We start from the raw sequence: 72,089 nt of genomic DNA, 5'->3' as shown, positions 1-72,089 counted from the left end.
CTTCAGGGACAGAAAAAGACATTTATGCTCTCCCAGGGATTATATGAATTCACTAAATAGTCTACCATTATGTATGTAAATATGATTGAAATGAGGGGACAAAAAATAAATTAAAAAAATGGAAAAAATCACTGCAACCATTGCAATGTAATAAGATTGGCTTTAACAGATCATATTACAAATATATGCCAAAAAACCCCAAAACCCTGTTGTTAATGTGAAAAACACCCTTTAAAAGTGAGGTTAAAAATAAAGGAAATATAAACCCATCTTTTCTGACTGCTTGCCCTAACAGGATGATCCGTTTGTTTTGGTCCACAAACACCAGTCTCCCTGTGTGTTGAAACATAAGGCTGAGCTCCAGTGATGAAGTGAATGACTCTTCTTCACAACCTGCCACTAGCAGTTACAGAATGATAGTATCAAACTGTGGAGAAAATTGAACAGCACCTTATTTCCAAAGGAGGCACAACAGCTGCACCAAGAGAGCCTCAGGTGTTCTTGGATGAATCGGGGAAAGCGAGGACATGGTCTGGGTTACCTAAAAAGCCTCAGAGGGTAAACACTGATTCCAGTGTTGCAGAAGGGTGGGGGATGCTCTTGGGAAGTCCTGGTGTATTATTGAGCCCTTTGAATTGGGCTTTGTGAGTGACAAATACAGATGGATTTACATTGTTTGTCTGACTGTACAGTGGAAGTTTCAAAACACTACTGTGAGAGAAAGAGGACAAGCAAGACTTTACCTCTGGTGTTAACACATTTGTTGCCAGCTGGCAGAAAGCTTACAGTGAGGTGTGAATCAGGGATGGTGATTTTACTGTGCACCTGCAGCACATTCAGCTTTTTAGGGGAGGTATCTGATCACACCATTGTTAGGGAGAAAACAGATCTCTTCTGTAAGAACGTGAAACAACTATTTTACTGTCTATCCTTGATTTCAGAGCTTACTTTATTTTCAGTCAGGTTGTTTGCATGTGCTTCCATGCAGTTATACCAGTTACTTGTTTGTATTTTGGAGGAATTTAATTTTAAAAAAATCAGTTATGGAGCCTTCAACATGTGTACAGGACTTCCTGTGTCACAAGGGAGGTTTATGCTTTTGAAATTTGAAAATGGAAAATTAAATCCACTTACCCTTTGCAAAGGGAAGCTACTATGGGAGATATTTAAGATGGCTTAAATCATCTGGCTTTTTCAGTGGCTGTCATCAACAAAGGCATTAAGACTTCATTTGCAAGCTTTATCTCTAATGTAAAATGGCAGCAATTGATATTTAAAACTGTCTGGTACAATAACCTGTATGATACGAGTAAAAGCCACAAGAATATCTTAGGTGGAATGAAAACTTATTCCTTTCAGATGTCCAGAACTAAAAAGGTCTGCTATAAAAAATGCATGCATTCTCTTAGCTTGAATTTAAAAAACAGAGCTGCTAAGGGGTTAGGTATTTTATATTTTTTAATTGTGTTTTGTGAGAGAAAAGGGAATTCAACACAGGGTAAGATTAATTCCAGATTATTGTTTCTGGTTGCTGTTTGCCCCACTTTATTCTTCAATACAGGGTTTTCTTACAGTGTAAAAAACTTGTAGCAAAAGATTTAAAAATTACTCACAAATAAATGATTTTATTTTTTTTTAATATCATTAGATTTAAATCATTACTGTTTCCAGTATGAGCTGTCAGTTGGGCCAAAGAAAATCTAGGTAAATTAGTTTCGTGCTTGCTTTATTCTAAGATTAATCCCATAATGATCATGGTTTTGCTTAATACTTAACAAATACAGGTTAGAAAATATTCATCAGTAATCACCCTTTTCATTAAATAAGGTAGTGATAAGCTATTGTACAATTCTTTTTCTCCTGATGTTAAAGAGAGAAATGCAGCTGTAAATGCTCATTTTTTCCTTTTCTATTTGACTTTTGTATTCCTCTACTTATTACCTGCTTCATCTTGATGTTTCATGAGTGTGTGTGTGTGCATGTATGTGTGTGTCTGTGCGAACTACATTTATTTACCTTCCATTTATTTGGAACATATAAACGCTAACAGCAGCTGCTCAAGGAGAGTGTTCCACCACATCAATTAATGTTCCATGCTAAATAAGAAATTTACATTCTCCACACCAGTCTTGTTATAAAATAATTAATTTGATTCAAATGCTAAATTAAGTATGGCAAGGAGGTTTTTGGAATAAAGTTAAGGAGGAAATAGACTGCAGCTTTGGGAAGCCTAGAGCATGTTTTGTACTGCACCTTGAAACAAACAGCTTTGACTAAAGAGTAAGTTAGTCTATCTCTTTGATGGCTGCATTACCAAGTCAAAGTCTTCAGGGCCTCATGAGGGTTCAATGACAGAGAATATTGTAGTAGCTAGATGTAGGACACATAGAATTTAGGCTTTTTGATCAAGTTGTAATAAACAGCTTTAATTAACTGGGCTTCCCAGAGGGGATTAAAGAGCAGTGAAGAACTCTTTGTTTTATTATTTAAGATTCAAACTATTGCTTCCATTAGGCATATTCAGAGTTTATAGTTAGGATCCATTATGGGTTCATTGCAGCAGAGATTGCATATGCAGTATACCTGATATGTTTTCCTTCTTTGTCTTGGTAAAAACAAAAACCTTCAGGACCCATCTGTGTTTCAGAACAGTTATTAAGTAGTCATGCTCTTCTTTCCCTTCAGACACATCTGTTGACTCATAAGTAAGGACAAGAGAAAAAGAAAGAGAAATAAGAAATTTATACTGGTGATGTATTTATACAGTATTGCCATTCCAAAATCTATTTTATTTTGAATCTCTCTTCTGTTGGGTGACCAACCATAAATGGACATTTTTTTGTGTATGGAAGATCACCATTGGAGGAGTTCTGATAATTATTTAAGATCATTGCATTGCATTCCTCCCCACAATTCTTTGGCAGGGATAGTTTGTATTCTACACTCCATTTCAACGTGCATTGTTACTAGGTTACCTCACACTGGTTTAAGACACCACAAGAGTCTGATTGGAAATCGCCCCATGAGTTATTAGAGCAAACAAAATCCGTAGTTCTCCCAATGAACATGTAAAAAGGAATGCAATGGTCTCTCCTTAGCTAATCAATGTTTTGGAACAGCATTATATAGGTCATTCCTAGGGCCTTAGCTCCCTGACTTGTAACCTCACTTTGCAAGTACACAGGTGCTTAGTTTTACATGCATACTGACAATTAAATAACTTGAACTATTGTCCTGATAATAGCAATAGCTTTTAAGAAATAACAGCAAAAATAAAACCCAAACCTTCTTGACATCTTTTCATAAACAAATATTTGATTGAACTGCTTAAAAAGTGTTTTCTTCACTTTGTATGCCGAAACTTGAAATTTACCAGTGTGAACAAATACACACTGAAACAGGGGATTCCAAGGTAGTTTGTCAGCTGTCAATTGACTAGTATTGTTAGACAACTTTAAAGACCTCATCAACTTATTGTCAAACGTGAATATGTTCCAGGGACTACTAGCTCCTTAAAGAGAATTTTGTGAAGCTTTAGCAGAGAGTTGAAGTCCTAAGATGTAAAATAAATAAATAAAACAAAAGGAATAGACTTATGAACATATTCCAGGTCACCTTTCTTTAAAGACATAAATTCAGTGTGAAACTTCAAAATAATGGAGCTCTATTACTCTTACAGGAAAGTTTCCAAATGCTAATAAGGAATATCCTCCCAGCAGAATTAGACTGCTCAAACACAACAATCAAAGGATGAGCTAGAGAGGGGATGGAAAAACTTTAAGCTACGGAGAAAAAAAAAATTAGAAAGTCTTATTTTATAGTGACTCAGAGAATTTGGAAAAAACCCACACCAATATTCATCCCTCGATATACCACAGCACAGCTTGCTTTATGAGCAAGATTCTTGCAGTACAAGATTTGATTTTTTCAACCTGTATGGAATTGTTTCTGTTTTAATTGTGAAACAACTCAATGGGACTAAACTGGTTAACATACAAGTAGATAATAAAAAAAAACCAAAACACAGGTCACAATAAAATATGCATATTAAAAAAATAAAAAAGGGAAGTTAAGGTAACATTTTCCCTCTTAATATTGTATTTTTTCTTCTGAACTGTGATAACAGGGATAGGTACTCATTTAAACCTTCTCTCATTGAAGCCAATGGCAAATCTCTTACTGGTTCCAGGAGCACAAAGCAAGGTGATAAGCAGCCAAAGACTCACTAAAGGAATTTGACACTTTGCTATTTCATTCTGAATAGTGTTGGTGGTTTTTTTGATACTGGAACTGCAACATCAGAAAATCCACTTGCAATTTATATCTTCACATCACACACTATAAGAAACAAATACATTTCCCAAAGCAAATATAGCTGAGAAATGAGAGCAAAGTGGGACAAGGAAACAGAGATAAAGTGACTTGCTTGAAGTCTAGAAGCAAGGTAGTGGAAGAGCTGAGAAAGATCCTCCTGAGCAAGGACACCTGATGGACAACACAGCCTCCTTGTACCAGCAGTCACAGACTACGGCTGCTCATCTGTTCGAAAATTGGGGGTGCCAAAAACATAGACAGAGCCGAACAGTAATCCTGAAGAGGAAGCTGGCATGATGAAACATCAGTGATCAAAGAACTAGTGCTTATGCAAAGAAATGTGTAGTTGTGAAGTCAGACAAGCTTGCTAAAGCAAACAATGAGAAGGCTATTGTGCCTGAATTATTTAATATTAAGTAGAGTATTCAGAGGTCTTTTTCAATTAAATTCTTCTGAATTTACTGGCCATTAACAAAACAGTTTCATAGAATATTTATTTATTTGTTTGTTTGTTTGTTTATAGGGTTATACTATCTTTATATATACTATACTTCTTGAACGAAGTCCTTCTAGAAACCTATGAGCTTATAAAGAAATAAGTATGTGATACATTAAGAAGTGTAATATTTTAAAAGATATACTCCTGTTCCTATTTGAATAGAAAGAAGAATTTATTAAATGGGTTTTATTATATAATAGGAAAGTTAGATACAGAGAAAAAGTGAGTGGAGGACACTGCTCACAAAAATAAGAACAAAATGTAACTTGTTGCACTTGCACATTTTATGACATCCCTCATTTTAAAAGAAAATAAAAACCAAACACAAAACAAAACAACATTTTGTATTTCCTGGTATTGTTTTGAAAAAGGCCCAAGATTTTCCTGACGCTGCAGTCCAACAATGTATTTATGACTTTGTCCAAGATAACTTTCTATCAGACATTTTCTTGCTGATCGGTGGAAGAAAAGGAGGAGGGGAAGTGTTCCTGAAGGCTGCAAGCCCTGTGAGAGATGTTCCCCAGGAACATGAATACTCTCCTGACTCTCCTAACTCCCCAGCCATGAGCTGTCACATCCCTTTCCCTGTTCCCCTCATCCCTGGGGCCTGGGTCTCTGAGTCCAAAGCCTGGTTTTCATGAAGCGTATCTGTGTATCCAGGGTTTAAACTTCTGAGAAAGCTGTTAAGTTTTGATAAAACACTGCAAGAAAGTCTGCAGAGTGGAGCAAGGAAGGGTTAAAAAAGACAGTGAGAGTGACAGATAGAGGTCTGAATATTGAAAAAGGGACAGTTCTCAAGCCAAAGATTCAACAGGAAAAATGCTTCCAGAAAATATTCGTAGCACTAAAGAAATAAAACAGGAATCTCAAAACTGCAACTCAGCAACACTGAGGATGTGTTGATGCTGTCCCATCACTACCTGAGAGACAACTTCCTAGAGAGCAAATATGTTTTGTGTGCTATAATGGATTTAGGGAGACATGCTACTGTTTAGTCTAGTAGCTCATTCTTCCTTAACATCTATTGCCTGTATCACCCATTAAATAATGACTTCATACTTTGAAGCTCAGTGACTCTTGCTTTCAAACTGTCTGCAAGCATTAAAAGCTGTCTGAATGAACTGCCCCAAACAGAAAGGAGCAGAAGAAAGACTTCTTCTCATCTATTCTACTGATGTGTAAAGAGACCTTACTATTAGTATTATAATTTGTCTGTTAGCCCCCCTATGTCTGCCCTGGTAGGAAATTGTTCCCACTACAGAGCACCTGCAGTGCTACACTGGGAATGGAAATCATATCTAGAAAGAGTACGAGGCCAACAGGACTGATTAAATTTCCCTTTCTCCTTCATCTCTCTCCCTGCAGATCCATGTACAGGGCAGCTTTTGGCACAAAACTGGAAAGAGGTCAGGGTCACTGTGGGGTGCAACACCTGTGGAGTCCCACTGATGACTAGAAAACGAAATGCCACTGATGATCAGTGAAACATCTGGTGGTTTGTTAGAAAAACTTCAGGAAACCATATCCCATGTGTTGCACAGGACTGATGTTTGCTGTTCTCTTAGATGAGGATTGCCATTTATTGTGAGTTTAGTCAGCAATCAGAAACAGGGCCACTGCCTGGACTGAGGTTTCTACATTCTAATACTGCACATATGATAGAGGTATGGTCTGATGTTTTGCAAGACTTTTGTGAACACAGTGGATATAAGGGTCAGTTAGGTCATCAGAACTCACTAAATTAAGTTGTTTGACACTGGGACTCCATAGATTTAAATTAGTATTGCACAAATGATTCCATGGCAGATTATATCCTGGCATATTGAAAATAATGGATTTAAATAGTTTTTTAGTTTGAAGGGAAAGCTATTAAGACAGACCTTATCTCCCAAATATGGTTTGAGAATTATGAAGTAATAAAAAATATTATTCATGGATTGTATTTGTACAATTTAAAAGCTTCTTTTAAATGTTTTAGGTACATTTTTTTTGAGTTTTTTCTGAGGCTTGACCATTGGCAGTGAGAAAATTTTAATGATACTTGAACAAGTGTTAAGAACCTACATGGAAAGTAAAGACTTCTGTCACATTTCTGATTCATGTCAGTGAAAAATTTGCATTTACTTATTGCATTAAGGACAGTATTAGGCAATATGCTTCTCTGACTGTTGTCTCTATTATCACCTGAATCCAACTGACAAAAGTACTGTTATTCTTTTTATAAATTGTATTATTATTGAAAAAAAATCAGAAATGCCCGATATTTTCAGAGGAAAAGAAATAAGTCTTTATATAGTCATGCAATGGTAAAGTCAATTACTAATATTGATAATATGTAAGTGAAATAAAAAATTACTTTACACACACCTCTTTCTATCTACGTGCTTTCCTTCAGCAACAGAAACACATAATTTCTGTAGTACATTATAGAGAATGTGCATAGCAAGATATCAGAATAAATATCTGTCAAGAACAGGAAGATGAAAATTGTTTTAAGAACAGTATTAAAAGGTATTTAAAGTATTTACAACTTCATCATCCTACTCCTAATGTAATTGAGAGCTAGGATAGTACAGTGTGGATTAAACAGTTACTTCAGGCAAAATAATACCTAGCAATTAAGCAATTTCTTAAAAAAATTTTTCATAAAAATGTTTTTCCTAAGGTATTAATGGGTGTTTAAAAAAAAACCCCACCTGCTGAATGTGCATATAAATTAAAAATTTAAAGAGTTTTGAGATGAATAATACATTGATATCCCCAAAGGAATTAGCTTACTTTACTTGTACAACTGATTTGTGTCCAAACTTGTGAAATCATTAATTATTTCACACCAAGTTCAAAACAATTTTAGCAATTATGAGATATGACTGATAGTCTGACACTTAAGTTTAGTGATCTCTAGTTTCTTGTCAAATGTTTTGAATTATCTCTAGTAAAATAAAATAAAATATGTATTTAGTGGAATAATGTTATTGTTTTTCACATCATAAACAAAAATTTCCAGGCACAATATTCAGTGGAACATTTTGCTCATATAAGATGAGTTTGAGACTTTGGAGGTAACATGAAACATACAGATGCAAAACACAAACAATAGTACTGAGGACATTTTGCATTAAATTCTGATTGCAGTAAAGTCTAGTGCTATAAAAGTGAATGAAAGTAAGAGTACATGTAAGTGTGTTTTTTCCTTCTAAATGTGAAATAGAAGAAGCGAGTGTTTCATTCTTTGTTTTGTTGGGTTTTTGTTTGGTTGGTTGGTTTGGTGTTTTTTGTTTGGTTTGGTTTTTGTTAGTAGATAGTGCAATATAAATTTATGGAAGGAGGAGTAATTTATCAAAAAAGTCATAGAATCATAGAATACCATGAGTTGGAAGGGACTCACAAGGATCATCAGTCCAACTCTTAACCCTGCACAGGACTGCTGAAGACAGGCAAAGGATGCATTAAACACCTCTGCCTTGTCTCGGTCCCTGTTTGTGAGGTGACCACCCTCATTCTGTTATTTCTACGGGATGATGTTATTTCTACATCTGATGTTATTTCTACACTGCCTTTTGCTGTTAATATATTTTAAATACCTCTTTTTATTGTTCCCCCCATTTCTGGCCATCTTCAACTCCAGCTGAGCCTTGGCCACATGAATTTTCTCCCTGGAGCCGCAAGCAGCATCTCTCAGTTCTTCCCATGTAACCCGACCCTGTTTCCAGTGGGCATATAACTTCCTTCTTGGCCTTATTTCTGAGAGAAGATTCCCATTCAGCCAAGCTGGCCTTCTGCCTCTCCTGTTTGACTTCTGACACTTGGGAATTGTCTGCTCCTGTGCCCGTAGGATGTGATGTTTGAAATGTGACCAGCACTGATGGACCCAGCACCTGCAAAAACATTTTCCCAGGGGACCTTGCCAGTTCCCTGAGCAGCTTGAAGTCTGCTCTCCTCATGTCCAGAGTTGAGGTTTTTGCTCCCAGATGATTTCTGACAAATTGAAGTCTCCCATAAGAACAAGGACAGTTGACTTGGAAGTGATCCTTAGTTCCTCAAAGTCTGGACTATTTAGAAATTATCTATTTTAATATTATTTATTTTAAAATTATTTGTTCCTAGATCAACAGCTATGAATAAATATTTTCTTTTTCTTTGTGAGCCTGGAATAATATATAATATTATTTCACTGAGAAATTTCTAGGAAAAATGTAGCAGCTTATGGAGAATATCCATTTTTATTAAACTAGTGCAATATATTTAATAAAGCTGATCAATCTGTATTTGGAAATTGGCTATATCTGATAATAGTACCTAATAAGAGATCACAATCTGAACTATGTGATACTTCAAAATTAAGTGTTTTTATAAGTTTGAAAATTATATAAAGGCAAACCTAACAACTCTGCCAATACGAACTTATACATGTTCATGAAGAAGAAAATAAAACTCACCTTTTTTTAGGTAATCTACTGCCTGGAAAAAGTGACATGATGAGTGAAGAGTTACAAGCACCTGCCAGAATGAAAAGCAGCTGTATTTGAGCCTCTCTTTCTGCATATCTGGTAGGTTCCCAAATGGCACTTTCCATCTTTGCTCCAGATCCAGGGCTCAACAGTCATCTTGAGAAGGTTCAATGAGAGCAAGGAAGAACTCTTCTATATAGAAGAGTCCTCTGCCACAAAAGTGACTGTTAGGGGTATTTACTTGTGTGACTTGTCAGAACACTCACTTGCTGGATCTAAATGGGGTTAGGAAAGATTTAGCAAAGACAATAATGGGCAGAAAGACGTCTAGGTAACAAAAGATGACACCTTGGTTAGTTTCTAAATACAGGGGACTAGTAAGCATGGACTTTGTTACTGAAGCCCCCTGAAATCCTGCTTGAAAAGATTTTTCTTCATTATTTTAATCTTCTTTGAGAGCTTTTTCTACCCTTTTAAGATGTAGTTCCTGCTTTGAAACAATCTTAAAGGCTTATACTTCAATAGCTGACTTTTACCCACACATATTTGCTAAGTTTGGTCTGGGAAAAGAATGAGGGACAGAAGTATCAGGATAATCTACAGTATTTTCAACGTTATGGAAAAATGAAAGAAGGCCATTACATTTCAGATGACTGCCACTGACACGTGACAGTGAATGCTTGATTGCAACCTTACACACAAAGGAGGTCTAGTTTGGAACAACAAATTAGTAAGTGCTCATCTATTGCAATGGAGGGGGTACTGATGCTTTTTCATTATGTATTTCTGATTCAAATAGTCTTAATCTACTAAATTACTTCCTAATAAAGCTTCTAGATTACCAAATGGATTTGAGGGATCATTATCCCTTATTCATGCCATAACCCAAACAGCTGCCATCCTCTTCATTCTTCATCAACACTTTGATGAGATCATCAAACCAACATGTTTAATAAAATTGAATTCTACTAAAGGACATTGAAAAGATTTAGTAGAACTTCATGATTTGGTAATTATTTTATAATGAGGCAAACAGTACACAAGCTGTGCTTTACCACTTTAAAGCATTTATTGTGTATATTAGAATATATGTTTGTTTAAATGGTCTATAACTCCACAGTTTTATCTGTTAACTGAAAATTAGACTCCTGGTTAATTTGTATTGTTTTGATCTGATGTCCTGTGGAGAAGAGTTGTAGATTTTTTTCATCTACAAGATTCAGAAATGAAATGTTAAAGACTTTATTTTGCCTTTGATGAAAAAACACACTGCAATTTGAAAGCAAATTATTCTCATTATTTAAGTCCAATATGCATTTATACTTTATTATATAATCCATTTCTTTCAATCAGCTTGCTATTTAATCCATCTGTTCTCTCTTTCTGATGAACTATGTTAGTTGAATAATTATAGAGAAAGGGAGCTCGGAAAAAGAATCTTGAAGAAATCGTACATTTATAAGTGATGAACATAATGCTCTGTCATCAGAATGTACATCAGGTTTCTAAAGGGGAATGGAAACACCTCTATGAGAAAAAAAAAGGAGAGATTTTATTTTAAGTCTGTTCTTGCTGTTTTTCTGGTTTATGCTTTTAGATTGTGAAGGAAAAGAATATTTCTGTAAAAGTGTCTTAAAGGATTTTAAGATGCTTTGCAGAATACATAAGCAAACATTTTGGGGTTTTTTTGGGGGTGGGTTTTTTTATTTTTTTGTTTGTTTGTTTTAATTTTGAACAAACTTTAACCCCATTCTTTAAAGAGGAGTAAGCCTTCACCCACATGCAGTGTCTGAGACATGCAGGACCTACATCATTAGGAAGAAGAACAGCTCTAGATCGTGTTCTTGTTGAATTTTTAAAGACACTCTCCGGGTAAGTGTGCTGACTAAGTGGGAGCTGGATTTCTCCAGAATATGAACAAGCAGAGTAAGTTTATACTTTTCCAAAAAGACAGAACTTTAAGACTCCGAGGACAAAGGAATGTTGGAGAGAACTGAGCAGGGTAGAAAAATAGTGGTTCATTCTTTCATTGTTATATTAGGAGTCTGGAGAACCACAGAAGATGGAAACTAATTACAAAGAGGAGAGAGTCCTTGTGATGTAGTACAGGTCTCAAATATTTCTCAAAAGAGGGATATTGATACAAATGAAAATACTTGTTTTATTCTGTTCTATTTCTGTTATCATCTTCATAAACACTCACATTAGCATCTTTGGGAAGTAAATATATCCAGCATTTTTCAACTGCCACAAATTGTTAGAAGAAAAACTGTAAATTAAGATTTGTCATTAGGAAGGTGCTATAAAAAGTTTCACTGCTGTTTACAGAGTGTTTGTGTGTCTATGAGTCTGTATGTCTGTTGATGTGTGTGACCTGTGCCTTTAAATGGGGCAATAAAGCCCACTTCCATGATGATAAGCCCAAGAAAAATGACAGATCAAAAATAAAAAAGTACTCTGGCTTTATTCAGCCCTAGAAAAGCCTTGAGAAACACGGTTATGAAGAAATCTATATATAGCAGTGTAGTGATGTTGTATTAAGGATCTCTACCCAGGCTGTGACCCAGGGCTCTCCAACTGTGCCTACAAATAATGCTGAACAACAAGTTGCATTTGCAACCATGTTGTGTTTTCTAGACATTATCAGGAAAACAAGTGCTGTTTCAAATACAGGATGAATTCTCCAATAAAACTGTTTCCAGTGGCAGATACTTAAAAAATGAAACCTGCAATATCAAAAAATGAAGACATTTCTCACACTGAAAGCCAGAATTTGAATGGAATTTAAGTAGCAAACAACTGTCTCTAAGATGATAATTTTACCCTAATATTAAAAAATAAACAAATAACACATCAAAAATTGGATTCATTTGAAGGTGTTTTCACAGAAAATACTGGGGAAGTGAATATATAACTATAACATAGTAAAACCAGTTCTTTTCTCATATCATTGCTCCATTAAGATATTTCATTCTTTCTTATACTGTAAGACAAATAATGGTACAGGAAAACAGGTAATTCCAGCCTGGATCTGTGACACAAAGCAAATATTTTGCTCTCTGGGAATCCTTATGCAAGCTGTATAACTTTATTCTGTTTGCAGTCAACAATTAGTAAGAAGATTATAACCAGAACTTGAAGAGCACTGAAAGCCACAAGTGAGGTAATTAGTAAAATGATAGTAAATTACAATATCTTTGTAATTAAGGCATCTTTTCTATATATCACATATCACTCATTTTAATGTAAATTGGGGAAATCAGAGCAATCAGGATGAAGCTTTGGCTCTAAACTACTTCTTATGATAAATGTCATCTCTAATAATCACCTACTGTTTCTCTTCTCCCTGCAACTACCGGATATTCTCCCTCCCCTTGCTCCCTTTTTTTTTCCTTGGTTCAAAACATTGCCATAGCACAGCATGCAGGTATGAAGGCTGACTGAAAGAGAATAGGCACCCTGCACAGGCACTTCTACCCTGCCTATGCATTCAGAGCCGTTTCACATCCTGTAGCAGTGTCATTGCCTGCCTGTACTTGCAGCAGAGACATAACTGTGTGAATAAAGATGGTTTGCCTTTGTCAATACCACAGCAATTTCTTTTTCATAACTAACTCCCCACTCAGGTTCCTTTCTCAGCTGACGGCCACATCCTCATCACTTTCTCCTTCTGTTGCTGTGTTTCTGCATTTGCTGTTTGAGAGCAAAATTGTGCTTAATGAATGTGGCAGCAGTGTGTTCACCTCACATTTCTGGATTGCAAGTATTTTTTTGGCACAGCTGCTCTTAATGTACCACAAGAGCCTGGTGAGAAGCAATATAAGACTAGCTGTTGTTACAGTCATTATAATTATTAAGGGTTTCATTTGCAGTTCCTTGTTTTAAGGAAACCAAACAAAAAACCCCTACAATATAGAAAGCAAATGTGCATGAAGCAAATCACGAAATATTTAAAATTAAGAGTATTTTTGATAGTTTCATAAACTCAAACATGCTGTGTATCTTGGTGAGATTTTTTTTTTTTTTTTTAAAAAAAGGCATGTGCAGCTTAATTGCTACATAGTGTACCAAAACTATTTCTACCACTATTTATAAGTGAATCACAGGAACTCAGCTTAACATATCTATTGTCTCTCTCCACAGATCTGTTCTAGAAACATTACTGAGCTGAAATTCAGGAAGAAGAGAAGACCAAGCCTTGTACATCCAGGACTCTGGACCAAAAACATTTCACTTCTTGTGAACACCAAAGTATATCCCAGGTTTACATTGTTGTACTCCCGTCCTACAATAATCTCCAAAGGCTAGTAAATTGTCTACTCCTTTTCCATCCTGGTTTTTCCTTTCCAATGCCCCCACTCCCCTCTCACCTACCCTTAAATATGCTTTTGAAAGGTTCGAGTAAATAGTAAAATTTTTACACCATAATATAAATCTCCTGTGAGGTGAATTCCTTAGCAGAAAATCCAATTAATTCACAGGAGAACTGACCCACCTGACATCAGAAATTCTTTTTGATTTGGGAGAAGACTGGAGCACAAAAATAAATCTTAGGAAGAGGTGGGTTTCTGTTATTTTCCTTTCTTCTTAGAACCACTTTCTGAGTATTTCCATGTCAGTACAAAAAAAAAAAATTCTAGTTTAAGCTGTATTTAAAATATCTATTATTGTTGTTATTCAAGACTTTTTCATAGTAAAATGAACAATATATCAGTGATTAAAAGGAATAATGAACAATTACCAAGAACTCAAAAACATATCTTTAGCTGAAAAGCTCTTTGCTGAAATTATTTTCTGAAAGTACAAATTATCATGTTTGTTAAAAGATGTGCTAATTCCCGATAGCTAAAGGAATAACACTGTTGAGATAGTATTCAGATACATCATTGAGATTATAATTTTAGCTCTGTCAAGAGCAAGGGAAACACTTATGATTTGGTTAGGCTTAGATAATGTGTATCTAAAAGTAAGGCTAACTTGTTTTTCAGTGCTATCCATTATAAAAAAAGAGGATAAATCCCTACTTTGATGGGCTATTAAGATTTGACAGAATACATAAAGGAAATCTGAGAAGCAGTGGGAGAAATTTATTTCATGTTAAGAATCAGCCAGGTAAAAGTGAACTTTGTCTAAATGCAGTATTTTTTTTCTCTTACTCTGATCAACACAAATGTGTAGTAGGCTTCACTTGGAAATGCCAAGTTATGGTCTGAAAAAGGAGATGTATCCCACACGAATCATCTCCATATGGGACTGTGCAAAATGGACAGATGACAATGTCAAACTTTTAGTAGGACTTTCAAATTACCTGGAATTTCCATAAAGTCAGGAGAATTCAAGAAAAATCCTGTTGTTAAATATTTTTCATATTATTCAACATATCACTAGATCAAACCCAACACACACTAATAAAAACACTCCATTCCCCAAAACACATCTAGTAAGAGTAGGTGTGTGAAAAGCATAAGAATGTGAACTCCCATTGGAAAACATGGTTTCTTAGGCAAGATCTGACATTTAAAAGTATTTGTCTCTCCAAAACTCCTTTGGAAATCCAGTCTCCAAAGAAACTTCTATGGGAGTGATGAAACGGCCTCAACTTATACATATCTGAAATGGCTTATTTAATTGCTTATTTAAACACTTGGTCGATGTGCCATTCCCAAGAAAATGAATTTCAGCTGTCTACTTGAGACCTCACCATGTGATTGCTGTCGCTGGATCCTTTACTGTATAGCTTCAGGTGGAAAATGATGCCAAACCTTCATAAAGAGTCCTCAGAAGAGTCTGTACCCAGAGGTATCTGTATTTTTTGTTAGAATATCACATGGAATGTTTTACTCTGTTTAAAGATTTTGCTCTTATCCTTTGTCATGTTTATCTAATGATCAGTGTAATATGAATTGCATTGATAACTTGTAGTATAAAATTGTATCAAAATATCTTGTTAACTCATTGTTCCTGTATGTCTTTAGTGTGCAATTAGATGCATTTTCAGTGCACCGGTCAGAAAAGCATCCCCACCCCACTCTACATCCCTGGATTTTGTATCTGTGTACTATTTATAGATTGTTCCTCACTCTTTGAAACAACTCTTCCTCCAAAGTTGTTTATGTTGACTGTCGTGCGTTTACTTTGGGCCAATTTTTTCTCACCTTCCACGCAATTGTTATAAGTTGAGAGAAGGTTTATGCAGACAAAAGAGATCTGATGTGGGGAGAATAATATTAAGATTTATTACTAGCAAGATGAAAACTAAAGAACTATACATACAACACTTCTAACTAGGTAAAAGTGGTATGTATTTACAGAAATACCCTTCCCCCCTTATATCAGTTCAGGAGGAGAAGCGGTCTCTTTTCCATTTCCAGAGCTACAGCTCTTTTAAATAATTTTGCAGCACTCAAAAGTTCTTCTTCTATTATCTCTAGGACAACAACTCCAATTAATCACAGCTGGAACTGTTTCTTTCTCTCTCTCTCTCTTCTATGTCAGCCTCAGGGCTGGGCCAACCCCCTCCTGGGCTAAGACCGGAGGCTGGGGCTTACCTGGGCCCTGTGGGGTCATTCATGGACTGCAAGGGGACACTTGCCTTACCATGTCTTCATCACAAATACAAGGGATAATGGCTTTTGAGTCCACCCCTGTTTCCTGTGGTGTCCCTCCTCACTAGAGACAGTCCTTAATGGACCTCTCTAGCGTGAGTCTACCTTCGTTCTTCCATTCTCTGCTGTCCCTTAGGGTCACAAATTCAGCTGCATCAGCATGGATCCCTCACTGGGATCATAAGATCCCACTCGAGCCAACTTGCTCCAGAGTAGGTCTCTCTCTCCATGGGCCACAGGTCTCCAGCAGGACTCTGCTTCATCTTAGGCCTTTCACAGAGTCACATCTTCTTCACGCACTCCTCTGCTCAGGTGTGGGCTCCTTCATGAGCTGCAGAGGAGGGTCTCCGCTTCCCAACAGTCTTCCACAGATGGCAGGGTTTTTTTTTAGTTTTCAGTCTTTTCCCTGCTGAAGGCAGAGAAAGAGAGAGGGAGCAGGGAAAGGAGCCCCCTCTTCGGGCTTCTCTTCTCTCTCCCCCGGCTGCCAGCTTTGACCTTGGAGGCTGCACTGTCTCTCTACCAGAATTCCTTCTGCAGCATGTCTCATCCAGGTTCTTTTCTACTCTGTTACAGGAGATAAGGGGGCCTGGCCCCCCTCGGCCGGGCCAGTCATGGCCCCAGGTGGAGGGTGCACACCCAGGCCCAACAGGGCCAGCTGCTACGCTGGCTCTTCCATTTTTCTTCTGTGTAACAAACCTTCTCTTCCATTTTCTTAAATACGTAATTGGTAGAGGCGTTCCTAAAACTTTTGATTGGCTTTGCTCTGGAAATCCACCTGGAAAAACTATTTTCAGCCCCGGAGGGAAGCTGGTTGGCAAACTCATGACATCGACATAAACATTTACTTTTGTTAGGACAATGAAAAATAAAATATCAGTAATCTCTCCATTTTTTTCTTTATTATATATTTCCTAACAGTGGGATACAGTGTGATTATTGTTGTTGAAAAAAAATGTTATTAGAGAAAGAAGAGTTCAGAATTTTCAATCTTTTTGGAGTATATCAGGTTTTCTGAAAGCCTGATAGTGATTTATGGCTAATAAATTTAGGGCAAGATAAATTTCTTGTAATTCAACTCCTTTGTGCTCTCACAGTATGAAATATACTATTGCAGATTAGTTTCCCTTGCTTTTTTTTGTTCTTATTTTCCTGTTAGAAAACATTGCATGTGGAGAGAACAAACAGTATCTGAATAAAATCCAACATTAGACATAAAATGGCGTTGCAAAGCACTTAAAAAAATATTCCAAAATATTTGTGATCAGTATAGAGAGAAGAGGCATAATTCCCACCCCCTGTCCCTGATGGTTAACCTTCTGCCTAAGGCTGTACCAGGCAGGGTATACCTACTTTTGTTTGACGGTGAAAGCTAACATTTTGTAAATGCTTAGATGGCTGACCAGCTGAGAATACTGAATGCCACCTATGCTGAAGGCACAGTCAGATGTGTTATGATGCCTGTACCTGATCTGGATTAAGTGTTGTTCTTTCCAATAGTATGTGTTCCTTATGCCAGCATTAAGGAAAGCAATACAGCACTTAATGATGACAGGAAAATGAATAGGAGAAAAAAGGAAGTAAATCATATTTTGCCAGAGGTTAATGGAGTTAAATTTTATCATCCAGAAACATTTCTTTAAACCTGCACAGTGTGTTACCAGAAAAATCATTAAAAATATCTTTTTATACTCATTTGGAGTAATAAATCTAATTGTTCTCCTTAACAATAAATGGAATATTAACTTATTCCATTTTAAATTCAACTAGTTGGTGCGTAAAGCTAAAGAAGATCTAATTTCACATGCTAACCTCCCTGTATAGAAGAAAAAATTAGAGGAATTTGAGTTAGATAAATTAGAGAAATTGAGGTGTAATCAAAGTCTTCTGTATATATTTTCTCTATCCTTTTTCAAAACCAGTTTTCAGTAACAGAGATAAAAGAAGAAAGCATGCTTTACAATTTTTATTTCCTTTCAGAAATTATTGTTTTTGACACTGCAGAATTCTACACAAAGCAATGGCATTGCCTTCTTCACTCAAACGAGGTATGTAACAAGGAGAAAACTGACATGCAAAAGCTTTTTAACCAAGGCCCCTGAACTTGTCTCTCCTATATAATTTCCATGAAGTAAGCATCAGTTGCAGTATTTCTGACCTCCTTCATGGGATATGACTCATGCTTCATCAAGACCCAAATTCATCCTTTGAAACTACTGAAGCTACTTATTAGATTTGGAATTAGTCTTCCTTAGTACAAAGGGTGGAGAAAGACATCCTCTCCCAGCTGCAGCTGTGCTGACTGATGCTGAGAGATGTCACCTCACGCCCATCTGATCTTTCCCACCTCCCTGCTGGAAGTAACCACCCCTTCTCTTCCCATCAGCCAGATGAGCTTTTCCAATCATCCCCTTCTCCATTTCCACCAAAACAGGCTGGGAAGGGTATTTAAATACTTCACAGAATCTGCCAAGTTGGAAGGAATCCACAAGGATCATCAAGTCCAGCTCCTGGCCCTGTAAAGGACCATTGCCAGGAGTCCCATGTGCCTGACAGCGTTGTCCAAATGCTTCTTGAACTCTGTCAGGCACGATGCGGTGACCACATCCCTGGGTAGCCTGTTCCAGTGCCCAGCTATGCTCTGGGTGAAGAACCTTCTTCTAAAATCCAACCTAAAGCTCCCCGACACAATTTCAGGCCATTCCCTCAGGTCCTGTCACTGGTCATCACAGAGAAGAGATCAGTGTCTACCCTTCCTCTTCCTCTTTAAGCATCTTCATCACAGCTGAAGCAGGGTAGGAAGTGCAGAAAGGGTTGAACCCAGAGGAGAGTGTCAGACCTGAGGTGTGTCAGACAGCAGCTTTTCAGCCCCCATGCTGCAGATTCAGGGAGATATCTCTCTGCTGCAGGACTGTGACTGTAGTAGCCTGTCTTCCCAGGGTATATGGGAAGTGTCAGACGTAAAAGGAACCCTTTTTTACCCATATACCCTTCCTCATTGATTAACTTGGCTTAGGAAGATCCCCACCCTAGCAGAGACTTCTCACCTTGCAGCACCCCATGTTACCCCACTGCTTCATAGGTGCAGTGGTTTGTGGACTGAGTGGAAAACCACCTTTTTAGGATGGTGTGAGTATAGTTTTCTCTGGCTTACACTACTCTTGACTTTGCTGCCAGCCCTGACCAAAAGCAGTGGACCTTCCCCCTTTAGTCACTGAATCTACAGCACCTATATGAGTTATCAGCAAGAGATCAGATGAGTTAATCTCACAGACTGTAAATTTGAAAGTAAATATCTTCTCTTTTTTATTTTTTTCCCAAAGAAATTTCATGGAACTGATCCTACATCTTGAATCCTGCTTTGGAGAACAGTTAGAGACTAAAAACATGTGACAGGGATAAAAGGATAGAAGTGTCCCTTTCAGTCACAGACTGGTCTTAGATCTTCTTGTACTAGCAGTGTTACTGCACTTCAGCTTAGCATTTGAAGGGTTATGATTAGTGCACTTCATTCCATGTGGGAATAAACGTTTGAGATGCTTACTCTCTGAGTCACTCCTGCAAAAGCAGTCACCATTAAGATCTTAAAAAGGTTTGCTGGAAGCTTTCTTGCCTGTAATAATAAAAAATATTTGAAAAGCACCAAACACAGAAACAAACGTTTCCGTAGAGAACTGCTGTGAGAATGAATCAGAGTGTGAAGTGAAACATCCTCAAACCTTTAGCAAATATGTAAGTCATTAAGGTAGAGAACCTTAATGTGAAAGGCAGAAGTTGTTTCCATGAGAAAGAATGGGCTCTAAACTGTAAGCAATAGCATCTGTTGGCTTATAACAGCAGTGATTATCCACACTCTGTCTGACTACATGTAAGGTAAATGACATAAAAAATAATTTTCATTTGTATCAAAATCAATGACAATTCTTTTTCAGAAGCATCTTATTCAACTGATTGCAAATATAAGTTAGTGTCATAGAACACTGGTTGGTAGTACTGATTAGTAGTACTACATGTCTTTAACTAATCCAGTCAGCAGGTCTGATTATTAATCAGCTTCTGATCATTCAATTCTGAGTTACACTAAATTATACTTGTAAAATTCTGCTGAAAATCCAGATTCCAGGTCAAAAGTCATATTTCCAGAACACCTTCTTATATACTGCAGTGTATAAAGGCATCAGGGATAGAGAAAGATTGAGAGCAGAAGGAACAATGTTCTTTACAGGGATTTTTGCGTCTGGAGCAGAATTTATTCATGTATCTAAAAATGAAAGTTTGAAAAAATCCACAGTCAAAAGCAGAACAGTAAACTCTCAGATGACTGGAACTTTCAATTTCCAATATTTTCTCTCAATGATTCAAATAACTGTGCAAGTTTGAAAATAAATATGGTGTATTACTGAGATGGGAAAACATTACTGGTGTGAAAAGATTTACATCATGGGGATATTTTGGAAAAAAATACATTAGGACACTTTCAGTATGTCCTATCCCTTATATTGTATGCCATTTGATTATTTTTAGCTGCAAATCTAATATTCATACTCATGTTTTACAGGAGGTAATTTATAATCTCTCCTGCACAATTTTTTAAGAAACACTGAAAAAATAATAGGTAATAATTTTCTGTGTTTGCTCAGTTCATATAATGCATACAAATTAATTTTATATATATTAATGTAATTTAACTGTGTATACATTTGTACAATAGTTTATTACTAATAAAACGTAACTTCATCTTTTACAGGAAAAAGAGATAGAAGACAGGGCTCTCTAATACTGTTGTAGAGAGAATTACTTTAAAATTATAACGTTGGTAGTTGTGTTGTACAAAGTAATTATAATGGAGTTTCATCTTTTGTGTTTCTTCTATCTGCCTCTCTGTTTGTGCCAGAACTGAGCAGGAAAATGCAGTACTCAGTCCAAGCCTGACCTACAAATCAGGTCACATGAGTTATGGAGTAATCCAAGAGGGAGCACTTCAGATTAGGTATAAGGGGATTTTTTTATTTAATTTTTTTGAGTGCCTAAATTACCTCCTTTCACCTTGATTCTCTGTCACTCAACCCCGAGTTCAAGATAACTATCTAAGATCCTGGGTGTTAAACTGTGGTAGTGCCACAATATCTCCACAGCTTGTCACAAATCACTCCATAGAACAGATTTGCTTGCTCAGAATGATTCAGCATATTTCCCTTTTTTTTTTTTTTTTTTTCTAAAAACTTGCAATGAATAACAAAACCTGATACTTGCTGGAAGGAATGATGAACAAGGTGCTAGGTGAGCTTCTGGGTAAGACTAAGTTGTGGCTGAAAGCAGCAACATTTATTTATTATTAATCTGATCAGCTTTCAGCCTTTCTTTCATTCATTTTACTTTCAACAGAATAAAAAATTACAATAGAGGATGGGTACACCACTCCAAGGCAAACCAATAGGTTTGCTTCAGTGATATTCTTCAGGAGCCAGATTACAAAAGGGAATTTGAAACACAGAAATCACCCTTACAAGTTGTCATAGGTGAAGGGAATTTATAGGCTGCAAGTCAATTTGCTAGGCAAGCCTTGTTTACTCACCTGATCACAGGGATAAACAGAATGTTTGACAAAACTAAAGTATATTAGCACAGCCTAATAATAAATTCTGAATTGAACATCAACGATAGTTAACTTTTAAAATTCATGTATTGTATGAATTTAAGAACAAAATTATTTTCAGATCAGCATATGTAATATATCTAAATCCAAGATGTGTGAGATTATTTGAACACATGCATATACACCAAAAAAAAAGAATGTTCTACTGAAATGCCATGACTAAAAAAATGAATGAGAAAATGGATACCTAAAGTATCAGCATCTCCTCACAGCACTTCTTCTATATACCGGGCCTTGGAAGTATGCAAGATGTGCATTTTATTATAAATGTGGATGATTACCTTTGTTTGTATGATTTCAAATGGTTTTGATATTAACTTATGTAAGTTGAGCATCATGCTTATTAAAAAAAAAATAATTAAACAATAAGGCCTTGCACACACTTCAGAATAATTTCAATTGCTTCAAAAATTGGTAATACTTTATATATTCCTGAAATCCACAGGAGTTAGTGATATCATGTACTTTCCTCTTTCAGCAATTTTATACTCTGTACCCCTAGCTGTGCAGCTGTGCTGTATATATCTGGGGTACATAAAAGAAGTGAACAGAATGGCAGCTCCACCTCCACCACCTTCTATTCTGTCTATGCAACTGATCCGAAAAAAATCCCCCCCTTTTTTTTTAATTATTTTAAAAGCCTGAAATAATAGCTTAATTTAAACCAATGTATATTTTGCTACTGATTTCACTGAGTCAGAATTTCACTGATATCAACACACACTCAAATACGTGAAGGATACATTTATGTTAAATCCTTCATTCGAAATGGAAGAACTGACACTCCATATGCAACTCTGTGCCCCTACTTTTAAAAATGTATGACAAAGACTCAAAATAGCACCGTTAGGCAAACTCAACGGTACTGAACTCTGCCTATTATTATGATTTATGGATAAATAAATAATTCTTTCTTTGCACAAAATTATTTCATTTTAAAATGTGTGGGAATATGTTCTTTTTATGTCTTTCTTTTGTTGATTGCACTGGGGTAATTAAATATATATTAATTGAGATTATCATAATGATTACTCTATTGATGAAGTAATAGCAAATTGTCTTAACCAATAAGCATTTGAAAATGCTGTGAACACCGTGTATTTCAAATCAGAAAGAATTATATTATTTTTTAAAATTTATTTGGAAAATAAAAGTTACTTTATTGTAAATAAGGAATTTAAAAGCAAAATAATTTTATATTCTCAGGTCATAAGGACTGTGTCAGCATGAGATTAATGACAAATCTGGAATTTGACTTCCTTTTTTACAATAAAATAACTGTTTCAGAGTTATATGAAATATATATTATGGACAAAAAACGGTAGTGAAAAAGGAAAAAATTTCATTGACTTCAGAGAAGTCTTGTCAAAGCATTGCTTCTATATCTTCTATGCCCCTCCTGCACTTCCAAAATTGCTATGAACCCCACTGCAAATGCAATTTTCTATGTATGCACCTTCCCAGATGTTTATACAGTAATTTTGGTTTTATATTACCACATTATACTTTAATGAAAGTTTACTTTTCAAATTATTTCATAATCAGAGTGGCAAAGCTTACAGTGAAATATGCTGTGTAAGTTCTTTGGATGCTTGATACACATCTTTGTAAATGCAACTGTCAGCTTTCAGGTGATAGCTTCTTGAAGTTTAATGTCCCCATCGAATTATTAAAAAAAAAAAAAAAAAGGAATGGAGATAAACTTAGAAAGTTTGGAACCGTTATTTGCTCAGCAAGTTTGTATCAAACACAGAATAAGACTATCATAAAACCAAAGCTGTATCTCTTTGGTAATGAGACCTTGCATTTGACCTGAGTTCCACCTGTCACAAAAAGCTGTGCACAGAATGTTAATAAAGGGAATATGAGATTCATTTTTCTACTGAGTTGAAGCCTCAGTCAAGTGGAGGTTTGCTTGATTTCATTGTAAATACCTGGTCTGTACTCAAAACTGGTGAACCTTCTGTAAATTAAGCAAGTAAACAAAGATAGATGCCACTTAATTTCCATGTCACTACTACTACCATTAGTACAGAAGAAGACGAGCAAGGGAATCTACTGTAAGCAAAGTGGATGCTTCAATTTTAAATATTCCTTCTTCTATTTTTTCTTTTTTATTGAGTATTTCAGCTTCAGGATGTTTCAGTTTCCTAAAGCCTCAGCTGCTGCTATCTTAATTGTCTCTGTTTGCCTTAAAACTCTCCCTCAAGTTTTGTCCTTTATGTTTAGAGTATACCTGAGGTATACTCTGGTATAAAAAGTGGAAAACTGGTAAAAAGTGGAAAATAAAGAGGAAAATACACAGAGGAAATATATAAGAGGTAAATATATAAGAGGAAAATAACAGAAAATGGTTTTGTTGGTTTTATTTTTAAAGACTTGCATTGTTACAGACAAGGTATACACAAGAAGTGAGAAACAAACTGGGGGAAGCAAAATTTATATTTCCATTCATTTTAATTTGATAGTTGACAGTGACAGGCTATAAATAGGATTTCTCTATTTAAAGAAGCAAGTGATGGATCCTCTATAAATTCTGTCCTGCTTAAGCATCATCCCGTCCCATGGTGGTTTTTGTTTGTTGTTTTAAACATTTAGGTCTATTCACAACAAGATATATCTTTTCCCTGAGAACATCTTGAGTCTGTCTGTTTTTTCCCCTCTCTGATGTGCGTAAGATCTTTTCCTTCTATTCTTCTGATTATAATAGGTTGAATTAGCAAAACCAGTATATAAGAAACTTCCCACTGTAGTATGCAGGATGTGAAGCACATATTTGCTAACTGATTGACAGCTTAGTCTGGACACAGATGAGCACAAGATTCTGACCACATGGGGCTGGATTTGAAAATGTGAGCAATTGCACTAGAGCAGGGTCCCATGAAAGTCAGTGGTGACAAACACCATAACTCTGAACACTCCTCACTCCTCCTTCTTCCCCCCTCTTCATATAGTGAGCACAATATGGTGTGGAATATCCCTTGTGTCAGTTGGGCTCAGCTGTCCCTGCTGTGTCTCCTCCCACCTTCCCATGCACCCACAGCCTCCTTGCCATTACCAACACTGTTTCCAGCACAAACCCAAAACATAGCCCCATACTAGCCACTTTGGAGAGTATTTACTCTGCTCCAGCCAAAACCAGCAAAACTTCTTGCCTATCTTGTACAAGGTAATGGTAAATCAGTTACCACTCAGCAATATTTTTGGCTCTATACGTAATTCTACAAATTTTCCTGGAAAATTCATTCAAATATGTGATATTTTAAAAACAGGAAACCTTGTTACATCAATCTATGTAATTTAATATGGAAAGAAAAAAACACTTCTGTGTGAAATTCTGATCTCACTATAGCCAGTATACTCACTAAGTTTGTCTGGAAAAATCCTTTTTTAAGGGGTTTTTTTGTGTGATTGCATGGTCAGATAAAAGATCACTTACCAGATTACAGACTACAGGCAAAACAACACTACCAGCATATTCCCATCAAATATTTGTAATTAGTGGCAATTCTGACTGATTTTTTCTGTCTTTGTAGTTGTAGCAACAAACATAACTTTTATTTCTGTAATAAAATGTAATGAAATTAAAAGAAGAATGTGTTTGGTGGGCTTTTTTGCCTGGTTGGGTGTTTGGAGGAAAAAGAAAGCAGGGTACAGGATACTCTGTGTCCTGTGTAGGACTCAGAAGCATACTTTTTACAGCACCTATGGTGAGAAATCATAATATTTCTGTCTGAATCTCTGCCAACACCAAATAAATAAATAATTTAATGGTTTAAAGAAATAAATTACTAAGATGTAGAGTTATTTTAATGTGAGACTCTAGTAAAAATAAAACTTTATTGTTACAGATATCCTAGCAAATGTCTTTCTTTGATGATAAGGAAATGGTAGATCATATTAATGGAATACCAATCTGGTGCTGAATACTCATCTAGTCATTCTCACCTCCTACGTTCTGTCATCCTCCTTTAATGGCATATTCAAGGAAAGGATTATATAAAAGAAGTTTATCATAAAATAGGATAGAATGAGTCACCAAAGGATACTTAAAGTCAGCCTGTCCAAGAGGGTGGTAATGTTGTCCTACTTACTTTGCTTGCTTATGAATTATATGTCTACTATGCTAAAAGAAAAGTATAATAAGGTTCCAGCTTTATGTTGGTAAGTCAGTCTGTATTTACTCCACACCCAAATGTGCAGGTAACCTTGGATGTTCATTGTGCCTTAAAGGACTAAGGTCTTAAAAACTTAAAAAGTGGATCTGAATCAACACTGCACTTTAGCAAAACTGAACTTTGTCAGTGGAAATGACTCATATATTTCAAGTTAAGAACATTCTAAGCATTATCCTTAGATCAAGTTCTTTGTCAAGGAGTAAGTCTCTGATTCAAACAGAATTTGGTGAAATTAATTTTCCTTTTCTGTTTATGGATTTTGTCTTCCATAGAAGAAAATTCTGTGCAATAAAAATAAAAATGAAATATAATTCTTGCTTCATTCATTGTGGAAAATCAAATTTATAAAAGTAAGAAAGGGATGTCAGCTAGGAATCAAATGATGACATTTGTTTAAGAGATCAGATTTTCTGAAATAAAAGATTTAGTGTGCTGCCTACAATCAAGGCAAATACTCTTCATTGGTAAGGATTTCAAACACGATTGATGTGCAATTAAAATTTTATAAGCACTAAAATATACTTGAAATAAGTCAGAGGAACAGCAGATTTTTTTTTTCTTTCAGTTATTCCATTAATTTTTTGTGACACCATTTTTGCTAAATATAATTTTGTTAGGAAAAAAAAAATCACCTTGGCACTAAGGTAGCTTAGATGCTTATTTTAGAAGGGTTAAATTGTTATTCCATTGTGACTGATAGTTACAAATAAAGTTATATATATCTTGATGTGTATTCCTTGTTAAAGGTATAGCTTATTATTTTTCATTGGCCTGAATATGCTTTAGAGGCCTTGCTTCTGTTATCCACTCCCATCTCTAGTCAAGTAAGAAAGCATTCTAAAGCAAGTTATACTTATTATATTTTTATAGCACGTGCCTTTCCTGCAGTGAATGCCTTATGTAAGTATTCAGAGTGGATGGAGAACATTTTAAGTAGAGACACACCTAGTTAAAGGGATTGTGCTCCTTAGAAAGGGTTCATGTCTCAAATATGGCAGTTACTAAAACTTGTTCAGAAAACATTCAGCCAAAGAAAATTGATATAAAGCAATGCAATTTATGTAGGCTGGCATTTCTGAACAAGAAAATGTATCTGTATGTACGGTAGTCACACATATTTTTAACTGTGGTTCAGTGTATAATATTATTCTAAGCTATTTTCTTTCTCTACAGCAGCTCTTAAAAATATCTTCTGTTCTCAAATACCATGAAAGGAAACAGAGTCCAAAATAGCAAAGGCCAATTCTGAACAGGTTTGGGGAACTGTTTCTCTTTTTTTTTTCCTTTTTTTTTTTTTCTTCGTATAACTTGCAGATACAAGAATAAAGCTGCTCCAGGTTGACATTCTTTGATCTTTTCTTCTTTGTTTTATTTCAGTCAAACACGGTATCAAAATCCAAATATGCACATTCTATGAAAGAAGACCATGGCTAAATATGTAAGAGGATTTATGCCCCCTCATTTTGCCTAGCTTCCCATATATTGGGATGTTCAAAAACCACAATCAAGTTCCATGTGGTGTTTCAGGAAACTACAGTATGTAGGCAATTGACTTTTCACTCATAAAGGTTTCTTTGGCACCTGAAGATATTTACTTTTACATGATTACAGCTGTCCATGGGCTGAATATTTAGTACATGATTTCCTTAAGATCCTTCAGCAAAACATCTCCCAAATCACCTCCAATATCAGACCGGCAGGCATTTTAACCATAATGAATCACAAAATTAGTCTTGGGAGTTAAGAAAGGCAACCACACTGTCAGATGAAACTGTAGGTCTTCTTAGTAAAGATTTTAGTGGCCCAACTGGGATGTAGGAGTTAAGGTTACAGTCTCTACTGCGACACAGGGAATTTAACTCTTATTGCCTAACAGACAAACGCTTGGCATTATATTTCCTGTAGCAGGACTCAGTTTTTTCCACTGTAAGTGTCCCATGTTTTATACAACAAAATGAACGTTGCTTGGCAGAGACAGAAGTCACACATAAAAATTATTTGGTTTCACCCATCTCTGGTGTAGTTGATGACAAATTCTGATTGGAGTATTTGATACAGAAGGAAGCATAAAATGATCAATCAGTCTGAATAGCAATTTTGTCTGTAAATAGGACAGAATAACACTGTTGAACTCAAAAAACAAAGGGCTTGCAGACTGGAAGAAGTCAGAAGGAATTTGCAAAATACCATTCAAAGATATTTCAGTGCAAGAAATCTAAACGAGGTAAACAATATGCATTTAGGGGAACTAAGTATTTCAATAATGAAACATATCCTCGTAGTAAACTCATGTATTTCATTAACTGCTGTTTAAGGCAATTATCTAAATTGCAAAAAATTCTCATCAACTGGAAAAAACACTCCTAAATTGTAGAGAGAAAAAATCAGCTTTCTACTGGTCACTTCATGCTATATAGGCTATTTTAGCATCACAATATATCTTTGGAAGAATGCAGGATATAACTTCTACTTATTCATGCATTGTATAGCCTGCTTTGATGACTAGAATTTTGATTTGGGAATTTGTTAGATGGAAAACTATCTACAGGTTGATATTACAATATTCAGTATTGGCTAAAATGCTTAAATCAGTTTACTGTTCTAGGCAAAAGAAGATAAAAATTTACATTTTAAATAAAGGTGTAAAAAGCATTGTATATTAAAGAAAATTATTAAAATTGTTTAAGGTTATAAACCCTCAGAAAAGTATGCAGATTTTAGATGATGGTTTGTTTGTCTGTGAAAATATTTAGGAAACAAAATATTCACAAAGGCAATCCTTATTCCCATAACTGACAAGTTATTCCTTCTACATTATTATTCTTTCAAAAAAATCCCAAAATTGGACTAAGAATAATTGTAATATCTTTCAAATCAGATAGTGCAACTTTACTCCAATATGCAGATGATTATCTAGTATATATAATACATATGTGATGAATCTTCTAGGGAATTTTGCAACTGTTTTTTATAGCCCACTGTTTATAAATGAAGACTTTCCAAATTAAAAATAGGCAAACCCATACTGAGATATGAGACACTATGGTAACAGTGTTTGTCAGATTCTAAACGTGTCTCACTAATGGTAATTAAACAGATCATGTAGGGTGCTATAAGATTGAATCTTCCTGATAGACCACATAAAATAGGAGAGTGTAAAATATACACAGGAAAAAGTAAAATAGCTTTCTGTCACAAAGCAAAGAGCGAATCAACTCTGCTAAAATATTTTAGAAAAATGTCATAATAATAATGGCCAGTCTTCGCGAGCGAAGATCCGGGGAAGGTCTTTACACCTTCCAGCCTGCGCATTGGATTTTTTAGGTGAGACACAGTGTGCGCGGAACTGAGCCCACCCTTTAATCCTAAGGTTCATCTGCCGGGGTCAAGCGAGCTTGGAGGGTGGCAGCGAGGTCCTTAGGACGTAGGTGGGTTGCTTTAAGGGCTAACAAGCTCCATCTGCCCGGGAGTGGCCCTGACCGGGAATCGAACCTAGGCCTCGGCAGTGACAGCGCCGTGCCCTTACCACTAGACCACCAGGGGCTCCAGAAAAATGTCATAGTAAGAACATTTATACACAGAAAAATCAAAGATGTTCGTGCATTACCTTGGGTAGTCCTAGAAACAATTGTGGCATGTGTAAAGACACTTAGACTGTGACTTAGATAAATTATAACTAAATACTGAGAAAAAAAACAATAGGGAGGAAAGAAGACAACAAAAGTGACTGAACTCTCCCCTAAATTCCTATAGGTTGCTTTCCAGCAGACACATCTGTAAAATGAACATGTATAAAAGAAAAATAATTTGAAATAAGGAATTAGAGTGGTATCAAATTCAGATTTATCTTAGCCATGGCATTTATGAGGAGAAGAGTTTGGAAGCAACAGATTTTTTGTACCTGTTCAAAATAAAAGAAATGGAAAAGTTGACATATACTTCATTAGTCCATTCTGTCTTGAATACCTGAGAAGACAAGTATATTTAAGAATAGGAGATTTTAAAAGCCAAAAATGAGGAATACACCAATCATCTTGGATGGAAATTTGCTGAAGCCATAGTTACAAAATATTTATGTTTTTAGGGTACTTTTATAATTCAGTGTAAAAACTGAAAACTTATCTCAGAACCCAACACGCATCAGCTGTATCTCTGAAAGAAGGCCATGATTATTTATATGCCTTTGTTATATGATTTTCACTCCAGGATAACTTAAAAGACCTTGTACTGAAGATCTTTCTTAGAAACAAAGAAATAAATCCCACCACACTAAAAATAAACATAAATTGCCAAGATCCATTTTATGAAGCTTTAAAAAAAAAAAAATCAAACAAATGCACAATGTTTCCATAGCTTATCTCAGTGAATGTATCACAAAGATGAAAAAAAATTTTTATAAGAGAACCTTTGAAGTTTATGTTTTCATTATCTCTCTTCTCAAGACTTATAGATGTGCCATCAGTAAGCAGTTGTTTTTAGAATGATAATGTGGATATGATAGTCTGATCTATTCTGTTCTGAAGAAATGTTCTTCACTGAGAAAAGTTATTACCGTTTGGATGGTCTTGGAAGCTGCTAATAATCATATCCGTGAAGCAGGATATGTTCTTTGGAGATATGTTTAGGAGAGCTAATTCAGAGAAGCATAGTTTCTTTTCAACTATTGACATGAAACAGCCGCCTTTCTGTTTTACTTATTTTGTGTGGGGGTGTGTGCATGTAGGTGTCTATAAAAATAATGTTTATTACCGGGATTATTACAGTACCCCATGAAGGAACACATTGGTAGTCCCCCAGAGTGAAAGTTTCAAAGACCCCAATGTTAGTCTGGTTCTTTTTGCCATCAGTGAGATAAACACTGTATCACTTGGAGAGTACTTACAACAAAATGCTAACCGAAACATACTGCTGTTTGTAACATCATTATAATCTCTGGTGAACTACATACAATTATCTGCTTGAAAAAATACCCATTTTGTTTTTTTTTCTTGTGATATAATAAGATATTATCTCCTTATTCCCATTTCAGGATGAACATAATTCTAGAAATAGTTTCCTTGGCTTAACCATAGATATGACAGCATAAACACTCAACATTTCATGAATCATGAGTATGCCTCATTAAATGTTTTAGTAGCATAATTTAATGTAATTTAATTTTTTCTTGCCAATATCCTTCCAGAACATTCCCTTCTGGCTTCCCAGAAGAGAAGCTGTGATTGCTACATTGACTTGAAAAGGTCAAATTTACCCAGTATATACTCTTAAATTTTTCATTAACCCCTGTCCAACTGGCATGATCAGTTGAAATTGTGTCTTCACTGAAGTGATAGACACAAACATATTTTGTTGAGGTTTTAATTTCAGCTATTTGGCGTTGTCTCAAAACTGGAGATCAGAACTAGAGTGCCATGGTAATGCCATCAACTGTTTCAAAGTCTCTGCAAAGGAAGAAATCATGGTCGTTGCCATGTCCTTTCTTTTTTGAATAGCTACAGAGTTATAAATGTTGTTTTAAACTCCACAGCTCTTCTAAGTATGTAGATATTGCCTCATATCACAGAAAAATGAAAAAAGTAAAACAGAAAATAACTCAGACTTGAACCGCATCATTACTAGGTCTGGGTTTTTTTGTTATCCTTACACAAATAAAGCATAACAAGAAAATCTGGTGAACTGCAGCTGGCAAAAGAAGGGCCTGTTCAAGTGTCCACTTGTGCAGTTTCTCATAAAAGAAAAATAACATTTACATAGATACAACATAGCCCTACATTTTTTATGTATTTTTATGTAGTTAAATTGAATCATGTTGAAGAAAGGTCTGAAGCAAGAGTTTTTGTATGGGCAATGCCTGAAAATCTAGCCTTAGAGATTTTAGTCAAAGGGACTGATGATAAAAAATGAGTAAACCTAAGTCTAGGTTCACATTTGCAAGAGCAAAGTTCTGAGGCATCTTCTGATCTCCACAGGTTCATGTTTTTAAGTGCTTTCTTCAAAGGTGATGCTATTGGGGAGACATAAAACACACTATATTTGAATATAGATTATATTATAAAGAACACAGATCTTTGGACAGCTGCTTTTCTCTTCAGAAAGATTTCTGTGCCTTAGCATGCACCACAAGTGTATACATGCAGAAAGTGTACAGAGCACTTTGTGCATTGTAAATTAATATTCCTCTTGTGTTCCTATAAAGCCTCTTGTAAACAAACCCTAATGCAGAGGACATCCATTTTTCCCCCATACTCTTGACTTGATTCATTCAGCCTCTTTAATAAGAATCCTTGAAGGTTGTCCCTGTTTCTACAATTTGTATTTAAAACCATAGAGATAAAATAAGAGCAGCCAATAGAAAGCTTAAGTTTTAAGGGTTTCAATAACCATAAGGCCAGCAAACACTGTTGAGTGTTCCTCCTATTAGACATGTCAAGTTCAATACATTTCATCTATTTGCATAGGCCCTGAAGTTCTATTTGTATTCAATTGCTGTCATAGACATTTTTCACGACAGGCTGAATCTCTCTGATGAGAAATGTTCAATACACCCTTCACCCAGAGATCTGAGGAAGTCAGATAATACATTACCAGCAGAACTGTACACATGTTTTTTAAGACGTCATTTACAATAATCAATGAAACGATTGTTTTGTGAGCTGTGTTCAGGAGTATATTATATTGCATTGTCCTCCTGGATAATGGATGTTCTTTCCGCTCTCATGTAAGTATACAGAAGGACAGTTAACTTCTGATTCTCTTATTATTAAGTTTACAGTGGAACAGTGAAAGGAGTTTTAGTAGTTATGGATGGCTTGTGAAATTTGTAAGTGCAACTACTTAATGGGCTGATGAAAGCCTGGGAAGTTTACTGTCGAATCTTATTTTTTGCTGTGGACAAAAAATGTGACTAACAAATTTCTTTGGAGAGATAAACTGAGGAAATTGGGTTACAGGACTTCAGCAAAATGAAACAGGTGTATTCATTTCCCAGTAGTACCTTGCAGGAGGTGAGAACAGTCTATTGATGGAGCCAGAGAACTAGTACTTATTTGCATGGGGTTTTTTTAAATTTAATCAGAGAATTGCAGAGACAAGAAGGTAATCTCTATCTATTTTTTTTTCTTGCAGGAATTTATCACTGTCTTTCTTAATTCTTGGGGGCATTATAGTAAGGGAACAATGTCATTGACCATTTTTGCATCCAAGTACTGTGCAGAGTATATACAACCATGAATGTGTTGTATATACAAAATAGCTCTTTACTTTTAGATGTATTGTTCAGGCTATATACATTCTGTCTATCATCAGAAAAGGTCTGAAAAATACAGAATAATCAGCATGTACTTTTAACCTTTCAGAACACAGCTACTTAAGTGATTTCTAGGTGGAAAAAGAGCAGTATAATTGGACTGAGTTTTCACATAAATTACTTCCAACAGGAAATGTAGCTCTCTTATTGATAATATACATAAGGCTTATTACTGAAAAATGCTGGTTAAAGAAATTAATGATTCTCAAGTATGTGTAGAGAGACATACCAAAAGGCATATCTTTAAGACTAATTTTATTTGCCTCCAAAGTTACTTGTTCACTGTTAGAAGGAAATTGCTATGATTCTTCTTAAGTATCTTCATGATAATTATCATATTAAAAGGCATACTCTATCAAAAAAATTGTGCTGAATTTATTTTGTATTTTCTAGGGCACAATGGTAATTTATATGCACACACAGAGATATATGTATCTGCATACATTTTTCATAATGAATTATGTTAACCTGGAAAAAAAAAAAAAGAAAAAAAAGAAAAGAAATTATTTGGTTCTTTGTTTTTTGTTTTTTGTTTTTTTTTTAAATATCAAATTATATCTTTAACTAAGTGGAACAGAAGGGAAGTTTAATCAGACAGGTAATATGTATCCTGTTAAATCATCATCATGGCAACCCACTGGTCTTGCTCCACTATGTCCCCATCTGTCTTATCCAGCACTGGAAACAGATATGGCTCACCAGGGCATAGTAGAGAAGAAGGGTGATCTCTCTCAACCTGCTAGTAACCCCCTACCTAATGTGACACAGGATGCTGTTGGCCTTTTTTGCTGGTTCATGGTCAACAGGGTGTCCACCAGGTCTCCCAGGTCCTTCACTGCAAAGCTGCTTTTCAGCCAGTGTGTAGTGGTACCTGACTTTATTCCTTCCCGGGTGCAGGACTTGGTAAATACCTGTGTTGAAGTTCAAGATGTTCCTCCTGGCCCATTTTTCCAGCCTGTCAAGGTTCCCCTGAAAGGGAAGACAACCATCTGGTGCATCAGCTAATCCTAATTTTGTAGCATCTGCAAAATCTGACATTTATTAATCAAATTTTAAAGGTAGAAGCTACTAAACCTATGTTTTTATAATTTATCATACAAATCTTCATCTTGCATTCACTTTGAGTAGCATTATGTATTAAAAGACCTGCAATAAATTAGTTACATTTCTTGGTGAGTAAAAAAAATTGGGTCTTATTCATTATGTGCAAAGGTTTCAGAAGCTGACTGTACATTAGTCATTCTCAAACCACTTTCACACACTGGATGTACAATTTATTTTCAAATCTCCTACATGGTCTATTATTTTACAAACAATAATGTGTTTTATTCTAAACTGAAATTGATATTACATGCTACAAATAGTGAAACATCGTGTGAAGGTTCCTCTTAAAAAGATAAAACATCCTCCATGGAGATACAGCGGTTCTTGTGAATAGGAAGTTTCACAGCTATTTCTATACCTGTAAGTTAACAAGCATCAGGGAATGTTTCCAGGAACTAGGTATTTCTTCTTAATAGCCAATTGCTTCCAAAAAATTTAAGAATGATCCCCAAAATAATTTACTGCAAAGACAACTATCACTCCTCCCAAAAATGATGGGGGCAGCAGCACAGTTCAGGACTGATTTGCAGTGGACAGTTTGGATGTGCATGCTGTGTTTTGGAGAAGAAGGAAGTGAATAATATAAACATGAGACACTCCTTGACACTAAACAACAATACCAGGGAACAGCCCTGGGCACATTTAGTTTTGTAGCATAAATAAAACAAGCCATGGACCAGGAATCCCATTATGGTGAATGCCAAAGTAGGAACGAGTTCCAGTGTCCTCATTGCCCAAGACAGAGCAGCTCTTACTTAAGATGGGATAATCCTTTTGTTTGTTTGGACAACTCAGGTTTAAACATCATCGTATGTAAAACCTGGAGATAATGTTTAAAGGCCTGTTATGTACTATATAATTACATCTAAAAAGAGATATATATAATTGCATGTATAGATACATATATAATACATATATAATTGCATATATAATACATATGTAGTAATTAATTATAATTATATAATTAAAATCAGTCAAATAAATAAATGTATTTATTTTTCTGTTGCTGTGTGAATGACAATTTTTTACCTTTGCTTTTTAGGATTTTTTTTCTACTTTGTCCATACTGTGTTGTTCATGCTCTTCTCTCCTTCAAAATGCCTTTACACTTAACAAAAAATCTAATATTTGTAATAGAAATTATCTGATAGGAATTCAAACTCCAGCTCCTGAACTCCTATTCCTGCTTTGAATTGTGTCAAAATTAAGGACTTCCCACATTCTGCTTTCTTTCATTCTTCCATTTTACTTTTTTTCCTCCCCAGCATTGAGCCCTGTGGATTTATCCACAATTAAACAAGCTTAGAAGTCTTTCTGACACACATAAATTTATGTATGAATTTTTGTTTATGCATAGATGCACGCACAACATACGCACACGTAGCATTGCAAAGAGGAATTAGAGATGTAGGAGTTCTTCTGCCATTAGAAAGCATTTCAGTCATTGTCCAAAACAACAGAAAGAGAAATTACATTCTATAAACCCCATAAAAACCTGAGAAGGTTATTACTAAAGAAAACGTGCTTGATTTTTCTATGGACAGTTTCAGAGAATAATAGTGATACAAGTACAAAAAAACCTCTAGGTGATGCAGGCAGTTCACTTTTACTATGCAAGAAGTTCTAAGATAAATATTGGAATTATTTATCTGAAATATATTCATCCTAAATATCCTGACTTAGCATAATTCTTTTTCAGAGCTCTGATTCACCTAGAGTTGTGAATTAAAATCTACTGGCTGAAGATGTTTTTGCTTTTACCTGTGCATGCTTCTCCACTGATGGCTGCTGCTTTTCAGAGTAACATCCCTGAAGAGCACTTAACAGAAACAGGTTTTCACCTGCTGTACTAAACTTAGCTAAAAATTATGCTTAGGAGCAGGAGTTGCAGGTGGCTCCAGTGCTGACCAGGCAACCCCTACACCTGAGAGCACCAGGCAGCATCTGAGTCCACGCGGAATCCAGAGGATCCAAGCATCATCTCAGGGTCAGTGGTGGAGACTCTCCCTGCTGTGCCATCACTGGGAAAGGGACTGATGTGGGGTCCTGGGCTGTAGGGCGAGGGGTGAAGCACCAGGAGAAGATCCAGGGGGAAGCTGGTCTGAGACCAGCTTAGTTAGAGCCCTCAGGTCCAAAAACATTGTTGGTTTTCTTTTTCAGGTGAGGGAAAACTAAAAAAGTATCCTTTTTCCTTTGAAAGAAAGTGGAGGTGAGGAGGGGAGCAAACTAGATTAAGGTGCATGTTTGCATTACTTTTTTTCCCATACCACTGCAAATGTTTTCATCTGAAATCTATCACTTTGAATCAGGGTGACTTAAAATTAGTGTTCCACTTTCCTAGGCAAGTGTTCTCAAATCTGTTTTGTGCACACCTTTTCAAAACTAACTAGGAACAGAGAAGTCCTCATACTTTTGCTTTCACACACAGAGGCTCCTGACAATTCAAATGTTTTATTCCAGGAGAAATGAGAAAAAAGGAAATTAGGAAAGCTCAGGTGGACAGCTACAAAATGGATGTGTTATGATTTGTATATCAATAATTAGAAACTGAGCAGAGCAGATGACAGAACGGTCATTTCTAAAGTGCTCAGACAGAGGAGAGTGTTGCTTTTGTACATGCAAACAAAGGCACCTTTGTTATAGAAAAGAGGAGAAAAATAACTACTGTATGAATAAGTATTACTCAGGAAAATTGTTAGCTGAGGAGGGGATTTGAGGATGCAAATTATGACAGACAGCAGAGGACCAGAATATTCACAGTTTGAGGCTTCTTAAATTTGCCTAAGCAGCACAGCTTCAGCCGGAAGCTCATTTTCACAGTATGCCTGAGGTTATACTGAATGAGCAGAAAACCTGCACATAAATGCATGAAAAAGGAAAGCCTAAGGATGCCAGGGGAGAACTTGTATTGAGAAACAAGGTTGTCTTGTGAGAAGGCTTTACCCCAGCACTGCAGCACATTGTTCAAATGCTTTTGCTAGAGTACAGAAGCAAACAAGATAAAAACAACAAATATTAATATAGCAAGGAACCCCTCATTTTATCTTTGTTCAAATGTACTCTATTTAACTTGCAAAATGATGTAATGAAAAACTCAGAAACATAGGTATGGTTTTTCCAACATTTCCTAAAAAAAAATCAGAGAAGGTAGGAAACATAATAAATTGGGGAAAGTCAAGAACAGAAAAGAAAATTAATGAATGTAAGCTCTGATATCTGTAGGGAATAAAAATGGAGGGAGAGAAGAAAAGAGAGAATTTAGGGACAAAAGATAATTAATCTAATTTCTATTAGTCCATTTCTAACCACTGATACCACCTATTGGGGAAAAAAGAGGCAGAATGCTACAATTGCAGTTTGCCCCTTGTTATTAAAAAAACATCTGAAGAGGCAGCTCAAACTGTCTAAATGGTGAATATTAAGCTGTCTAAAAATTAGTTACAAACAGAATTTAGCAAATAATAGTTGGTGTAATACATATACTTTAGTAAAAAACTAATTTATCACAGATCTAAGCATTTACTTTTAATGTTTTTTGTACAGCTATGTTTTTCATTGGAAAATGCTCTAGTAATTTTTTTCAGTAACAGTCTTATCTATTCTGATTTTTGAGATAATATTTGAACATAAAATTGAAATTATTCCATATCAACAGATATAATTTAGAAGATTTTTAGTAGCTTCTATAGAAGAATTTGGCTTTGTGAGAGATGGTGATATTTTCATTTGTGATCCAAACTGGAACAAAATTATATTTTGAAATGAAAATATTTATTCTAGAGAGAAAAAAAAAAAAAACCAATGCTCCACAGTTTTCTGGTTTATTCTTAAAATTTTTAAGGTGCTTATGGAACTTCCGAGCAGGTGGGTAGGTTTAAGATTAATGTAAATTAGAGTAGGAAAGTACCAGATAGAAAGTCAGAAAAGTCTTACAGGCTTTTAGACAAAATAAATATTTTTCAGACCTACACCCAAGAAACCTTCATATTAGAGGTAAAAAAATACATGAAGCCTTAGTCAGTCATCAAATATTAACATGAGTATGAGCATGAATTTTGCACATAAAACACTCTTCTGGGAGACAAAATATCAGTACCAGTTAGCAAAAAAGTGATGCTGTATAGGAAAAAACAAATAGATTAAGAATGTTAAGTTAAACTTTTCTATGTGTAAAATTAAAAAAAATAGTGAGTTAATATTTAAAAGGAAGCAGTAAGTATATTTATGGATTTATTGATAATAATTTTATTTAATTGTACTTATAGTCATTTGGACTTCAATGTACCTAATCAGCAGTAACTTAAATAAGTTCAGTCTCAAGACTTTCACACAATAGAGAAAAAATATTTTCGTCTTTTTTCCAGAGGGTTTTAATTAACTTAGCTGATTTCTCTATAACACTTGTGGATTCATGATCAAAAATTACTTTAGAAATTTAGGATATTTCTATATATTTCAGTAGAGTTTTTCTTCTCTTCTTTAGAAGTTTTCATTTAGACTCTTAGCTTTTCTACTTACTGAAGAACAGTAACTCTAACTTAATTTTAAAATTAGTTTGTATGATTGCTTGAGGTCTAGCCTTGTGTTCCTTCCTTCCTTGCTGTAGGCAAGTTCAATTGCTTAGGTAAATGAACACTGAAGAATAATTGCATTTGGTGAAAGCATACTGGTCCTAATGGGTGCAAGCTAATTTCAACTCTGTAACTTCTCTCTGGACTCCATTTTGGAGTTAAGGAAGTTAAGGAAAATGCTGAATGATCTGGCTTTTTTTACACAGTCTTTTGTGAGAAAATGTCACCAGTATTTCTCCTTCAAGTACAATACAATTTTTCACACAAACATAATTTTTAATAAATTTAAGTCTATGATGTTTTTTATTTAATATTTTGTGTAACTATTCTGTCCTTAAATAATTAGGATTCCTTTGGGCTGAGATAATTGCAATTAATCAAAAAGGAAAAGTATTTATTTATTTAATATCCATTAGATTGACTGATATAAAAATTCCTTTAATTGACTTATCTGCATGTCTGTGAGAAATGATTTTTTCTCCATGATGGTTTAATCACCACTGCAACAATGTTACCCACATATTTTCTATCCTAAGGTATATTTTTCTTTTTATTTTCTCTTCATGAGACTGAAAAGCTAGTCCATCAATGGTTGATGAATTATGAAGAGTGAATAAATTTGAATGCCTGGTAGGGTTAAGTCTTTAAAGTTAAAAGCTTAATTAAGTCTGAAATTAATCACAAGCAGTTTGGTTTATTTTTTATTACACAGTGAATAACTGTGTAAGAGTGGCCATGACTATCTAAAGTAGATGATGAGGCCTTTCTATATTATTAGGAGTTTATCAAGTGAAATATTCCAGAATAAGTTTAGCATAAGAAGAGCTGACACTTTCATGCTACTTTCAGTGACAGCATTGTAGTCAAGCAGCTGCTGTCTAGACCAACCTTGCTTCAGTGAGATAAATCAGTCATCAACTGATTCAGATCAGTCACTTTCTACACTCTGGAAAATTTGGCACAGTTACACTCTGGAAAATTTGGCACAAATATATTCAACTTCCTACTGATGCAAGGTCAGGATGGCTTCTTTTCTGTATGATACTGCACTCAATGGGGATTTTCAACTAGTTTTAAGATGCGAAAGATAATTAAAAAAACAATAAACTAGCAATTTTGGTCTACAAACACTTCTAGAAGTGTTAATAGAGATTTGGGTAACTGGGGTTTTTCCTGTTTCTAAATATGGATTATTCTGCTTTAATATCCTAATTAAAAACTTATTTTGAGCAAAATAAAATCTATGTTATGTATAAGTCTCTTGGGTTTTTTCCATATAGAGATAATAGTTAGTATCAGGAGCCAACTTATTTAGGTCAGTCACTTAAATTTTCAGTCACTTTATGCTGGAGAATAATTTTGAATAGTGGTAACATATAAAATAATAATTGTGTATTTTATATATATATAATTCCTACATATGCAATGGATATTATATAATACCTCTATATTAATATAAAATACCTTATTTTTATATATTACACGGGTTTTATATTTCAGACACACACTATATGTGTATGTTTGAGTGTATTGCAGTGCATACTGTAAGAAACCTGTACTGAAAAATAATTTTAAACTATTATTAATTCCTTTAGGTAGAAGTCATATTCCAAAACAGATTAGATAGTAAATCACTGGCTCTACTACTCATGGAAGTGTAATAGTCTTAATTTCTCTTTTGATGCGTGGCATAATCTTAGGCTCAAAGTAAAATGCATACTTTATCCTTGTGTTTAAGAAAATGAGCTGCTGATTTCTGCCAATATATTTTGTCTCCAGAAACACAAGTAAAAACTCATTAACATCTTCTGCTACCTCTTAGAAGAGAATTGTTCATTACAGTGAAAATGGAAACACAATTTGGCAAAGCTTGTCGTAACTCTTACAGATGCATGCAATAAATTACTAAAGAAAGAATGTTATAGCTCTTCATGACATATTAAAATTAGCATCTGTCATATCTCCAGCTGTGAAAGAAAATGCTGTAACAGAACTGGGTGTAACAACGTTCTATACGTGAATTCAACTTTTAGGCCTTTTAGATTTCAGAATAGGTTTAAGACTGAAAAAGTGAAGGGTTCTCGAAAAACATAAGAATACCATGGCATGGAGGCATTTTAATTTTAGATAATAATACTATAGTTGCTATTATTCATAATTTTATTAATAATTATACTAAGTTTATTCATATAGACTGATTTAATGAAGATTATACAAACTGTAATAGAAGTTACACTGCCACAGGAAAGGGAGTAAAAGGAATCAACTTAGAAAACCTGTTCTAAATAGAATTTCAACTGCATGAATAGTTTATACATCTTTTTTCCACTACTGAAACCATATGAATTTAGGAATTAGTATAATTTTTAGCATGTGTTTAAGTGTTATATATGCAAATAATTAAGTATTTTCTGTAACTAGGACTGGTCATTTGTTTTTTAATATCTTACTCACTAACATAAAACAATGACCACTTTTAAAAAGGTATTATTTTTGCATGAGCAGCTCATGGGGGTTCAGCAACTCTTATTGCTTATCTTAGAGCCACATTCCTAAAAATAATTAATTAACTCAAGAAATGGATGTTCTAACTGAATTCTGAAGTAAAAACTTTGACAGTAAATAACCATAATTGCACTACATAATAGTGAAAAATAGGATGGAAGCTCCACCACTTCATAGCTTCAAAACGTGTCTTTCATTATGTATTTACAAAGCAGTTTACCCTAATTTCCTTTCTATCTTTTATTTTCCTATTAAAATACCCATTCTTTGTTTGAATTTAGGTGTTTTTTACAGATATTGTAAAGTCCTGGTTCTAAGTGACAAGGACATAAATTCTCATATTTATGCCATTTAACTTCTGTTGGAAATGAGTATTATGTCTTTAAAATTATCTACTGAAATATGGAGATATATTTCCTCATTAAGTAGTCGGGAACGTAAGTAACTTACTCTATAAATTTGTTAGAAGCCAATTTATTAAATATTTAATGAAAATATACTTACAAACATGCTCTCAGATGTATTAACTTTGAGGTGGTAGCTAGTTGTCAGATATTTACACAAAAAAAACATACCAGGAATGGAAAACTAACTTCCTATAGCTTCTGAAAATATCTAATATATTTCCTAGAAAAAAAAAATGTTCTGTTATAGAATTATAAATAATTTATTATTAGAGAAAAAAAATACTGCTGGAAATGTATATTTTTAAACAGGACAGGTCTATCTTTCATTTTGTATTTGCTAAGACTCTTTCCTACTGGTAAAACTGCTAATTAAAAGACTGTATCACTTCATGATCTCTCACTAAACCATAAAAATTTTTAGTCACAGCACACAAATGTACCCTAATCAATTCCACTGGGAGTGCATTTGTTCCAGTGTTTCCTATTCCATGCAGAAACTGCTATGTTTCCTTACGTGGTTGTTTTGGCTGAGTTATTTGCTTAATATCAGCCCGTATGGTGCTACATTTTGGATTTGTGACCAAAAGGGTGTTGATAACACAGGGATGTTTTATTTTTTGCTGAGCAGTGCTTGCACAGTGTCAAGGCCTTTCCTGGTCCTCTCACCACCCCACTGCCTGGGGGGCACAAGAAGTTCGGAGGGAACACAGCTGGGACAGCTGAGCCCAGCTGACCACAGGGATATTCCACACTGTATGGTGTCATGCTCAGCATAAAACCAAGGGAAAGAAGTTGGAAGCGAGGCATATTTGGAGTGATGATGTTTGGCTTTCTGCTTCCCGAGTCACTGCTATGTGTGATGGAGTCCTGCATTCCTGGAGATGGCAGAACACCTGCCTGCCCATGGGAAGTGGTGAATTAATTCCTTGTTTTGCTTTGTTTGAGAATGCAGCTTTTGCCTTACCTATTAAACTATCTTTATCTCAGTCCACAAGACTTTACCCTTCTAGTTCTTTCCCCATCTCACTGGTGCGAAGTGAACATGTATTTGTACTTCTCACTGTTTATGTGATGGTGAGTGTAAGGTTACACTCATTAAATGAAAGGAATTCTCCTAAAGTCCTATCTATACATCCTGACAGTCTTCTCAATGGCCCTGGGTTAGACTCATGATTAATATTTCTCTGCAAAGGAAACATGCTTTTTATTATTATTTCTTAACTAATAAAGATTTCACTATATATCCTTTATTTAGAAAATAATAAAAGGAAGTGTTATCTTACAATTTTTAACACCTCCTGATACAGCATCTGGTAGTATATGAGGATTCATCTTGCAGCAATATGTTACCAAAATAGAAGAAAACATTTATTTGTTTGGGTTGAGTTGGAATGTATCAAATAGAAGGATTATTTTAAAAATATGACCATAATTTTCTATTTAAAACAAACAAACAAACAAACAAACAAACAAACAAACCCTTAGGAGATTATAAAGTTTATACTTCATTTTGAATGTTTAGTCATTTGTGACACGTTCAAAGCTTTTTGCTTTTTGTTACGCTTGAATAATTTTATAAATAATCTGGATTTGGCAAAGAAAATACCAGTGTAGACTGGATGAGACCAGAATCACCCAAATGTCAAAAGGAAGCCTTTCATACTGTATCAATATTTTGGACAAGCTACTTCATTATTTGACTTTGTGTTTCAAAAGAATGTGTTTGCAATTGGGCTTATTCTGCGGCACAGGCAGAAATGCACTGTATTCTGATTGTTTACCAGTTGTAGTCCTTGTATTCTCAAGGTTATTTTTCACTTTTGAGAAATCTGCTTATTTACATGTTCAACCACCCTCAAATATTTTGAGTGCTGTCTATCAGGATTCCTATACTCAGGATGCCATTTATACCCAAAATTTGTCCTCCAGAAAGGTTTAAACCAGATGTATTGTCATTAAATTCAAATGAAGAGATAAATGATGTAGACTTTAATTGTCTTTGTCTCAGAAAAATGGAAGAGTTCTTTCTACTGTGAGTAGAAATTGTCCCACTCTTAAAATTAATTCATTTGTGTTTCTCATTACCGTTCCACATTTTCTGTTACACCACTAAGAGCCCTGTGACTCTTCTTCTGTCTTGTGGCTACAAAATTCTGTTTGAAAGAGTTAGAAAGGGAAGTTTGGGGTCAAATTAACATTGTAAGTTCAGAAAAGATAAAATACTGTTGATTTTGCAAAGGATGCTATTTGGCAAAAAACCTGCCCTTGAGAATCTCTTTTATGTATTCTACAATATCTATGCTGAGATCCATGAAGCATGTTCTCTTTCTATTTTTTTTTCCTATGCAGAAAAAAATGAGAAGGAAATGAAGCAGAGAGAAAACCTTGAGGTCTTTCACTTCTTCAATTAAAAGTGTGGCAAGGGAGGTGTCATTTGGTCAAATCAGCAGATTTTTTAATTACTTGTTATTTTTCTTCATTGTCTATGCATTTAAACAGATTTTTTTAAAGTTTGTACTTTGTGTGGTAGCATTTACAATTAATCCTTTTTAACAAATTAACCCCTCAGAGTAATTTCTACAGGACGGTGTGCCAACAGTGGTAGGGTATTATGTTAATCAGGCAGGAATATCAACATCAACTGGCATCATATGGTAGCTATTACAACATCCTTAGAAGAGGGTAAAATAGACCAGATCCTAGGCTATAGCTACTTCCACTAATATAGCCTGCTTAAAAGGTACAGGCACCTATACATAGGCTAAAGAAAAGCATGTACCCCACCATGCCTCCAGCTTAGTGAACTCAGCTTTTTATTTTGTGGTGTTTTGGGTTTTTTTAGGATAATTTTAGGAGTTTTGTTTGGGTTTTTTTGATTTATATGTATTATATATAACAATAATCTCTACTGAATGGCATACTTGTATGTACCATACATTTTCAAGTCCTCCAGGATGGGTTACTACCAATAAGGTGCTTCATTTCAAGATTTAAATTAGGCAGATTTAAGTTCATGCTCTTCTTTTCATGAGAGTTATCCCTTGCCTGACTCCAGTTATCATGTCTTAATATTTTATTTTTCTCCATTGTTCATCCTTTGACTTAATTATAATAATTTAAACACTAATTTGTCTTATTATACCCCTTAATTGGTCTGAGATCAACATAGGTTTTCCAAAATAACTCATAATTATAAAAAAGTAGGAACAATATAATTTTCTATAAACCAGATGCAGATGTTAAAAATAATTTTAATGAATATTTTTTTAGGACAACAGGGTAGGAATAAATTCCTATATGCTATGATGGGGCAACTAAGGATACAGCAGAGCGATGAAGATCGTCAAGAAAGATTTGGATTCCTTGAGTGTTATTTAATTGGATGGCACTTAAAGTTTGCATAATATGGTGAAAAATATGTAGCATTCACAAAGTTTATACTATGTATATACTTATACCAGTTACCTGTATGTATTCTTTATTACCAATAGAGAGAAAGACTCTACACTGCATGACTAAATTCAGACCAAGTGTGTGACTCAACTGCTATGAACTGTACTCCAGAGAAACCTAACTATCCTTCCCTTGTGTAGCAGGGATTAGCCTCTTTAAGCCTTTTTGTATAGCTCTGTTCTTTCTTTCTTGAAAACAGATGGAGCCACATACATCAATATTACTAAAGAGGTCCTTTCTGCTTACACAGACTAGTAATCTAGTCACCCTTTAGTTTTCCTTTGATCCTTTGTTTTCTCTTTTAAATGACATTTTAAGAATGACATTTGAGTAATGATTATAATTGTGATATGAATAAAAAATAGACTTACTCTTTCAAAGTAAAAAGCAATAGTAGAGTCTCTGAAATGTCTGTGATGCTAGCACAGAATGGCTTCTATTGTTTTCTAGTTGTATTTGAGACTAATTATGGGAGACTTCAAAGGTATTTGACATGGACTTTGCCTAGAAACATGAATATTTCTAGTACTGTTTGATTGTTTAAAACTATGCAGACATGTTTACTATTTGAGTATGTAAATATGACACATATATGTCATATATGGTTACCAAGAAATACTTTGATTTCACAAGTGTGCTACAGAAGTCAAACAAAAACATAAATTTTGCTTTATTCTGAAATAATAAATATATTCCTATGCCAACTATGTTGAGATTACAAGGAACCACTTTTTAAGTTACATCTAGAAGTTATAAGTCAATTTGATAACTTGGTTCTTATTTAGCTGAGGTCTTGACTATTCCTGCAGAAATAGTTTTGCTTGCACATGTGTTGCTTTCACCCAGAATCTTCAAGACATAAAAGGAACAGTGCTGAAGAACACACTGAGATACATTTCTCTCTTGACTTGCTAATATTTGACTGACTTAAGGCTAAGGTTTAATTCAGCCAATTGTAGAGCCTTATAGATACAGACAAGGAATCTAGAACATATCCTACATAATATTTATGGTAATATTTTTATTGTTTTGGAAAACAGTTTTATTTAAAGGTGGTTACAAATCTCTGCATGCAACTAGGTATGGGATCACACTCACACTGCATTTTGCAGATTGCAATAATGAATGTGAATATAGAAGTGACTCCAGTGACATGCCTACTGAAATAGAACTTAATTTACACACTTTAAAGGATGCTAAACAGTAGTGGAGGGTTCAGAGAAGAGCTGCAATAGTGATTCAAGATTAGAATAACCTTAATAGAAAGTTAAAAGGGGATTTGATTATAATTTTAGTCATCTATAGAGGGACAGAACTTTTAACCATAAACAAGACTTTAATCCAGCAAAGGAATAACTAACTTTGATTTGGTGAAACTTCAACTAAGTACAGAATAAGTTGGAAGACAGATCAATATTTGATTTGGACAACGTTTTTTAACTATAAAAATAATAAACAAAGTGCTGTGAAACTCCCTCATAATTCAACACATTGAAATCAGAAATATTTTTCTAAAGGACGTGATTCAACTTTAGCACAATTGTTGATCCTATGAATATAAAAAGAGGCAGTTTCTTTTCCACGATGCAGGACTACTAGGTGAAATTCTAGGATTATGAAAATATTGGCTAAATCATGAAAGTTTTTATATTAGGAATCTTTGAAGTATTTAGATATTTAATATTTTAATTTAATGTCTATATTGTGTATATTGATAATTTAAGCAGAAAAGAGAAACAAAAATAAACAAAAAGGAGGTACTACTGAAGAATGATTTTCTACCACTAAACTGTTTCCAGTTACTTCCAGTGATGATGTATCATAAGAATTCAGTTGTGGTAATCAGCTCTAAAGACTAAATAGAGGGAAAAAAAAGTATCCAAATATTTTATTTTAATACCTATGCCTATTAATATAGATTTGTTAAATGTTTTATTTACTTCCACCATTTGTGGCTTTCTTCAAACTATTTCCTTTGTTTAAATTGTACTACTTTAAAACAGTTCTTTTAAATCTACTTCAGATTTTCTTTCAGTCTTCTTGCTCAAAAAATAACTGCAAATGCTTTATATCAGATTACAGAACAGACTTTCTAATTTGTCTCAATACATTCAAATGTTCCTCCACCTGCAGGTCAAGTTATATAACTGCGTGGTTACAGCAATTGAATTTCTCCTTCTGTAGCTCATAACTTGGTATTTGAATTCATCATTTACATGAAAGCTATAAACAGCCATCTTCATTGACTGAGGATATTACTTGTTTATCTGTTAGATAAGAGGCATGTGGTGAAAATAGCCAAGACTGTGAACACTCAGTTATGTTTTGGATTAAGTTATTATACACTGAAGTCATTATACATTGACATTACCTACTTTATCAGTGAAGTTTCAAAAACTATAAACATGCACATTTATTGTTACACAGTTTCCATTTTCTGTAGATTTATGTTAATAAGAGTGAATGTTAGTTATTGGAGCTTGAATTATGACTGCTTCTTTCTTGGTGCAGGTGTAGGTATTGTGTTTTCTTCCACATGTAAAAAGTATATACTTACTCTTTTATGTCTCTTCAGCAGTAAAATATTATAGCAGGCACTACAAGATGCATCACAAAACAACATCAGAAATACATGAGCGCTGAGACAACTGTTGGTTATATTTTCTATCTGGATACAGCTCTTCCCAGACTTGGGCTAGATATTTCAAAGAGAAAGTAGATAGCCTGCCATTCCCTACAGCCTGGGGCTGTGCTCCTACCCAACATTCGCAGAACAGGGCTCCCTTGCAAAGGGCAGAAACGGGAGGCCAGGCTGGGCACTAATGCTTGCCTTGCTGCAAAGTAGCACAGGGGCAACACTCAGATCCTGTGACAGCAGTGGCCGTGACCAGACTGTGAATCACAAGTGCTTCCGAGATCCTGGGTCTGGGGGTGCCCCAGCAATGTGCAGATTTGTTACAGGGGAGGTACTTTTGTACAAGTATGAAATACAGTGAAAAGAAATGTATGTCTGAGAGTAAAAATGGACATCTGGCTATAGGTCTATATTATTTAAATCTGTTCCAGGTATTTTACTAAATAACAGAATCACAGAATGGGTAAGCTTGGAAGGGATCACAGTCCAACCTCCATGCTTGAGCAGGGTCATCCAAGGGAACAGTACACAGGATTGTGTCCAGACAGCTCTTTGAATATCCCCAGTGAGGTAGAATCCACAACCTCTCTGGGCAATCTACTCCAGTGCACAGTCACCTGCACAGTAAAGAAACTCTTCATATTCAGGTGGAATTTTCTGTGCATCAATATCTGCCCACTGTCTTGTGTCCTAGTGACTGGCACCAACAAGAAGAACCTGGCTTCACAACCCTCCTTTAAATACTTACTTATGCATTTATGTGTAAATACATTTATATGTATCATCTCCTCTTGAGGTTGAACAGGCCTGGCTCAGTCAGCCTTTCCTTGCAAGAAAGATGCTTCAGTCCCTTCATAATCTTCATGGCCCTCCACGAGTCCCACTCCAGGAGCAACGTGTCTCCTTTTGTACTGAGGAGCCCAGAACTGGACACAGCACTCCAGGTGCAGCCACACGGGGGCTGAGTAAAGGGGCAGAATCACCTCTCTTGACCTGCTGGCAATGCTCTCCCTGATGCACTCAGGATATCATTGGCCTTCTTGACCACAAGGACTCACTGCTGGCTCATGGACAGCTTGTTGTCCACCAGGACACTCAAGTCCTTCTCCATAGAGCTACTTTCCAGAAGGTCACTCCCAGCCTGTGGTGGTGCCTGGGGTTATTCTTCCTCAGGTGCAGGACTCTGCATTTGCTCTTGCTGAATTTCAGACAGTTCTCTGCCCATGTCTCCAATCTGTCAAGGTCCTTCTGAAGGGCTGCACAGCCCTTTGGGGTATCACCCACTCCTCTCAGCTTTGTGTCATCAGCAACTTGCTGAAGTAGATTTAACATGGGGAATGATGCTTTTCATTTAGTATATATTTAAATAAATATTTATATAAAGTATTCAATATATCAATCTAGATGCAATGAATACCAGTTAAAAAATGAGGTTTGTGAATTTCAGTGAGGAAGAGGTAGGATAATTGTCTGTTCAGAGTAAGACGTGAATTTAGTGCTCAAGGAACAGACCAAAATATATACAGAGGCCCTTCTGAGAGAACCTGGCAAACAACGCCTTTACTGGATTCACTAATAGAAAGCAGTGACCAATTCAATAGATATAACCTCCCCTAACAGAAAGGGTAGATCCATACATGCTTGCCCTTTGTAACAGACAATCTGTTACTTCTTGAGCAAGAGTTCAGAACGTTCGTCTTGCTGCTTTTACACACTTTGCAGCATTTCCAATTTACTCCAAAGTACTAATAAGAAGCATAACTGCAGTGCAGCAAATCTCTGTGTACAAAGGCACCCAGCCATTCACTCTGTTAAAGGAGCCCAGATCATGTACCAAACATCAAAAACCATATGGGGAAAAACTGAGTTTCAACATGAAACAACACCTTCACAGAAATATCTGGAGTTAGCTTAAGCTTGTCTAACATGAACTTTCTTCAGTGATTAGTAATACTCCAGCTTTGTAATTACTGTCTTGTATTTATGACATTGTACATGAATGAAAAGAGCTTGAGACAGAAAAATTATTTAATATCCTTTTTATATCACCATTGTTGTAGAAGATATAAAGCTGTTAATACATATTGCTCTTACTGTTACATTTAAAAAATCCTCAAATGCAACACAGTGCCTACTATATTTTCTTTTTAATAAACTCCTAATTTACACATCAGTCAGCAATCTTTAATTTAGCTCTAGAACAGCATAACTAGTTTCCCTCACTAAGCAAAGCTTGGCTTGTTTTGAATGCTAAGCAAATCAGCAGTTGGACTCTCTTATTTCCTGGATAGGATCTTCTACCTCAGACACCCTAAAGAGGGATTTCAGTTAACATCCACTATCCACTATCAGTGCCTTTTTCTATGGAGTTCATTGCTAGAGTTCTTATAGGGATGCTACAACATCCTAGGGAGTTGTGAAAGAACTGTTCACTCTATCAAAGCTGAAAAGAAGTGATAGAATAAAAATGAACTGTGCTTAGTCTTCTGTAGGGATCTTAGAAAGTAATTCAACAATGCTCTCATTAATATATTTGGAACAATATATTATTGTACCCTATAACAGTACAATATTCCTTATGATAAGTCCTAATGTTAAGGTAAAAGAAAGAGGCATAAAGATTTATCTGTTTGATTCCTATTAGATAGGTGTATGACAGCCAAATCATAGCAAACTAGGACTCCATCATTGTCTTTTTTATACATATATATATTTATATACAGATATATACGCATACATACATATATATATAATTACAAACTGCACAGATGTACAGAAGTAATGATAATGGTTTTCTCATGATATGAAATCTTTCCAATTATTATAATAAGGTAAACATTTATTATGTGACTATCAAAAACTGGGCATAGACATAAAAATTGAATCAGCTTCTGTGGGTACTATTCAGAACAATAATTTTATTTTTAACTGTTAAATAAATTGGATAGGTTTTACAGAAAGTATTTGTGATTTTGCAGGTCATCTTGAATAACATATTATTCAAGTTAAACAAATAGTGAAAACTTGTGATTCAATTCTTTCCAGTAATTGAAATATTTTATTCATAAATAGAGCCTCATGTACTTTTGAATATAAAAGGGAGCTTGACACAGCATGGGGATTTTTAATGTAAATACATTGTATTGCATCCCAAATTTTATGATATTTTAGGTAAGGAATTCTGACAAATACATAAATTTATAAAAAGTCCAATTAACTTTACAATTGGTTGTTGGGGAGCAGGCTTATTTTCACATAAATTGATCTAGATTTCTGTTTTAATAACTCTATCCACAAAAATCATTGTATTGTTACAATCAATAAAACTTGTATCTTTTATACATACTATATCAAACCTCTAGGACTGCATTTGTTGATCCAAGAAATAAAAGTAGTTCAAGTTCATAGTCCCTCAGATCTCTATTTAAGTGATGGCCGCTTTAATTCAAACACATGGTCATTTTGCTAGTAGAACCATAGCATTTCTTGCCAAAAGAAAAACCTGCAATGTCCAAACTTTTTCTTTATTGCTCTAAGCTGCCAATATCTCCCAAATCGATGATAGTGTCTCTGTAAGCTGAAAAGACTGAATCAGCTTTGACTTGGTCATATTTGACCTTGTAGTCCTTTATTTCCCTAGAAGACTCAAAAACCTAAGCAAGCAATGCATAATTCTGATCAGACTTGAATGAAGCCCACATAGAACCATATTTTTTTGAAAGCAAAAGCTAATATTAGATGGTAATTAAGGTCCTTTTGATAAGAATTCTTCCAGTTCTTAACCCAGTACAGAGTACACCTACGCAAGCCATGGGCTGCCAGCTTTTCCAGGGGTATGCTATGGGAAATGGTGTCAAAGGCTTTGTTGAAGTCCAGGTAGACACATTCACAGCCTTCCCCCTATCCACCAAGTGGGTCACCTGGTTATAAAAGGAGATCAAGTTGGTCAGGCGGGACCTATCCCTCCTAAATCCTCCCCAGGCCATCCTGTAGGTGCTGTGTGATTGCGCTCAAGATGATCTGGGCACCACGGTCAGGCTGACAGGCCTGTAGCTTCCCAGATCCTTTTTCAAGCCCTTCTTATGGATGTGTGTCACACTTACCAACTTCCAGTCACCTGGGACCTCTATGGTGATTTAAAACTGTTGATAAATGACAGAGACCATCTTGGAGAACTCTTCCACCAGCTCCCTCATCACCCTGGGATGGATCCCATCTGGTCTCATAGACTTGTGAGTATTGAAGAAGCTCAGAGGCCACTAGCTACTTACTCATGGATTACAGGGGGGCTATTCTGCTCCCTGTCCCTGTTTACTAGCTCAGGAGGCCAATTGTCCTGAGGATGACCTGTCTTATTGTTGAAAACAGAGGCAAAGAAGGTGTTAAGTTTCTCAACCTTTTCTTCATCTTTGGTAACTATATGCCCCTCAATGTCCAATAAAAAATGGAGGATTTCCTTGCCCCTGCTTTTGCTGTTAATGTATTTATGAAAACAGTTCTTTTTATCCTTTACAGAACTGGCCAGATTAACTTCTAATTGAGTTTTGCCTCTCTAATTTTCTTTCTGCATGACCTAATGACATGCTTCCACTGATTCTTAAAATTTACCATACATGAAGAAATTGTAGTATTTTTAATCTCTTCATGCCCCTTTCATTGTGAGCATGTTTGGTTTTTATTTTTTTCTCTCTCCAATCAGTCAAGTCAGTTTCAGCAGCAAAAAAAGCTCAAACACATCTGTTCTTCCTATTTTGGTGATATGGTAATCACCTTTAGTCTGTTATGAGTCTTTTGTGTGTATAATAACCAAAAATTCTTTGATGGTCTCCCATCATATATTGGTCATACCTACAGCTTACTAAATGCACACGATCGGTTTGATTTAACACAGTTTGGCAGTATAGAAAGCAAGTCTTCCTGTGTGTTGAAGTAATTGAAAACAAGGATTATGTCTTTGGTAAGGAAATGAAGTAGTGCCTGGAGCAGTTATCTTTGCAGTGACAGCAGTGAACTTTAGGGAGAATAAAGGTACGCGTCTATCTTCTTGACATACAATATGGGCTACTGACTCATCAAGCTGTTTTTCATTTGTCTAGTTGGATTCTCATGCTTTCATTTTTATGCTCCTTGCAATTAGCACTATGTTCTGAGCAGATTAAAAAACTATTTTTAAAGGGAAAAACAACCACCCAAAACCCATATGCTTCTCAGAGGAGGAAAAACACACCTATTCAGAGTCATTGACTAGTATTGCAGTGCATCTTTCAAATTGTTAGACTTTGTTATCTTCCAATCCTCTATTTATATGTATGCAGTTTGTTTTTAACCAGAAGTGCTTTCAATATGTTGTTGGAGGGAGCTGTGTGTATTTATTGATTTATTTATCATTTGAAAGCAAGGTTTGCCTATTTATAAAACATGAACCATGACACTTGAAAATACCTCACAGAAAATCCTCACCTTGAGGAGAGTCAGCTACTGCTTTGGTGAAATTAAATGCTGTGACTAATGCCAGCAATTATCCTCCTTTATTAATAGCTATAAAGGACCTATTTGTTTCCATGTTGGTGCTTACCAAATTGATCTCTGTTTTAGTGAGTGCTGAAGTGCAGATTTATTAGTGTTTCTCTCAGTATTGGAGCAGTAGAGAGCAGCAGAGACAGATCTGCTCAGAGAAAAGTTAAATGGAGTACTTTGTAACTACAACTTTGTAACATAGAATACACAACCAGGAGAGGCTGCAGTGAGGACTGCTGAGATCCTGATCACTGCAATAATAAGATCAGAGCATAACGTCATGGGTACAATACCATCCCATCAATGCCTGATGCAGCTGAACCTACTTGAAGATTAAACCAAAGAACACCAACACATGAAGTCTCACAATGCAGATATTTAGTGCTTTATGGAGTGAGAGATGCATAAATTGAATAAGAGAGACCAACAATGACAGTGTAGATAAAACAATGTCTATCGTTTATCTCTAATGTCACACACCAGGCAATGAAAGACAGATTCTGCCTTTCATTTAAAATTCAGGTTTCATCAGAGGCATTAAGATGGCACTGTATTAATTCCAAACTAATGAAGAAGATGTTAGTAAGTTCCTTTTTTTTTTTTTTTTTTTTGGCTTTTGCTACAGCTGAGTAGTGCTCCAGTCACCTTTTACTCTTTTACTTTTAGAAGATTTAATTACCACAATTAACTTTAATTTTACTTTGATTAAAGTGCCTTGGAGGAATTACGTTAAGGGAGCATGTTCAGGGTCCAAATTCTATATGCAAATAAAAGAGATAAAATTAAAAGCTTTGTGATTTGTACTTCTTATTGTGGTAGTTAGAATGAAGTCTTGAAAGGTAAGTCTATCCAGTCATAGATTTATATATGACATGGCAAAAAACTTACAAATATTCCTAGGGTACATTTCTTTTCAAAAGACAATGTATTTATCTAAAAGTAAAAACTGCAGTGAAGTCTATGCTTCAGACATCTCAGCATATTTTCATTATGAGTATTTATTTTCTTATAATTATTCATCTTATTTTTCTATTGCAGCACTGCTTACATGCCTAACTGGAACCACGGTACTATTGCACAAGACACAGCTCTGGCCAGGACAAATTACATAAACAGTACAAGAAATGTCAACTTTTATCCAGCACACAAAGGTACAAAGATTATCCCCAGGTGTTATGGGAGGTCAACTTCATGACCGCAGAGGGCCATAAAGTCAGCCTTGAACTCAAATTCTTGCTTGCTGTCCAACACACCCATACTCTTCAAACACAGATCTATTTCTATTTCTGGTAGTGCACATGATGTGTATTTCATTACTTTCTGCCAAAAGTTAATGTATTCTTTTGGAAAGTGGAGCTATAGACCTCTAGCATTTGAGTAACCTGTTGCCACCAGTACATAAGAGCAAATCAAACAATAATTTCAGGCATAAACATATCTGAAGCCACTAGTGTTTCAGGTTTGCAAAGGTAATTGGACTCCTAAGGAAGGAAAAAAGAACACCTACCCTGGTTAGATGGAGTGCTTAACTCAGGTGCCCATCTTCAGTTTTCATAGGATAAATCATAGAATAGAATCATAGAGTCATTTCGTTTGGAAAAGATAATCAAGTACAACCATCACTCATCACTACTGAGCCCACCACTAAATCACATCCCTAAGTGCCACATCTGCATGTCTGTTAAACACCTCCAGGGATGGTTATTCAACCTCTTTCCTGTGCAATCTATTTCAATGTTTGATAACCCTTTACATGAAGAATTTTTTCCTTATATCCAATCTAAACCTCTGCTGGTGCAACTTGTCCTATCGCTTGTTACTTGGAAGAAGAGACTGATACTGACCTCACCCACAAGCTCCATTCAGGTAGTTGTAGAGAGTGATAAAGTCTCCCCTGAGTCTTCTCCTCTCTCCAGGCTAAATAACCTCAGCTCTCTCAGCTGCTCCTCATAAGACTTGTGCTCCAGACCCTTCACCAGCTCTGTAGTCCTTCTCTGGACTTGCTCCAACACCTCCCTGTCTTTCTTGTAGTGAGAGTCCCAAAACTGAACACAGAATTTGACATGCAGTCTCACTGGTGCCCAGTACAAGGGGACAGTCACTGCTCTGGTCCTGCTGGCCACACAGTTTCTGATACAAGCCAGGATGCCATTGACCTTTTTCGTCACCTGGGCACATTGGCCGGCTGTGAGTCAACATCCCCAGGTTCTTTTCTGCCAGACAGCCTTCCAGCCGCTCTTCTCTAAATCTAGTACAATGCATGGGGTTGTTGTGACCCAAGGGCAGGATCCTGAACTTGTGCTTATTGAGCCTCATGCAATTTGCATCAGCCCATCAATCCAGCCTGTACATATCCATCTGCAGAGCTTTGCTACCATCCAGCAGATCAGCATTCCCATCCAGCTTGGGGCCATTTGCAAACTGACTGAGACTGACCTGGATCCCCTTGTCTAAATCTTTGATAATTATATTAAACAGGACTTTCCCCAACACTGAGCCCTGCAGAACACCTCTACTGGCTGGTACCAGCAGGATGTAATTCCAGTCACCACCACTCTTTGGACCTGGCCATCCAACCACTGTACCAGGTGTAAGATCTGACTATGAAAATATAGAAGATTAGTACCCGATTATTTTGTTGCTGTTTTTTAAAATATGGAAACATAGTAATATGCCCCTTATTAAGTTTTACTGTACTTTTGTTTCTTTCAAACTGCTTTTCATAAAAGGAAAATTAAACAAGTGCCACCAATCCATAGCAACAATGTTTGTTTTGAAAGCATTCAGAAAATACTTGTAAAACTGCATATAAAGGTCATTCTGAGCTTCTACACACCTCAATCTATTAAGTCATGTTAGGGAAATAGTCACTGGATTGGAGTTTGCACAAACAATTTTGAGGCTAATTTACAGCATGAAAAGAAAAAAAATAGAACCTGATACTACAAATGCTGATAAGGGTAGTCAATAGTTGAAATGTCTGTTACTATTATTCCCCCAGGTTTGAGCTACAGAGTTGTTATCAAGATAAACAGACATTGTTAATAAAATTGAAACTTACAGTACCATCATCTAGGGAACCATCCATAGAATAGAAAGATTTACTTTAATCTAATCAGTGAACACACAGAAAAAATACAGACTGCTTCATAACACTGAGTTATTTGAATGCTTTACTCCCAGATGGTATTCGTGTATTCAGGCACTCCATTCCTTTCAAGGTGAAAAACAAAAGTAAACGTAGCAAACCACTGGATAATGCTAGGCAATAGATTCTTTTAAACAAAAATTTTGGCAGAAATTATGTAGGTTCACTTCTATGCATGGAATGACGATGACAAAGTATAAATTGAAACTCTCCTTAGCCAAACCAAAACATACAACCAAAATGCATCACCAGCGAGGGTGGGGATAATATTGTAGTGTAACCTGGTAAGCACCTAAACACCCTACAGCCATTCACTCACTCCTCTGCAGTGGGAGAACTGGAAAAAAAGGTAAAACTCACAGGTTGAAATACAAAAATTTTCATGTTACAGAAAAGGAAGGGAAAGCAATAATAAGGATAAAGAAATATAAAAACCAGATGATGCACAACACAATTTCTCACAGCACTCCGACCAAGGCCTGACCACTCCCCAAGCAGTGGAACCCCCCAGCTTTGACTTCACCCAGTTTTATTGTTCACTATCATGTCATAAAGTATGGAATATTCTTTGTCCAGTTGGGTTCAGCTGCCCTGGCTGTATCCCCTCTAAGATTCTTGTGCCCCCTACTCTCCTTACTAGTGGGGTGCTGAGGAGCTGGAAAGCCCTTGTCTTAGTTCAAACACTGCTCAGTAACAACCAAAACAAGTGTTTTATCAACATAGTTCTCATCCTAACTCCAAAACACAGCACTCTACCAGCCAGAACCAGGACACCATGCGATTGGTACCGGTTGATTTTGACACTCAGCAACCTCGCAGCAGAAGGGTGCTCTGAGAGACTGAGAAAGATAGACAGAAGTTTTAATTTCCTGTATCTCCAAGACAGCTGTACCAAAAGTCCACTGGTATGAATTTTCATTCTTGAAATGCCCTCCCCTGAGTTAGTCTACACCAGGGATGCTCAGAGCCTCCGGACTAGTCACAGTGGGGTGCATTTACCACTCATCCCCCATTAGGCTCAGTTTGGACTCTAATAATTAGTTATTGGGATCTGCCTGTCACTGTAGAAACACAAGCGTGTTCTCCCCCTTTATAGTTTGGTAGCATTAGGATACATTTTAGCCTGGAGAAGAGAAGGCTCAGGGGAGACCTCATCACTCTCTACAACTCCCTGAGAGGAGGTTGTAGCCAGGTGGGGGTTGGTCTCTTCTCCCAGGCAGCTATCAGTAAGACAAGAGGGCATGGTCTCAAGCTCTGTCAGGGGAGGTTTAGGTTAGATATTAGAAAGAAATTCTTTACAGAGAGGGTAATCAGGCATTGCAACGGGCTGCCCAGGGAGGATTCTCTGTCCCTGGAGGTTTTTAAGATGAGACTGGATGTGGTACTTAGTGCCGTAGTCTAGTAACTGCAGTGGTAGTGGATCAAGGGTTGGACTTGATGATCTCAGAGGTCCTTTCCAACCCATCTGATTCTATGATTCTATGATTCCATGATTCTATGACTGTACACCAACACACACTACAGCCTTACACTCCTGTGGGTCTGATGTGCCAGGCCATCAGCTCAACACAATCCAATAAATCTGGTTATCCTGTTCCCCCACCTGGCTGGAGAGAGGGCCCCTCTAGTCCTGGTCATACTATTTATTACTTACTCCTTGTAAATATGATTCAGAAGTCCCTTTACTAAGATCAGAATTAAAATCACTCCTTTATCTAGGGAACTGCACTGGAATTCAGAAACAATTTTCCCAGAAGGACCCCATTTTGTGTTGTATTTCCTTGTGCTTCATGCACCTGTGTCTTTAGGGTCAAGGTAAATTTTCCATACCACTTCCTCATGCCCTCTCCATGGTCCTACAGGTAAACCATAGGGTGGTCCATGGTGTGTAGCCATTGTACCCACTCTCTTGAGTAAAGGAACACTTACTCCTAATAGTTTAGATACAGGTTCATTCAGGCAGAAGGAGGACTTATCCCATTTAAATTGCAACTCCTGGGACATTATCTCCAGAGCTGAAACTCAGATCTGTAGGGAGGAAGAGAGGTTTTCTTCTTTTTTCTGGAGATGGCTGGACAATTCATCCTCTTGATCTTTACAGCTGGGAGTTCTGGGAGGGAATCAGGAGAACCAAAGCAGTTTGCTAGGCATGTAGAAAAATAACAAGTGTTTCTTCAGGTACATAGGACAACAATGGAATTTGAAAGAAATTGTGCCCCCTCCTGAGGAGCAAAACAGGATACCTGGCTACAGCTGATATGGAGAACTCTGAGGTACTCAGCAACGTTTTGCCTCAGTCTTCATTGGCAAGTGCTGTAGCCATGTCCAATTTACAGATTCCGAAGGCAGGTACTGGAAGAATCGAGTACTGTCCACTGTAAGAAAAGATCGGGTTGAAAACTATCTAAAGAACCTGAAAACACCTAAGTTTATGGGAACCGATGAGAGGTACCTGAGGCACCTGAGGGAACTGGCAGCTGAAGTTGCTAAGCTGCTAGCCATCATATCTGGAAAGCTGAGGTAGTCCAGCGAAGTTCCTAATGACAGAAAAGGGGAAACATAATCCTTATTTTATAAAAGAGAATTAAGACCTTTGGAACTACAGGCCAGTCAATCTCATCTCTGTGCCAAGCAAAACTGCAGAGCAGATACTCTTGCATATTTAGTGAGGAGGGTGAGACACAGAAATAAGGTGCCCAGAGAAGCTGTGGAAGCTCCCTCCCTGAAAGTGTTCGAGGCCATGCTGAATGGGTCTTTGAGCAATCTGTTCTAGTGAAAGCTAACCCTTCCCATGACAGGGGGGATTGGAAGTAGGTGATATTTAAGGTCCCTTCCAACTCAAACCATTAAATGATTTGATGATTCTCTTTTATATGAATTTCCTTCTCTGACCTCCTTCCCTCTTAGGCAAGACCAGCTTGAATTTGTTTCTAGCAGTATGTGGCACATGACTTAATTTAGTGGGACAGGAAATACTGGAGTTAGAAGAAAAGGTTTATAGCGAATTTGGTTGGGCTCTGAAACGTTCCCATTTTGAGTTGCCAGTTTCCACTGCTGGTAGCAAGTAAGAGAAGGCACTTGATCTGAAGATCTGTTTTTGGGACACTGATGCATCTACAGGTAGCATGCATGAACCTAAACGGGAGTGAGTGGAGTGTCATTCTTGATCTTCAGTAGTCAAAAACTGCATTTCTATCCCTCTGAGAAGAACCTGTTTGGAAGAAGAAGGCAAGAAATCCACCCCTTATTCTTGTACTGGATTCACATCTATTCAATGACATTGAATAGACTGTGACATTGATACAGTCTTAACTGAGAGATCCATTTTTCTGTTTTCACCTTCTGATGACCAAATGCTCTGCCAAATGCCTAGATTACTATACACCTCTTATCCATCTTGCTTTTTCAATTAATAAATTACTAGTATTGCACAGATATTTAAGGTATTTAGCATTAATCAATTAAAAAAAAAACCATCAAGGCCTTTATGTTCCTCTGTAATGAGAAACAAGGGGTAAGGAATTATTTTGTCTATGACATGAATACCATTCTTTTGAGTTTGCAAATAGAAATACTCTGAATCTGAGGGATAGCCTGGTATTGAATATGTGGGTGTGGTCCATAGGAATATGGTATTCTGTAAAGGAAAAATGAGTTATCTTATTGAAAAATGTGAAATAAAATATAATTGTTCTCTATATTATAAGCAGAGTAAGGTATTAATTTTTAACAAAGTACACAATAGGCTCTAAAGGCTTTTTTATGTACAAAAATTCTACAATGTATCATAATACTCCTTGAAACCTAAGAATAGATAATTTATCACATTTTCCTTAAAAATACCTTTTGCTTTTGTAGGGAGTTATAACATTTTGTATTGTTATCTCATGATATCTTAAAGATTAAAAAGAAAGGGATATTTTATGAGGTACCACATTTCATCTGGATTCCCAAACCTGCATACTCACTGAGCTACATAGAATAACACTTTTCTTTTTCCTTAATGTTTTGGCATGAAAAATATTTTCAGAATTCTTGTTGGAAAGACTTGCGAAGTCATCCAAAAGAGGTATGTACTTGCATAATATTTTCATAACAATTTCTATAAAACAAAAAAACCAAACAAATGTATATTTATAATACACTGAAGGATTATTTAAACTCTCAGAAATCCAAGAAGATTTGGAGGTGGATTGAGTATTTTCCCTTTGCATCAACTTCTTGAATAGACAAAGCAAATTACTGAATAGAGAAAACAAATAATGAAATAGATGCTAATACAGTCTTTCCTCCATAAAATTTCTTATTGCATCTTCTATTTTAAATATAGAGTATGTCTGGATTTTTGTTCAATCTTCTGTCTTTGGAAAGCTTCAAGAGTACTTTAAAACATACATGTTAAATACCCCACTGATATAATAAAATAAACATAGTGGTAAACAAAAAATTCTGTTTGTTAGTCAAAGACTTGAATAGTAAATATTATAATTATGTGTAATTTTGTGTTACACACTTCTTTGCTTTCGTAAATGAAGGTAATTTTACAAGTTTATGAAGTAAAATAACACATGTAGATAATCAACCTGCACTGCACTTATGGAGACAACCTTGTTGTCCTATGTATATTCTTTTGGTTTCGTATCAAAAATAACATCACGGGTTTTAAGCACATTTAGTAAGTTGTTGCTATTGGGAAAGATCTGCTTTTGATTGAGGTTACTCAGGCAAAGCCAAAGATTAAATAATGGGAAGTCAGATTGACAAGTTCTGCTCAGAATATATGAGAATTCCTGAGCTCAGATCTTGCTGCCTGCCTCAGAAAGTCTGGCAGCTGTTATGAATGGATTTGCAATTTTGGCCAAAAATTTCCCTAACAGAACAATTTTCTTCTGATTCACAGCAGCAACATTTCAAATATTTTCAAATGGAAGTTTCAAAACATTTAATTCCAGAAAGTGTCAAAATGTTTTATTTCAACATTACAGTAGGATTTGGAGGGCTTTTTTTTTTTTTTTTTTTTTCCCAATGCCTTGAAAGATTCCAAGACTTTGACTCTTCAGTTGGCATCTAAAAATTAAAGGCTGAAACCTTGGCTACAGCTCCTGAATTTCAACTACATTTAGTTGCAAATGAGATTTTGACTGTTGTTTTACACTGATAGAGTCAAATAACAGAAATCAACAGTGAGAACAATTAAAGAGGAGTAGATGTCCATCTTTGAGTACATCTTTCAGTTTTTAAGAGAACTGATATTGGAATTGATGTATATCAGCAAGCTAGAATACCAAAATTAATTCAGAATCTGACTTTCCATCCTTGAAATATATCCTTGGTAGCTCAACTAAGTTTCAAAAAAACCTTTCAGAATGGATAGTATACTTCTGCCACCAAATCAAGTAAAAATGTAGGGAGGGTTCTTTTTTATTTTTTTTTATTAATTTCAAGATTTTTAAAACCAGACTCATGACTTTAAAGGAATGACTCATGATTTCTGAATTATTTGAGTCAGATATTATCAGAATTTCTAGACAGATAGCTGACTCAATAATGATCCTGAATAAAAGGTTGAGTGAAACCTTCTACTTCTCATTTTTCTTATATTTCTTACTTGCTGATATACAAACTGTAGAGAATTGGACTGAGAAACCAGGATAGTACCAATTTATGCACTGATAATTTATGTATGGTTTATGGCTTTGGTTTACATAATTCTTTCTTTATTCAATAATAAATGCATAGTTGCCATAGAAACTGCTACAACATAGGATTTGGATTACTGGGAAGAGGCAGGGCATTTTTCTAAACAAATAAACACAGAAGACACATAAATCAAATGTTAATCAGCCTCATGCATGTTTTTAGGATAATAAAGCCAGAGTTGCCCCCTATTGAGGGTGCAGCGGTTTCAGAAGACAGTCTCAATCTCTGTACTGGCATCCTCAAATATATTTCTCAAAAGTGTATTAAAGTTATTTCCCAGCCTCAGTGACTGTACTTCCAAATAACTGTGTTCAATACTTTATTTTTAAGCACAAATAGATTCCCAGTAAGCTTTTTATTCTCTAGGTGTTTGCTAAAACATATGGTCTCTTAGGAATCAGCAATATTAAAGGTATAACTGTCTAAGAAGATACTGAAGCCATTAGTATCTGCATTAAACCTACAGGAGAGAAGAAATCTGTGTTAACTGTATGCATAGGACAGAAGGGACAAACGAGTTTTATTTTATCTACTACTCTCATTTTCATTTCCTTATATATCTTGCTTGTCTATTTTTTCCTTTTTTTCAAATTCTTGACTTTTCATTGCAGATTAAAAATAATTGCAGTTCTCCCCCAACATGCACACACACCCCCATCTACTTCATAATCAGGTCTATTAAAATCCATCCCTGTTGCTATGTGAATTCTGTACACTTATACATTTCTCTGCTTCTTTGTGCTGATTGATTTGCACATCACAAAATTGAAATTTCAGAAAAAAATATTTGGTATTTAGAAAAAATCCTGAGACCAGTTTCAATCTAATCAGTCATGAACAACGGGGGTTTTTAAATTTGTTTTTATTTTTTCTTGGAATGATTTGGATCAGAAGGGACATTTAAAAGTCATCTAGTCAAACCTCCCCACAATAAGCGATGGCATCCTCAACAAGATCAGGTTGCTCAGAGTCCTGTTAAACCTGACTTTGAATGTTTGCATGTCTGTCCCCATCTTTCTCCTAAGCCCTCCTTAAGTATTAATAAGACAATAAGGTGTCCCTGGAGCCTTCTCCAGGCTGAACAACCCCAACCCTCTCAGTCTTTTCTCACAGGAGAGGTGCTCTACCCCTTCGATCATTTTCGTGACCCTCCTCTGGACTTGCTCCAACAGTTCCGCGTTTGTTATGTTGGGGATCACAAAGCTGGAGGAAATTCTCCATGTGGGGTCTCACCAGAGCAGACTGGAGGGAGGTTGAGACCTCCCTCAACCTCCTGGCCACGCTGCTCTGGATGCACCTTGGGTACTGTTGGCTTTCTGGGCTGCAGCTGCACATTACCATCTTATATTCAGGTTTTCATTCAACAGTACCCCCAAGTCCTTCTCCTCTGGGCTGCTCTCAATCCACTTATCACCCATCCTGTATCCATGCTTGGGATTGTCCTCACCCAGGTGAAGGACCTCGCACATGGCCTTGTTGAACTGGATGAGGTTTGCATTTTCCTATGATAATTTCATTTTCAAATAAAAAATAATTTCAAATTTAAACAGTTAAATATCTATTTTGTCACAGAGGAAATTTTTTTATCATTAAATATTTTACTTCTCAAATTAAAAAGATAATTTTTTCCTGAAAAACATTTCACCAGCAATAATTTAAATTTTCTAACAAAAGAAGTATTCTGTGGAAAATTGCTGCTTGGCTCCAAAAATTAGCTCATCTTTTTTAACACAACTCACAGAAAAGGGCACTGAGTTGCACAGAATATTTTATTTACATTTTTCCTATTATTCATCTAAGTGATTCAGTGTTACCAGGGAACAGCAGAAATAGTGATGCTACAGTAAACAGAAGATAACATAGTTAATATTGTGAACTTGCTGCACTGAGATAATTTTTAGCAGGATTAGCCAGGGTGCTAGTTCAGATTCTGATGATATCCTGCAGTTCTCCGTCATCCCACCATTCTGCAAAGAGGGCTTCAGCTCTGCACAACTTCACTGCTTGTCATTTCTCCTCCTGCTGCTCGAGGCTGCTAATTAGGTACAGCCTCCCCTATCTTTTTTCTGAAATGGTGTAGTGGGTTGACCCTGGCCAGATGCCAGATACCCACTAAAGCCACTCTCTCACTCTCCCTCTGCAACTGGACAGAGGAGAGAAAAAAAAACAAACAAAAAAACCCAACACACAACAAACAAACCAACAAGAAAAACCAGCTAAGGATTCATGAGTTGAGATAACAGCTGGGAGAGGTCAGTTACTGGTTACCATCATGGGCAAAACAGACTCAAAGTTGTGATAGTACTTAAATTTATTAGTGACAGAGCAAAAGAGTGAGAAATAAAACAATCCTAAAAATACCTTCCACCCCCCCACTCCTTCCTCCCATCTTCTCCCTCCTCCCCCCAGCAGTGCAGGGGGACAGGTGAATGGGGGTTACAGTCAGTTGTTGTTTCTGCCTCTGCTCAGGGAGAGGAGTCCTTCCCCTGCTCCTATGGGTTCCCTCCCATGGGAGACAGTCCCTGATGGATCTCTCCAGCGTGAGTCCATCCTTTGGGCAGCAGTTCTTCCCAATCTGCTGTCCTGTAGGTCACTCCTCCATGGGGTCAGTCCTTCATGGATGAGTTGTACTGACGTGGGTCCCTCATAGGGACCACAAGTCCTGGGGAAAACCTGCTCCAGCGTGGGCTTCCCTCTCCATGGGCTGCAGGTCTCCTGCAGGACTCTGCTCCACCTTGGCCCTCCCATGGGGTCACAGCCTCCTTCCTGCATCCACCTGCTCCAGCATGGGCTGCTCCATGGGCTGCAGGGGGGTCTCTGCACCCCGATGATCCCCCATGGGCTGCAGGGGCACAGCTGCCCCACCCTGGTCTGCACCACGGGCTGCAGGGCCTCAGCTCCGGTGTCTGGAGCACCTCCTGCCCCTCCTTCTGCACTGCCCCTGGTGTCTGCATTGCTGTTCCCATGTTCTCACTGCCACTCTTCCCCGGCTGGAATTCTTTCTGTGTAACAACCTTCTGTTCTTAAATATGTTATCACAGAGCCATTACTGTTACTCCTGATCAGCTTGGCCTTGGCCAGTGGCAGGAAATCCATCCTGGAGCCGGCTGGCATTGGCTCCCTGGGACAGGGGAGTTTCTAGCAGCTTCTAACAGAAACCACCCCTGTAACCTCCTCTGCTACCAGAACCCAACCACAGAAACCACTACAAATGGTAATGTAAATGCCTGCATCATTTCGACACGCTGGGTTAGGAGAACCCCATGCACAGATGTGCTGATGGAGGTAGAAACAGAAACTCGATGACATGAAGAAACAGCAGTAACCTCATAGCCTTTAATTATACCGCCTAAACAGTACATGCTGGCTTTGTACCATGAGAAACATCCACTAAGGAATGAGAGAGTGCATTAAGTCCTAAAGGAAGGATAGAAATATCATCTCAGGGGGTTTTGTCCTTGGAAGGTCATACTATTCTGACAGATTTGCAAAAGTTCTACTCTCTCTTACACAGCAAAACTTTTTTCCTCTTCACTGTCTAAAAAATACATATACTACACTTTACATTTGTAGGTATCCAAACATGTAGATTAATGAAACAGCAAGTATATAGGAATTAATTACTGTTTTATAGAATTTATACCTCTAAACATGGTTACACACTAACTGCACTGCAGTTAAATGTCTAAATCTAATAAATTAAACCAGGTCCTCTAAAGCTACCATCTAGATTAGTGCCAAATGTTTACTATAATTAAATTCTATATGTCAAATGGAAAAAAATTATGATATGAATTTGCTTTGCAACCAAATTAAATAGTTTGCATGGGAAAAAAAAACAACAAACATTAAGAACCCACTTACAGTAGCTCTCTCAGTGGATGGGAAAGCCTCTGTGAACTTCACTATTACTTACAATCACATGAGGTATCACTTCAAAAAGGAAGAGACCTCCCTACATTATAATTTATTTTCTCAGCTGATGTAGTGATACAGACCTACTGACTGTGAAAAGTCTTCAGTTCTGAAAGGTGAAATTTTGTAACAGTGTCTATTTCTTTAAACTATTGAATAATAACTAATTTTTGTTAGACAGAAGAGAGATTTTGGAACAGATTTGACATACGAGTTTTCACTAAAATGTGGGTTTTGGTCAGAAAATTAAAAATTTTCAAAACCTGTATAACACTTCTTGAGGTATTTTGGTGACTATAGTGTACAGTCAAGCTAGTCAGATCTATTGCTAACAGTAGTCTCATAACCATTTAAAGCTCAGTATCAACTCTTGTGGCTGCAGTGTGAGCATACCCTAGCACCCCAGCACTCTAGGAAAACATGGTACACACACAGAACTACTGTATTGAAATACAGCAATGCAGACAGACCTCTCCAATCACATGTAGCTCACATTCTCTATCAATGGGTATTTTACAGCTTCTCCTAATGTGTTTGTAATTTATTTTTTTAGGTTGAACACTGTAATACACATGATCAAAGGAAAGAAATTATTAACTGTTTTTAACTGAAATTCTTTCTTTCCAAGGAAGCCCTGTGGAGCATTAACTTATGTTTCTCCTACTAATGTGTGCTATCCAAAATGGAGGTTAAGTTAAGCATTGATTGCGATGGATTGACCTTGACTGGAGTCCTAGTGTCCACCAAACTGTTGTGTTAGTCCCCTTCCTAACACAATCATAGAATCATAGAACTCTTAAGATTGGAAAATACCTTTAAGATCATCTTTGAGTCTGACCTCCAGCCTAACACCACCATAATGTTCACCATTAAACTGTATCCTCAAATGCCATATTCACACATTTTTTGAAAACTTCCAAGGTTGGTGACTGGGAGAGAAAATAAGCTGGAGAAAATCCCTCATAGGTCAAGAAATGGGCAGTTTAGTAAAGCAAAAACTTGATGTCATGTGTGTGCAAGCAAAGGAAAAAAAATTCACATCCCATCAACAAGCAATGAAAAAGGTAGTTCCTGGGAAAACTAAGGGGAAAAGCATTGCCAAGGCAGACTGACCCTTCATTACTTGTCTATAAACCTATGCATAAGGTTGTGGCACTATGTTAGTGAATGTCTGAAACCCAGTTTGTGACCCTGATGGTGTATGCAGACCTAGATAATAACACACAATACCATTTACATTTAGAAGAATGAAAATTTACCTGCAATTTTGCTTTAATCATACTTACATATGTTTGTGTTCTCTCATAGGTGCATGCTAGAATGTGGTAAGAGGGTAGCTTATGATAGGGAAAAAGAAGAGAGGTATAATAAATACTTTGCTTACCTCTGTAATGCCATGATGGTAATGTTTAAAGCAGTAATGCTTATCATAAGGCTGTCATTTACAATGTCATGGATACCAAATTCCTTTAGTGTTCATCTTTCTATCAGTAAAAAAATGCACAAGGCTACTGCAAATGTACTGACAATTTTGATGGATTTATAGACAAATCATGTTAAATGGGAACATTTTTCCAGAATGATTTGCAAATGAAAAGGGGCTAGGATTTTTATGTAAGTAAGTACAAAGTATGGTATTAAGGGGAAAAAAAAAAAAAAACCCAACTGAAAAAAAGTCCAACCCTGCTTTGGGATCACTATTACAGTTGTTCCTATGGTAACCAGTTATTTGTGCTGCATGCATCATCATATATATTTCAGGAACTGGAGTGCTGGATAAAGGGGAGGGAAAAAGAGCATGTATTACACTAAATTAATTCTGAAGACAAACCCATATTGAAATACTTGACCTTGTTAGTAAAAGTAAAACACCTTTATATGATTTCACCCACTTGACACTTGGAAGTGTGGTTCTCAGAAAAAGGGCTATGAAAAATTGGCATATAGTTACTCATATGCTTCTCATTTTGTTCTGAATCATATCTCTAATTCATTGTTAAATAGCAGTTTCAGACTTGTCTGAGCTGCACACCCAAAGGCTCTGAGGGGAAAGTAAAATACTCCTCTCCCTGAGCAGAAAGCATTTGATTACTTTCAAGACCACAAACGTCCACAGGACCTCTGGCACTGGCAAAACATGCCATGACAGCCAGTTAAAGTAACTGGTCTTTACAAAAGAGGCTCAGAGTGGAGAGTGGGTTACACTACAGAAAGGTCATTTGGGAGACGAGATCCCCCAGCTTCAGTAGTGTTCAGTCTTTTGGTATTGGTAAAATATGTTCCTCTCCAAGCTTTCTTTTGTTAATGTAGTTGGGGCTTCGGTGTGAGGTCTCCAAATGTTGAACTTAGTACAATGCAGAAAGATTCTGCTACTTCTCAGCACCTGAACTAAATAAACAACAGTTGGTAGCTATTGCAACATCCTTCCCACATCATATTCTGTATCTGTGAAGGAATTTAAACCTGAAATTTTTCAAAGTTTTGTTGCCAATTGCAAAGAAACATTGTTATTGCAGCCTACAACTTCTCCACGAGGGGAAGAGGAGGGGCAGGCACTTTTCTCTGTGGTAATCAGAAAGAATGGCCTGAAGTTGTGTCAGGGGAGGTTTAAGTTGGATATTAGAAGGTGGTTCTTCACCCACAGGGTAGTTGGACACTGGAACAGGCTCCCCATGGAAATGGTCACAGCATCATGCCAGACAGAGTTCAAGAAGTGTTTGGATGATACTCTCAGGCACAAGGTGTGGCTCTTGGGAATGGTTCTGTGCAGGGCTAGGGTTTGGACTTGGGGATCCTTGTGGGTCCCTTCAGATTCAGTATATTCTGTGATTCTGTGATTCTATTTACACTTCCAAAAGTATGCTGCAAAGCATAAAAGGACCAAATTCACAAAGGCTTTTGAGTGCCTTACCCCTCTTTTTATATACCACAATTCCAATTGAAATCAAGGAGAAATAAGATTCCATAAGAGATATTAGACTCCTAAATACCTTTACACTTCTGTTTTTCACTTATGCAAACCAGGAATTAAATCGAATTCGGTAGAATTCATTCAAAAATATATAAAGTCAGTCTTTAATTTTTCTTCATGTAGTGAGTTCTGCCTCCATGCCTGTGCATACGTACTGAGAAGTTAAATCTGTATTTCCTACACAGGCCTGGTGTAAGTTTGTGGCATTCTTCTGAGGCATCGGGAGAAGCTCAGCCTGGTGGGCTCTGAGACTATTGAACACATTCAGACATCCTACAAAAGGCAGCTGTGATTGCTATTTTTTCCTAAAAGGGTGCCACTGTCTATCTTTTATGTAATACCTCGGAGAATTTGTCTAGAGGTAGGAGTTCAGTTGAATCAAAAACTTAACAGGGGTTTCAGCCCACATATCTCTCAAAAGCACCCTATCATCAATACATAGACTGTACTTAAGTTCTCCAAGCTGTGCTGTTGTGTAAGGACAAATCTGATGTTAAAGACTACACAAAGTGTGACTTTTTGGCTGCCTTATCTGTGAGGAGGAAGTTCTGTCCCTTTTTCTAAAGTTCTATCTATATTTCAGTTCTTCAGTCCCTGAGTAAAATGCAACCTTGTGAGCAGAAACTACAGTTACAATTTTCCCCTCATGGCTGAGTGCTTTCAGTTCTTCACTAAGAAATCATACGTTTTTTCTTTATTTTCATTCTCAATAAATCTTGAATCATTTTCAATGCAATGCTATGGGGTCACGTTCACAGGGAACACAAGTCCCTCTGCATTCCCCCTGGTTTATGTGCAGCCTAAGTTTTTTCAGTATTTGGTAAGTGAAGCATTATCTTGAATTAGGAAATAAAATGGGCTGTTGTACATCTTGAGGAAGTTCTCTGAAGTCCTGGGAACTGAAATGTCTATTCGTTGCCCTGCCTGTGCATCCCATCAAAACCAGTATGACTGGAGACATGAAATAAAAAGCTGAGGAACTGTGAGAGGGCTTGCAATTAGAAGGGTAGGCTGAGATGGTGTTACAGTAGAAAGGTGAGGACAGGGAAAAGTTTAGGATCCTAATTTGGGAGAGAGACTAAGTGCAGTTTGAGGAAGGTTAGCCTCTTCTGTGCCAGTGTAAGATGTAACATGGAATTAAAGCTTTTGTAACCTTATCAGTCTTCTGATTAGTTGCTGGTACCATTGGATATACCTGTAAATCCTACTACATTGCAGCTGTTACTAAGAGTTACATCTGACTGTCCTGAGTTTGAAAGCCTGATACATTATGATGACTGATGGGCAGGACCAGCAGCATTGCTGTTGTTCTTGACACAGTTTAAAAGAGCTGTTGAAGATTCTTTAAAAGCTCTTTCAGCTTGATTCTTGCCCTTCTTCTGTGAAAATTGTGTCATCTTCTCTTATCTGGACTCATATGAAGTGTCACCAGACAAACTTTGGACTTATCCAGGTCCTTGTACACAGGAAAATTACGAGAAAAAAATATTCTTTTAAATTCAAGTGTTCATTTATTGCATAACAAACTGTTCTGCAAAATCATCACATCTCTAAATTCCTTGGGCCGCAAACTGGGTACAATAAGCATTATATTTTCAAATTAATTTGCCTTGATGGTGCTTGTGTACCTCATGCCACATCTTTCCTGTGGAGATTTATATGTGAGCATATTTATCCTCCAAAGCAACGTTAATATTCAATTCATTTTTCTATATATGAAAAAGAAAGAATAATTGAAAATAATTGAAAAATATTTTTTGTGTCTTGTGAAGCTAAAATACAGAATGTGAAAAATATCACATTATTATTAATTTTCAGTAAGGTTCAGAAGAGCTGTAAAGTCTTAACTCTAGTCTTTACAATCTTTTACATATGTTTTCCTCCTGCACATGTTCTAAAACTCCTTCTTAAATTCCTGCATAGTAAAATTCAGATGACAAAACTAAAGGGGCTACTTCTACACTATTTTAAAAGTATTTTATTACTAATATATGAGACACAGTTTCATATGTAAAATTTCTGACTTCTTCTTGTCTACTTTATGCTTTCTTTCTTTTTTACATGTCAATATTCAATTGCCTGAATAAAGTTTAAAACCCATATTCTGGCAATAGTTTCTGTTATTCCCATTTTGAGCATACATAATATCTTTTTGAAAATGAGCACATTTCCCAAGTTTTGGAAAAATAATGAAAAAAGAAAAAATACAGTGGTTTACAGCTAAAGATTGAGAAGAGGTGTTGAAGGGGAATCTGAATATTTTTACAAAGTTGTTTCTGATATTTGTGGAGCTGGAACACATTAGAAAAAATTATGGCCCACTTGCAACAGACAATTGGAAAAGCTAATAATATCTCTGAAACAGGACACTGTGCAAAAGTCACTCCACTGGAACAAGAATTGCCCATTTTTCATGTTTAAATGAGATTATCAATTCAGCTATAGATTTGTGTATCCATATGAAGCTTTTCAAATGTTATAATACTGAATCTTTTGAATGTTAGTGTGCTGAAATACCACTTCACAAATATGACAGTTCTGTAGTCTCTGCTCTTCATAGAACTCACAGGTTCCGTGAAGAGGTTTCTCTCTCACTGGTACAATGCATGCTCTTTTTCCAGATTTTCAATTTAAACATACAAAGAAACCCAAACCAATCACATTTTAAAGGCATCCTTTATCCTGCAGGATTATTACTTTTCTTTCCAATGTGAAAGTGGTTTTCATCCCAGTGTCAGTATGGGTTGAATACACAGCTCATTTCAAAATCAAGCTTTTGAATCAAGACTCACAAATATTAGATCACTTCTACAGCCACCCATGTTACACATAAGACTACCTATGAGTATAAGTATGTTTGTATGAGTATAAGTATGTTTGTATGATAATTTATTTTTAATAAATATAAAGATAATAACATATATAGGTATCAACCACTTTTTAATAAAGAGAAAAGAGAGTAAGTTACAGGATTGTGTGCATTTCTATACTAAGACTTGGTAAAAAAAGTCATACAGAAATAGAAAATACTCTTCATGTTTAAAAATAGTTAAACTTTTCTGTGCAGGTCTAGGCAAACTCAAATTTTATTTTACTTTAGCAGCTCTAACGAATAGCACATCCACTTATACCAAGGGAGATCATCTACTTAAACCTA

Source organism: Myiozetetes cayanensis, unplaced genomic scaffold, assembly GCF_022539395.1.
Source record: "Myiozetetes cayanensis isolate MyiCay16 unplaced genomic scaffold, myiCay2020 scf5-8, whole genome shotgun sequence".
NCBI lineage: Eukaryota > Metazoa > Chordata > Aves > Passeriformes > Tyrannidae > Myiozetetes > Myiozetetes cayanensis.
Note: the sequence above shows the minus strand (reverse complement) of the source record.